At 41.6% G+C, this 72,089-nt stretch overlaps 2 protein-coding genes across 2 annotated transcripts; one reads left to right on the plus strand and one right to left on the minus strand.

Moving 5' to 3' along the window:
• The first annotated feature begins 9,777 nt into the window (after positions 1-9,777).
• Positions 9,778-42,412, plus strand: LOC140593206 (uncharacterized). Its single transcript, XM_072717116.1, has 9 exons — positions 9,778-9,865; positions 12,516-13,058; positions 18,808-19,053; positions 24,336-24,665; positions 39,497-39,544; positions 40,719-40,760; positions 41,294-41,361; positions 41,979-42,022; positions 42,293-42,412. The coding sequence occupies exons 1-9, from the start codon at positions 9,778-9,780 to the stop codon at positions 42,351-42,353; spliced, it is 1,470 nt and encodes a 489-aa protein (XP_072573217.1). The 3' UTR covers positions 42,354-42,412.
• Positions 42,413-53,422: 11,010 nt separating this feature from the next.
• LOC140593129 (uncharacterized) lies at positions 53,423-62,291 on the minus strand. Its single transcript, XM_072717053.1, has 18 exons — positions 62,240-62,291; positions 61,735-61,861; positions 61,052-61,138; positions 60,624-60,831; positions 60,045-60,214; positions 59,850-59,948; positions 59,121-59,353; positions 57,984-58,162; positions 57,799-57,892; positions 57,276-57,620; positions 56,978-57,095; positions 56,811-56,902; positions 56,592-56,709; positions 56,173-56,289; positions 55,467-55,658; positions 55,094-55,246; positions 54,523-54,725; positions 53,423-53,934 (listed from the first exon to the last, which is right to left on the minus strand). The coding sequence occupies exons 1-17, from the start codon at positions 62,282-62,284 to the stop codon at positions 54,523-54,525; spliced, it is 2,580 nt and encodes an 859-aa protein (XP_072573154.1). The 5' UTR covers positions 62,285-62,291; the 3' UTR covers positions 53,423-53,934.
• Positions 62,292-72,089: the final 9,798 nt, after the last annotated feature.

Consider the following 72,089-nt stretch of genomic DNA (forward strand, 5'->3'; position numbering starts at 1 on the left):
ATATAAACTGAAATAGACGCGAAAACTCGACGACGATGCACTGGACCCCCAAGAGTTAAACAATGCAGTTAGTCCCTTTTGCTGGCCAAGCATGACTGAAGCTCAATCGGTGGCAAGGCCACTTAACTTGTCAAATGGTACAGTAATTCAAATTTGTTCATTGCCAAAACAACTTGCTCAAACAAATCATCACCTTTGGTATGGCAAGCAATATGGCTTGCAAAGACAGCAATGCCTCGGTCGTTTCAAACTCAGCGCTGTCAGCAGTGATTCCGCGCTCAAAGATGGCTATTTGGGCAGTATTTGTTATGTCTGTTGTTTCACAGCAGGCAGCCAGAGAGAAAAGTGGATTTTTTTCCCGGTGTCATTGTTTCTCGCGCCATATCGTCATTATGTCATATCAGTAATTCATTCTGTATGTAATGGCAAAGTATTTATAATTTCGTTTCTTTTTTATTAAGTTAATTTAGAAAAAAAAAGTTTGGAGCATTTTTTTCGTTAAACGTAAGATTTTTGTTTCTTAAAGTAAAGACCAAGCGGCAGACAGTGAGTTGACCTACTCTGTTTCAATTTGCCTTCTCAAATCACGAATTGACTAAAATGAAATCTATAGATGTAAAATAATAGATATAAATAGTGCGCTATTAGGTGCATATCCAATCATTTGTGCGGAGAGTGAAAGCTAAAACACGTTTTTCGGACATGACGCAAGCGCGATCAGAAATTCATTATAAATTTCAACATTTTAAAGCAACATCAAATGAAGATATGCATGTTTGACAGGTAGCTCGTCTTTTTCAGGGAACAACCGTGGACAGGGGGCCAGCCCATCACAGGGCACACTCGCACACCATTCACTCACACATGCACACCTACGGGCAATTTAGTATCCCCAATTAGCCTCAGCATGTCACAGAGACTCGAACTCGAGTGTGAGGCAACAGTGCTAACCACTGCACCACCATGCCGCCCCGATATCCTAAACAATCAAGTTTTTATTATATGACTGACAACGAATACAACTGTTAAGTATCAAAAGTGTCACGCCCAGCTCCGTCCGCTCCTCGTGTGTGCCACGCCCCCTCATTATCCACGTGTGCTTCCACAATTGTGCCCAGCTGTTCCCTGTTATTTTGGCTTCTTTCATGTATATTAGTCCACGTCTTCCTTAGTTGGGTGTCCGTCATTGATGTTAGTCGATGTTGTTTACCGTGTTGGTCCTGTCTATGCCTAGTAAAACCCGTTTGCCTGCGCTTTCGGCTTCGCTTGCCTGCCCGCTCCCCCGCACGCACGAATCGTAACAAAAAGTGCTCCAGTGAGTTCTGCAAGTTTTTTTTTTAAAAAACTTTTTTTTGTTTAAAAAGTGGAAAAGTTGTTGTTCTATTTCGGAGAAGTTCGTTAAGTCTGTCTCATCAGCTTCCAGTCACGAACTGCGGGGTTGAATCTCCTACCAACAGCATCTGAAAGTGCTTGACGAAGGTTGTTGGGTAGTGCATTTTTCCCCCTGGAGCCGTCAAAGTTAACAGAACCTGCCCAGAACAGCGAAACGATCTGCCCTTGGTTTCCCGTCTGGTCCTGTTGAGTCCAGATACAGTTTATTCTCGGTCTCTACTGAAACATGATTTAAAAGTACATCTGGAAGGATTACCCCCTGCATGAGACCGGCGAATATGATGATGGTGATGAGAACGGGAGGTGTTTCTTGGTGTTTCAGGCAATCTCAAATGGAATGATGTCATGACGGAAGGATGAGAAAATGCTGAATAATCTTGATTCGGCGAATTTTCACTATGGAGCATGGAATTCGTCACCACTGGGTTGTTGGTTTATCCTACAGATGCTGAGCCCTAACTGGTTTGTAGGTTGAGAGTCCGGACAGTTAATGGTGTAGAGGCTGAAGAAGGAACACCAAAATCAGCATTACCCAGGTGCGCTGACAGCGAATGGTCTTCGTGAGCAGACTGAGGAGATGACCACATCTCAAAAGACTTGGCAGTCCATTTGAGTATCCACAGACGTTGAAGGAACAACGGATGGATCTGTGGATGTGGATTGATCCGCTGTCGGAGGATGTTTTCTCACTGAAACGCGCCTCCAACAAACCAATCCTTGCCTCTAAATTCAGAAGCCTTCTTGTGAATTCTGATATCTGTGGCTTGGAAACAGTGACTGCGACTGCAGCAGGACATCTACGTTCAATTAGAACAGCCTGTAGATTGTAACATTAAAATTAGTTGTGAATATTCTGTTCACACCGCAGACGCATATGAAGCTATACTGCACATGGCACTGCTTGCGTAATAATAAATTAGCAAATACCCACTGATTTCTTTTTTACAAGCCGGGTAGTCCTTGTTCTACTTTTGGTCTGTGGGCTCTGCTTGTTCTCTTTGCCAGAATTCTATTGAGACAATATGTATGACACATTTCTGATGATTGTATATTTCTGATCACTTGAATAAATAAGCTTTTTTGGCATTGTTGTTGTTGAGAATATTATATATTTTTGATAACAGCATAACAAAAATAACGTGTCCCGTTGTAAAGTTGTTGCCGTATTGTGTACAAAGTTGTAGCAATATGAGATCCTAATAGTCTATTTTGAGAATAAAGGCATAGCATTATGTGCGTTTGAGTGGCATATTAAAACAAAAATCTAAGAAATAATTGAGAAAACGGTGGTCTATGCTGGTGTATGACGATTGAGATCGCAAAATGGCCTTCAGAAGTTAAATTAAAAACTGCAGAGCATTGTATTTCCTAATTGCATGTTGGCCTATTCTTGTGATTCATAAACTATTACTGCACAACTAACGAGTAACACAGCGCAGATATTCCTTGCTTCTTGGACTTTGCACCCTAGCAATACCTTATGGCTTTCACAACCCTTCAAATTACAAGATCTAACCATTAAATGTTAATGAGAGGGGGTCGTTCGTGTCACTTTTAAACGTGCCAATTCACCTTCCCCCACCCTATGAATAAAGGTGAGAAGAGCAGGCTTGTGGTGCGTTCCATTTGCCCTGGGAACTCGGATTCCGAGTTTCGAAGCCGGAAGTGATGACATGCGCGCTCCCGTTTCTCGGAGATCTCGGATAACGCAGAGGATCCCGAGTTCAGAATCGAAGATGGCTGCGCTCTTTCTCAATAGAAGGGAAAGTTGTAGCTTTATCCTGTTTAAGCAGTACTTCTCATTTGTGGCTCATTAAATCGGTTGCACACACTATATCGTCCAATTTATCTGTGGACGTGTTGCTACGGAGTTTTATACGTGAAGCACCGCGAGTAATGTGTTATCAAGTGATATTGCTAACAATGGCTACCAAATTAACCGTTCTAGAATTGGATTTCATGATTAGTCGGATTATTTGTCGGATTTAAGGTAGTTCGGGCTAATTGTAAGTGAACGAAGATAAAGGCCATTTAAACTGAGGTACCTTAAATCCGACAAGTTGTCCGGCTAAGCAAAAAATCTTGCTTTTTCCATATGGATCCATGGTATTGCTACTTCTGGGGCAAATGGAACGCATCCGACTCGGTTTTTCCGAGTTTTTACCGGATGTGACGTAATCTCGGATTCCGAAAATCGCATCCCGAGGCAAATGGAAATCGCCATTGGCTCTGGGGTGGTTAAAATGTAATTCAAGATATTTTAAATTACTGCTGGTTAAAAATACTACTTACAGGCCTAATCACAATGAGGTGGTGCTCATGCTGAATGGCACAGACTGTATGGACTATTTAAATTGAGCAGTGTTCCTTTAACTATATTTGATTTTGATAATGAACAGGTTGTCAAGTTAGAAAAATATATTGCGTGTACCGGAGCCTGCGTGATCACTGCATTTTTTAGCCTTCTATGAGAAGAGACGGTTACTCTAATTTATGGTCATAGAGACAGAAGCTAAACATAATTCAAAACTGTAAAATATTTCGCGAAATATATTTTTTTCTGTTTTATACCATTTCATTGATTGATTCGCTGTAAAATAATGCTTACATTGTCCTTGAAATAGGCTTATAGGAATTAAAAGAATCCATAAAGGCTTGCTTTATGTTATGTTTGTTTATTAACCCGTGTTTTTTTTTCATCTACAGAAAAAAATAAACAATGTTTGATGGTTAAGCTCCAGCTTATAGCGAATGTTTTAACGGGTTTTCAGCTTTTAAAATGTATGCTTTCTAACAGGAAATAATACACCCCAACATACCCCTTATATTTAACGATCAAAAAATGCTCCAAACGTTTTTCTAAATTTACTAAAAAAACTAAACTAAATTAGACTAAATATAATCACTTTGCCAATACATACAAAATTATGTACAAAACGAGTACTCAAAGCGCTTTACAATTTATGTCTCACATTCACCCATCCATACACAGGGATCAAACCTGCAACCTTCCAGTTGCCGAACGACAGTACTATCTCCTGCGCCACCATCTTCTAATCACAGCGTAAAGCACAGACTGTATGGACTATTTAAATTGAGCAGTACAACGTTTTATATGTTCCTTTAACTATATTCGATTTTCGATAATGAACAGGTTGCTATGTCAAGTTAAAAAAGTGGAACAGAGCTCTGGAAGTGGAAGCGGAACAGATACCTACGAGATCAAATGCGGATATCGCGTTATTCACGCTCACGTGCTTGTGTTCTGATAAACAAGATATAGCTTCAGTTCTGTTGCTTTTATATGGAAATAAATACGATACACAAGACATGATATTAGATTAAAAAATAAAACATTTTAGAAGAGAATGCGACATCACAGTTGTTTGAACAACTGTGTCCTCAGCCAGTCGTTTCCCATCGATTCCGCGCAGATTTGGCTCATCTCAAAGGAGCCTTTTACTGTACAGCAGCTCGCGGTGATGTCCGCTGCCGCTTCAGTTCAGTGCGTTACATGACTGCCCCCTACTGATCATGTCTTTCCTGTGTCAATGCATTTTCCGTGTTCACGGGAAATACTGCGGTGTCACGCGAGATCACGTTCCTTCCGGCGCGCAATTTGAATGGCCAGATCTGTAAGTACAACATCATGTCTCCTGTTCCGTGTTCTGAGTGCAATATGTTTAGTTATTCTTCTCCGGTTATTAGCGGTACGTTTACCTGTGAGAAGTGTCAGTTAGTCGCTAGGCTGACGGAGAAGATTGTAGTTTTAGAGGGACGTATCCGGACGTTACGGGACATTCAGGAAACGGAGAGTTTTATTGATTCAGTGTTAGCGGCTCCGGATATGTCCGCCATAGGTATTCAGTCTCCCCCCGCTCCGGCAGCAGAGCCTACGCAGCAAGGCGAGTGGGTGACGACCCGGCGGCATAGTCGTAAATCCAACCAAAATTCACACCGGCACCATTCGCCCATTCGCGTTTCCAACAGGTTCTCCCCACTCAGTGAAACTCCCGCTGAGACACCTGTTGAAAGTGCTCTAGTAATAGGCGACTCTATTCTAAGAAACGTGAGAGTAGCGACTCCAGCGACCATAGTTAATTGTCTCCCTGGTGCCAGAGCGACCGACATCTCGGCAAACTTAAAAGTGCTGGCTAAAAGTAAACGTAAATACTCTAACATTATTATCCACGTCGGCACTAATCGGAGATCACGAAATCAAATTTTATAGAGGTGTGCAACCTTGCGAAGAAGATGTGTGTGTCAGTAACGTGCTCTGGCCCTATCCCTGCTAGACGTGGCGATGAAATGTACAGCAGATTATCGTCGCTACATCGCTGGCTGTCGGAATGGTGCCCGATAAATGGTGTGGGTTATATTGACAACTGGCGGATGTTTTGGGGTAGGCCTGGGCTTTTGAAGAGGGACGGTATTCACCCCTCGCGGGCTGGTGCTGACCTCTTGTCTAAAAGCATAGCTCATAGTCTCCAGACAAATCGCTGACTAACTAGAGCCAAGCCCAGGCGGCAGGCAAACCGGCATAACCGACCGCCTGCTAGTCGCCTAGAGTCGTCACCTAGGGTTCATTTTATTGAGACTGTGTCTGTTCCCCGCGTTTTTAATCATGGAAGCCGATTCCACCGTAGTGTGTGCCATAATAACTTAATAAAAATTACAATGAATCCGTTACTAGAAAACAGCTGTGATGCAGGGCTTAAACTTAAACTTGGACTTATGAATGTAAGATCACTGGCTCCTAAGGCACTATTAATAAATGAAATAATTACTGATTTTAGTCTTGGTGCCATATGCCTCACGGAGACCTGGCTTAAACCAAATGAATTCATGGCACTGAATGAATCTACTCCAGCTGAATACAGTTACAAGCATAACCCTCGACCAAATCGCAAAGGTGGTGGTGTTGCTGCAATTTTTCAATCCAGCCTAGGAGTGACTGAGAAATGTGGTCTTAGTTTCAGCACATTTGAAACTCTTGTTCTTAGTCTTGCTGGCTCATCTCTTTCTTGCTCTTCACCCCAAATCACCATTGTTATTGTTTATAGACCACCTGGGCCGTACAGTAATTTTCTTAAGGAGTTCGCTGATTTTTTAACTAACCTGGTGGTCAGTACTGACAAAGCTGTTATTGTGGGTGATTTTAACATTCATATGGAGAAAGATAGTGATCCTTTAAAAATAGCGTTTACAGCTATTCTTGACTCTCTAGGTGTATGTCAGAATGTAGTCGGGCCTACTCATGCCTGTAACCATACCCTTGATTTGATTATTAGTCATGGCATCTTGGTGGAACATGTATCTATTATGCCTCAGAGTCCCCTTCTCTCTGATCATTACTTGTTAACGTTTGAAATCCAGTATAGCCTCCCGTTGACCGCAGCTCCAAAGTACAGAATCAGACGTTCCATTGCCTCACTAACTACAACAACATTTATGAAACAACTTCCACAGTCCTTCAGCCTTACATCTGAAGCATTGTGTATAAATGAACTTGAACAGGCGACTGCAAACATGGATAAATCCCTTCGTAGCACACTAGATCTTGTAGCTCCACTTAAGAAAATAAAGCATAGAGATAAGAAACCCGCCCCCTGGTACTCTGATCATACACGTGAACTCAAACAGGCATCACGCAAGCTAGAGCGCAAATGGCGCTCAACTAAACTAGAAGTTTTCAAATCTGCATGGAAAGAGAGCCTGTCTAAATACAGACAAGCACTAGTGACTGCTAGGTCTGTGTATCTCTCCAGATTAATAGACGGGAACAAAAACAATTCAAAATTCCTATTTGAATCCGTGGCTAGGTTAACACAGAATTCTCCATTGAACTCGCAAGTCCCACAATCTCTTAAGAGTAATGACTTTATTACATTCTTTAATGGTAAAATAACTAAGATTAGACAGACCATCCAGTGCACATCCTTAGCTACCTATGACTGCCAGACTCCTGCTAGTCTTATGCCTATCAATAATGAGACTTTTGAATCTTTCATTCCTATAAAACACCCAGAACTCCTGAGCTTAATTTCCTCCTGTAAATCCTCTACAAGCCTCATAGACCCAATTCCTACAAAATTTTTCAAGGAAATCGCACCACAGATTAGCAATACCCTGTTAAATGTGTTAAACTCTTCTCTTAAGCTTGGATATGTTCCTAAACCTTTTAAATTGGCTGTTATTAGACCCGTTCTAAAGAAACCAAATCTTGACCCTAGTGTTTTAGGAAACTATAGACCAATCTCAAATCTTCCTTTCATTTCAAAGATCATGGAAAAGGTTGTAGTTCGTCAGTTGTCTACTTTCCTACAAAAAAATAATAATAATGAATTATATCAGTCTGGCTTTAGACCAAACCATAGCACAGAAACTGCTCTAGTCAAAGTAATGAATGATTTACTTATGGCTTCTGACCGTGGCTTGATATCGCTGTTGGTATTACTGGATTTAACTGCAGCATTTGATACTGTGGACCATAATATCCTCTTGGACCGGTTAGAAGGTGTAGTTGGCATTACAGGGACAGCACTCTCTTGGTTCCGCTCATATTTAACTGATCGCTATCAGTATGCACATGTGAACAACGAATCATCCAAGTCCACCAAAGTCACATACGGTGTCCCACAGGGATCAGTACTGGGCCCACTACTGTTTACACTATACATGCTACCGCTTGGTAACATTATTAGAAAACATGGTGTTGGGTTTCATTGTTATGCAGATGATACACAGTTATATATATCGGTTAACCCTGATGATACATCACTCCTATCTCGGTTAGAAGATTGTCTGTTAGATATTCGGTGCTGGATGGCAAAAAAATTTCTAATGTTAAACACAGAAAAAACAGAAGTACTGGTGATTGGTCCCAAGGCTGCAAGAAAAAAGTTTCACCACCTCAGCATTAGTGGCCTTCCTACACAACCTAACACAGTGGTTAGAAATCTTGGTCTTCTAGTATATTCAGATCTATGTTTTGATGCTCACATAAGAAGTATTACTAGAACTGCGTTTTATCATCTACGAAACATAGCCAAGCTTCGTAAGATGCTCTCACTTCGTGATGCAGAAAAATTAATACATGCCTTCGTTACTACCAGACTAGACTACTGTAATGCCCTCCTTTCTGGTTGCCCGTCTGGTTCCTTAAATAAACTTCAGCTGGTACAAAATGCGGCAGCCAGAGTTCTCACAAACACTAAAAAATTTGATCACATCACACCAGTCTTATCCTCCCTTCATTGGTTACCAGTTAAGTCTCGGATTGACTATAAAATACTGCTGCTAACCTATAAAGCACTGAATGGCCTTGCACCAGACTACCTTAATAATCTGCTGACCACATACAATCCCCCACGCTTGCTTCGATCTCAAGGTGCGGGATATCTGTTAGTACCTAGGGTAGAAAGATCTACGGCAGGCTGCAGAGCTTTCTCCTATAGAGCTCCTCAGCTGTGGAACGGTCTTCCACCGGATGTGCGGGTTTCAGGCTCACTTTCAATATTCAAGTCTAGACTAAAAACACACCTATTTAGTTTAGCTTATAGGGACACTAGTTCTAGCTCTAGCTAGCTTCTCACTCCCAGTTAAACCTATAGTGTGAGGTGTAGAGCTGGGTGGGGATCGGTGCCATTGGCTTTGGATAAACTGAATTGACAGTGCTGTCACTCTAGCTTCACAATTGCTTGTGGGATTGGAGTGCTGACATTTCAGGGACTCCCCATGCCTGCATTCCCACCTGCCTCTCCCTCCTACTTATGCTGCCATAGCCATATCTGCCGGAGCATTGCACTTCATATTGCACTCATCTAACTTTTAGCACTGCCTATAGTCTCCCTTACTTTGACTAATTGCATTTATTTCCACCACCTTCTCCTGGGTGGTGCTACCTGGAGCCTTCAATCTATCAAGATGTCCAGCACACCCTGCAACATGTGACGTCGCCACTGCCAATGACGACCGTGCATCCAGCTCGCCGTTCTGCCAGTGTCATCTTCCTTGTATGACCCGCTCCCTGCCTTCTGGCTGCCTGGCGATTGGAGGAAGTGTTGGCACCGGCTTGTCATCTCCCCCCTGCTCCCCGTTTGTGTTTCAGACTAAACTGTATTGACTCTCCCTGCCGGCCCCTGGAGGATGGGCTCCCCCTTTGAGTCTGGTCCCTCCCAAGGTTTCTTCCTTCTAGGGAGTTTTTCCTTGCAACTGTCGCCTATGGCTTACTCACTGGGGGCTTTGGGTGGGGATGCTGTAAAGCGCTTTGGGGCAATGTAATGTTGTGATAATGCGCTATACAAAAATAAATTTGTTGTTGTTGTATTGCCCCTGACAACATAGCCCCCAGGTTCACTGAGGCACACAAACCCCTCCACTACGATGAGGTGGCAATCCAAGGAGGAGCAGCCTCACCCGGAAATCTCTTTCGAAGTGGAGGTGGATGCATCGGAAGCTGGAGTGATCCAACGCAACCCAGAGACGGGACCAGGGTATATACAGAAATCCAGATGTTAAATTTAACACTTTTTAATACCTTTTTTAATACTTTCTCAATATTTTTTAAAACCCGCACGGCATTGAGTTGCAACCGTTTTTAAACAAGTTTCAAACTGATTTAAAGATTTATAATGTTACACAATTTTGGCCTGTACAACAGAATTTAAATAAGGAACATGGGTCAACAAAATAAATTTTTCGAAAACATCTTGCATTTAACTTCTTCAGTCACAAGTCCATATCTTTATCCACTAGGCTATTCATGGCAAGTGCCTTAATTGTTTGGCTTTTTCTTCAATGAGTTTGTCGATTTGCTCCAGTTGACCAACTGCTCTCATCCATGCATTCCTGATTTATGAGTTGTGCATCGCATATGCGAAAACAGAGCGCTGACTGTGATTATCATAAATTTATCACGCTGATTTAAACTCTTGGTGTGTAAACATTGTAGTTGCCTGCAGGCATCTTACGTTAGCAAGATAAGTTTGGTGATAATTAATGCAGCTAGCGAATTACTTACATAAAAACCTACTACTTGGGGTTGCAATAAGTTATCGTATTGCCCAGTAAACGACAAGAAACATAAATAACACAATCAACAAAAATCTGCTGTACTGATTGCTTGCTCCATTTTGATCGCGGTTCCCGAACAGAACTCTATCGGCAATCTATGGCTCATCCCGCTAGTCCCGGATGTAGAGGGTTGAATTTCGGATCGTATTTTAAACCACTGAAATTGTGGCAGCGTATTTGAAACAGCGAAAATAACGGGACTGAATATTGTAAAGCAGAAATAAGAGGACTGAATGTTACTGCTTGAATAATAAAGATAAAACGCATGGAATATTTTCAACTGAATTTGTTCTTTTGAAATTTATTTTGAGGCAAAATTAAATGAACTGAATTCATGTGGTTGAATTATAAACATGCACTTTAAAATACGTTTCTTTTGGAACTGAATTTTGGAAGCCGAATATTTTTGTACTGAATATTTAAGCAATGAGATTACAATTGATATGTTTTCAGTTGAAATGTTCAATGTTTAAATGTATGCACATATTAAATTACAGTCCCCAAAAATTCAAAGCGTCATTAATGCAATGCGTTTTTATTCGATAAGTGTAATTCAACGTATTTTTTTTCATCAACGACTTTTGTCATTAATTTACTTCCATAGCCCTTAAACGCTGGGTCCTCTAACCACTTACGTGCAAATTTGCACTTACCCATGATGACTATGACTTAGCTTTTCTGAGTGTAAGCAGCCAACATGTACTTCAGCGCGCAAACTGTTTAAGACGTCGCTCGACCACCGAATATGACATCAGCATCACAGAGATCATCTATGAATGAAGGAATGAGCTAATCCACATTTAAAATAATTTGCGAGAAATTTATCAGATAAACTTTAAAACACAAATGGACAATTTGTAGTTAAAAAAAAATCTAAAATTTAATACCTCATAAATTTGCGTGTAATACCTTTTAATACTTTTTAATGGCTTTAATTTTTGCTTATGTGATTTACTACCTTTTAATACTTTTTAAAACCCCGCGGATACCCTGGGGACGTCGACACCCCTGTGCATACAACTCGCAGAAGGTGACCACTGCTGAGCGAAACTACGAGGTAGGTCACCGGGAGCTTCTCGCCATCAAATTAGCTCTAGAACAATGGAGACATTGGTTGGAGGGAGCTTGACACCCTTTTGTAGTGTTAACTGACCACCGCAATTTGGAGTACCTCCAGTCAGCTAAACGCCTCACCTCTCGCCAAGCTTGCTGGGCGCAGTGGTTTGCGCGCTTCACTTTCGGAGTAAGTTATCTGCCCGGCAAGAAAAATATAAAAGCAGACGCTCTGTCCAGGCAATTCGACCCTCCGGGAAGTGAAGATCGCATGTACCCTATCCATCCCTCCTGTTTTGTTTCCTCCATCACCTGGGGCTTGGAGGAGACCATAAAGATGGAGAATGAGAACCGTCCAACCCCGTCTGACTATCCACCCGGTCTACTGTACGTATCCCATCAACACCGACCTGAGCTGTTAAAGTGGATTCATTCGCAACCCGGAACTGGGCATCCCGGTGTTGCTGCGACCCAACTTCTAGTAGCTCGCCGGTATTCCAGCTGTCGTCAATAAGTTCAAGTCTTTGTGGATAGTTGCCAGGATTGTGCAAGGTGTAAATCCTCCTCCTTAAGCCCCACTGGTCTTCTGCAACCTCTGCCTATTCCCTCTAGACCATGGTTGCACATAGTGATGGATTTCATCATGGACCTGATCAATTTTTTAACTACAGACCCATATCTAACCTCCCATTTCTCTCAAAGGTGCTGGAAAAAGTAGTGGCTTCCCAACTTCATAACCATCTGAAACTAAATAGTTTATATGAAACATTTCAGTCTGGTTTCCGTCAAGGTCACAGCACGGAAACAGCGCTGGTTAGAGTGACCAATGACCTGCTCATGACAGCTGATGCTGGTTCCTCATCCCTTCTCATTCTTCTGGATCTGTCCGCTGCTTTTGACACCGTCAATCACGATATCCTATTGTACCGCCTTCATACCACCATCGGTCTCTCCAACTCCGTCTACGACTGGTTCTCTTCCTTTCTCTCTGGAAGAACTGAGCACTCTCACCACCTGCCTGGAGGACATAAAGGCGTGGATGAAGCTCAACTTTTTGCAGCTAAACAGCTCCAAAACTGAGGCCATCCTAGTCGGCACTCCACACCAGGTTTCCACTTCCACCATCACCAGTATTTCTTTTTCAGAAAGCTTTTACCTCGGTGTAAAAATGGACCCCCATCTCACCTACGATACTCACATCCAACAGCTATGCAAAACCTCTTTTTACCACCTCAGGAACATCGCCAAACATCGTCCATTACTCACCCTGGCAGATGCAGAAAAGCTGGTGCACGTCTTTGTCTCCTCCAGGCTGGACTATTGCAATGCGCTCCTCATCGGGATCCCTAGCAAGAGCATTCAAAAACTTCAATACGTGCAGAACAGCGCTGCTAGGATCCTGATGAGGGTGCGAAAATTCAACCACATTACTCCCATTCTAAAAACACTCCATTGGCTCCCTGTTTCACTCCGCATTGAGTATAAGGTCTCCCTCCTTACCCACCAATGTCTCCACGGAACTGCTCCTACATACAGTTGTGGCCAAAAGTTTACATACACTTGTAAAGAACATAATATCATGGCTCTCTTGAGTTTCCCGTTATTTCTACAACTCTGATTTTTCTCTGATAGAGTGATTGGAACAGATACTTATTTGTCACAAAAAACATTCATGAAGTTTGGTTCTTTTATGAGTTTATTATGGCTTAACAGAAAAAAGTGATCACATCTGCTGGGTCAAAAATATACATACAGCAACATGAATTAGCAATTTTGGTGACTTAGAAAGTTGTGTCAGTGAAATGAGCTTCATAGCATGGCCTCTTAACTTCTTGTGAGTGATTATGAGTGACTTCAGCTAGTGACTTCTCTGAGGCCATTTAAGTAGGGCTCATTGGATACAAAAGCCCACAAACGCTACAATGGGAAAGTCAAAGGAGCTCAGCATGGATCTGAAAAAGCGAATTATTGACTTGAACAAGTCAGGAAAGTCACTTGGAGCCATTTCAAAGCAGCTGCAGGTCCCAAGAGCAACAGTGCAAACAATTGTTTGTAAGTATAAAGTGCATGGCACTGTTTTGTCACTGTCACGATCCGGAAGAAAACGCAAGCTATCACCTGCTGCTGAGAGAAAATTGGTCAGGAGGGTGAAGAGTCAACTGAGAACCACCAAAAAGCAGATCTGCCAAGAATTAGAAGCTGCTGGAACACAGGTGTCATTGTCCACAGTCAAGCGTGTTTTGCATCTCCATGGACTGAGAGGCTGCCGTGCAAGAAGGAAGCCCTTGCTCCAAAAGCGGCACCTTAAGGCTCGACTGAAGTTTGCTGCTGATCACATGGACAAAGATAAGACCTTCTGGAGGAAAGTTCTGTGGTCAGACGAAACAAAAATCGAGCTTTTTGGCCACAATGCCCAGCAATATGTTTGGAGGAGAAAAGGTGAGGCCTTTAACCCCAAGAACACCATGCCTACCATCAAGCACGGTGGTGGTAGTATTATGCTGTGGGGCTGTTTTGCTGCCAATGGAACTGGTGCTTTACAGAGAGTAAATGGGATAATGAAGATGCAGGATTACCTTCATATTCTTCAAAATAATCTAAAATCATCAGCCCAAAGGTTTGGTCTTGGCCGCAGTTGGGTGTTCCAACAGGACAATGACCCCAAACACACATCAAAAGTGGTAAAGGAATGGCTAAATCAGGCTAGAATTAGGGTTTTAGAATGGCCTCCCCAAAGTCCTGACTTAAACCCCATTGAAAACATGTGGACAATGCTGAAGAAACAAGTCCATGTCAGAAAGCCATCAAATTTAACTGAACTGCACCAATTCTGTCAAGAGGAGTGGTCAAAGATTCAACCAGAAGCTTGCCAGAAGCTTGTGGATGGCTACCAAAAGCACCTAATTGAAGTGAAAATGGCTAAGGGACATGTAACCAAATATTAGCACTGCTGTATGTATATTTTTGACCCAGCAGATGTGATCACTTTTTTCACTTAACCCATAATAAAGTCATAAAAGAACCAAACTTCATGAATGTTTTTTGTGACAAAGAAGTATCTGTTCCAATCACTCTATCAGAGAAAAATCAGAGTTGTAGAAATAACGGGAAACTCAAGAGAGCCATGATATAATGTTCTTTACAAGTGTATGTAAACTTTTGGCCACAACTGTACCTCAAGGATCTCCTCACTCCTCAGACATCCGTACGTTCCCTCCGCTCCTCCTCAACCTACCTTCTTAAAACTCAAAGGACAAAACTCCGCACAATGGGGGATCGGGCCTTTTGCTCTGCTGCCCCTCGTCTTTGGAATGCCCTCCCAGAGCATCTTAGGGCACCACAGAATGTAACCACTTTTAAATGTGGCCTAAAGACCCACCTTTTTAAACGAGCATTTTATTGCTGATTTTATGTGTTTTTATGTGCTGATTTTACTTTTGTAGCACTTTGAGATTTGTTTTAATGAAAAGTGCATTATAAATAAAATTTATTATTATTATTACCTCCCTAGGTCCACGGGTAAGACCGTGATTCTTACCATCGTCGACCGATTTTCGAAAATGTGTCGTCTGGTCGCGCTCACGAAACTACCCACCGCTTTTGAACTGGCTGACGTCTTAATTCATAAACTCTTCCATTTCACAGGAATACCAGAAGACATTGTGTCAGATTGAGGACCCCAGTTTGCTTCCAGAGTGTTTCGGGAGTTCTGTACTAAATTAAATGTATCACTCAGTCTCACTTCAGCCTACCACCCCCAGTCTAATGGTCTGGCAGAATGCACTAACAGAGAAGTCTCTAAGGCTTTCCGATTGCTTTGTAGACCCGATCCCTCTGACTGTTCCTCCCATCTGGTGTGGGTGGAATATTCCCTTAATTCCCGGGTGAGTCCGACAACCAAGTTAACTCCTTTCCAGTGTGTTTTAGGCTTTCAGCCTCCTCTGTTCCCATGGGACGCTCCTTCAGGGGCAGTACCTCACATGGAGGAATGGTATCATGAAAGTAGACAGGCCTGGCGTAACATCCAGACCGCCCTCCACACTCAAGCCGCCCGAAGCAAGGTCCAAGCTGATAGGCATCGACGACAGGGGTTTCCATACCGAGCTGGGCAGCAGGTGTGGTTATCCACAAAGAACCTTCGAATTCCCAGATGTCGCAAACTCACGCCTCGCTATATTGGACCCTTTCGGGTCTTGCAGAGAGTGGGACCGGTGACGGTGAGATTACAACACCCCTGTATGTACAGAATCTGTCCTACCTTTCATGTTTCTCTACTCAAACTTGTCAAGCGCCTTGCGTCCTACCTCCGACACGACCGACGAGACACTTCCCCCCATCACCGAGGAGGGTCCCTTGACTCGAATCTGCACCCTTCTGGATTCTCGGAGATGTCAAGGACAACTGCAGTACCTTGTCAACTGGGAGGGGGATAGTCCGGATGAACGGAATTGGATTCCAGCTTCTGCAGTGCCAGACCCAGATCTGAAAACTTAGTTCCATCAGGCACATCCAGACAAGCCAGCTCCTCGTCCGCGGGGTTGGCCCCGCAAACGTCGTCGGCCTCCTGGAGGCAGCCGTCGGGGGGGGGTACCGTCACGCCCACAGGGGTGGGACCGGACAGGTGGAACGCATCCGCTAATGATTAGCCACGTATAAAAGCAGAACCAAACCCAATACTCCTCGCGAAGTATTATGCTGATGTTTCATAGCCTTACCGAGCGTTCTTCCAGTCTTCTGTCTGCCCGCTTCTCACCACCTTACCTGTCAGCCCCGTGTGTGATCCTTACCTTATTGCCTTCCCTCCTCATCGGACTGACTTCCCTGGCATTGACTCTGGACTACGTAACACGACCACGATCTCAGCGCGTCCCCTTGGCTTCATCCCATCAGCTCCCCGATCGGGGGATTTCCCTCGTGCCTCCCTCTCTCGTCCTGACCTCCCGGACAGAAGAGCCGGCGGGTTGCTTCCCTGCAGGGCTCCCCCTCTGTGCTGACTACCACCCCAAACTATTAAAACCTTTGTTTCCTTGCATTTCTGGGTCTCTGTTCTCCTTCTTGCCCGAACGTAACACCTGACTTCCTCCATCTCCATCTTTGAACCCTCTCACCCTCACTGGCAGCACCTCAGGGCCTAGAAATACCAGCATTCAAGAAGTGAAAATACAGAGGGAAATTGGGAATAGCCTGCTAAATGAGGCAGAAAGTAAAAGACCCTTTGACTGTGCTCTTTACTCGTGTCTGTATAAATCTCACCAAGTAGAACTTTAAAGAATAAAGGCTGGCTGAGAGTGTAAAGGGAAATGCTGATAAGGAGTCAGGAACATAAAGTGCTCATGTAGTGCACACCTGGGTCCAGAGGGCACTTGTTCAGATGGAAAACTGAACAGGTGTCTTTCGTGCTAAATCACAGCCGGTGCTGCTCAAGATGATGGACACTGTGGGGAAAAAAAAGAAAGAGTTTTGAATGAAAAGACACATAAGAGTAACAGTGCAGCCTGTGAATGAGTCCTTGGTCACTTCTCCCCAGCTCATGACTTGACCCTAAAATTGGCTTTACACACTGGAAACTCACTGAAACTCAACACAACATTATCCCTACCTTGCCTGGGGAGTTTCACCTGGTTACTGAGATGCCAGGCAGCACAGACAGTCTTACCAGCAACAGAACCGCTATTAAGGGGTGCGAAGCGTCTGCTACCAGCACATGGCTGTACATCTGTCGGCTGCATTTGCGCTGCTCCTCCCTCCTATAAAGAGGACTGTTGAACAGCAGTGTGAAGAAAATGCAGAGAAGCAGAAGTCAGTGGAAAAAGCCCCATTACTAACCCTAAGCCCAACTTACTGCAAACAGCACACTGTATTTCATATGTCTGCATCATGTTTGCCATTTAATTTCCGTAATCTGTGGCAGTCAGTGACAATGACTTACAATTAGCAAACGGTATTGAGATTGTGCAGAGTGAGGGACTTAGGTAGTGTTACAGAAGAATAAAAGCCGAGTCCCATATCCAGGCGAGATGCGTAACTGATGAACGTTTCAAACTCTTACCTCCATTGTACTGACAGGAACGGCGAGCTGCTGTGGTGTCATGGCATCAAACCTCTGTTTCTCCAGGCAAGAAAACAACCAAGACCAGCCTTAATTATCTAAACACTTTGAAGACTGATATAAATGGTAAATACGAGATGTGAGTACCACCCAACACTACCAGTTACTCATTGAATACTCAGTCATGCAGAAATATAATCTAAAGTTATAATTATGGGGACACGTGGCCGTCCACTGCAGGTGACAATGTCCTAAACTCTTTCATACTTAAAGAATGTTTACAGTTATTATTTTATAAGGACACATAAAACTCCAGTTCAGTAAATTTATGGAATATATACTGCAGAAATTACTTTTTCGTAATTTATTAAGTAACTTACAAAATTTTTCCCTGGGGGATCTTCTAATTATGCTGAAATAAAAATGTAACTTACAGCACAAAAATATAGAATCATATGCACATGAGTCTCTTGCGCGGTGGAGGTGAACTCAAGCTGCTGGTGTCATCGGGCTCAGCCTTGCGCTTCTTCTGACTGGTGTCAGCGTGCCTCTGAGGAGGCCTCTCCAGCCTCCAGTGCTACGGAAAACACACCAAAAAATTCGAAAACACACCAGCAAATATGAAAACACAACAGCAAATTCAAAAACACACCAGCAAAAGCGAAGACACACCAGCAAATATGAAAACACAACAGCAAAACTGAAGACAACAGCAAAAGAGAAAACACGCCAGCAAAAGCAAAAACACACCAGCAAGTTTGAAAACACGACAGCAAAAATGTAAACACAACAGCAAAAATGAAAACAACAGCAAAAATGAAAACACACCAGCAAATATGAAAACACAACAGCAATAGCGAAAACACTTCAACATTAGCGGCACTGAAAACAGAAAGGGTATGTACCCACTGATCATCACGTGTTTGTTACTGATTAGTCAGGGAGCCTGTCAATCAGCGTCCCAGCATCTTACAGGGGTAATACATGAAGAAAGGGAAAATGTTTTGCCCTTACTATGTGTCACGCCCAGCTCCGTACGATCTTCGTGTGTGCCACGCCCACCTCGTTACCTCGTGTTAATCCCTGATTGTCATCACCTGTTTCCTGTTCCTTTTGACTTGTCCTGTGTATTTAGTCCGCGTCTGAGTTAGTCTTCCCTGATTTGTCATTGTATAAAGTTGTATTAAAGTTCATGGATGTCTGCCCTTGTGTTGACAATAAACCCGTTTACCTGTCAGTCCGGCTCAACTCACCTGCTTCCCCGCTCATCTACCTACACGGACGTGACATAATGACAGATCTCCCCAAAGGCACGACGCAGCAGACCGAGCACCACCGGCTCGGTCTGCTGCAAGAGATCGTGTATTGGCGGTCCCAGCCCGAGGTCCAGGAGGACCCCGTAGCCATGGCTCTGGCCAACCGGGGCGCGGACTTCCTCGCGGGGGAGCGCCCGCTCAGCCAGGACTATCCCCCCCAGAAGGCATGTAAATGCCTCCGACGCTTAACACTAGAAGCGCCGAGCGCCGGTCATTTGACCGCTACGACCAAAAAAAAAAAAAAAAACTTTGCACTCGATCAAACTCCAGGGCCCTCCTTTCATGACTTTTCCTAGAATTGTGTGTTGTATCACCCAACACCCTTAAATTTTCAAAATCGCAACGGTACAAGCTAGTTCAAAGCTATTTTGCTCATACTTGTGCGAAATTGCGGGTAGCGGCGCGTTCGGTCATGCTGTTTCCTGCTTCCAAAGCTGCCATTCTCTTCTCTTTCAGCAGATGGCGCAAGGATCATCTATACACGTGTTTTGTGTGTGTGTGCGAATGATTACTACGATCACGTCATGACATGCCAATATTATACAGAAGCAATGGTAAATGCTAACGTTTTGAAAAGTGGATAATTAATATACACATTTATGTACATAACTAATATTATTCTGATAGTTTGTGTGTAGACTATGGTAAGCTCAGTTCCCGATCATTCGTTTTCCTGTATGCACAAAAAATTTAAAACAGGGCATGCATTTTTGAGGATACCCTGACATGCTCTTACTTTTCTGTATATTTCAGCAACACATTTTGTAAAAACTTATTTTTAAAACATGCTAGAATAATGTAAAAAATCACAAATTGGTCAATAGCCAGTATACTTTGAAACAAAGACACAAGTGGCACAAGTGTTGGCTATATAAATGTATTAAAGTCATTCACAAATTCCTTTCAGTTTAATAAATAGAGAGCTATTAATTATTTCTTATTGGCACATCAATTGCGAGTCGCGCTTGAGGGCATGTCGATCAGTAGAACGCGATCAAGAAACGTATAAGCTGATTATTTTAATTATTTCATATAAAAGCGGACGTTTGTGTTTGTTGAGAGCGGGTATATTTAAAAAAAGACACAATAAGGTTTGTAATTATATTTTCCTTAAGTGTGTCTGACATTTTATAACTGAGTTATTTATGTTGTCGCGAACTTCAGAAAATCTGCCTTCGGAGAGAAAAAATAAAGTAGCATGTTGTGACTTATTGTGTTATTTGTGAGATGTTATTTTTAAATTAGTTTATTTATTTTACGCATTTTTAAGTGGACAGATAAAAAATTCCGACTATGATTTTCGAGCATGTGCAACAAGCACTGACAGAAATATTGATGTTAGTTTCACGCATTCAAAAACATTTTCTAAGTCATTTCTAATATCTAACTAACATCTTCTAACATCATTTGAGGGCAAATGGCAAGTGATAATGGGCAGGTGATAATGACAGCATGGGCGGAGCTGTTGAATAACAGACGAGAAATGCTCCCATGTACACAGGCACAGTCTGAAAGATTTTCCACCAAGGTGCTGAAGGCTGGAAAAGTCACACTAACAATATACTAGGCAAAACCAAAGAAAAATGTATGCTTTTCCTGAAACTCCTTCCCCGTCTGCGAGAAGGAGACAGTGTCAAATTGGCAGATGTTCAGGGAACAAAACTTGTTACATCTGCCAGAAATGTAAGAGATGTGTCTGTGGCAAATGCTCCAAGAATGCACCTCCCTGAGCAAAATTTACTATTTTGAAGGGAACTTGACTGGAGTTAGTCAGCAAATCAAGCTGCAAGAAAGTACTTCTCCACTGTATCAAGTCGGCAGATAGTCAGGGAACAAAACTTATAACATCTGCCAGAAATGTAAGCCAAATAAAAAATAAGCCTTTGAAAGACGATAAAGCCACTTGTAAAACATCAGCCTACGTTGAAGGGAACTTCTGCATTCCTGAGTCATTCAAATTAACAATAGACTGTGTCACTCTGTTGAGTGGGGGTTGGGAGGTGTTACACGTCGGCTATTCGGCAGACTAGGTGTTGAGCCTTGATTGTACTTTCCCCGTCCATGAGTGCCACAAGGGCACCAACTGCGCATGCACGGGGAAGCCAAAATGTTACCTTATGTACTGTTTTAAAATTCTAATTAAGGAAAATATTAAGGAAGTATAAACTAAAAAAAAATACTGTGTTTTACACAGTCTTCACTTTCTTCAGTAGGAAACAATCGGACGTTCACAAACAGCTGTTTATTAGTAAATTCACCACGCAAATGTCACAAGCAATGTAGCCTACTGAAATTTTTGGTCCCGTTTTCCTTGAGCAGCCACACACACCACTTTCCTGCTTTCCACACCAAACTTATGCTTGGAATGCTGCCTCGTTAGGAGGGGGTTGGGATCACACCTAGGCTGCTGTTCTGGGCTGTCGGTCGAATGTCTCTCCAGACGAAATGGAAACACAAAACGGCGAGGCGGAGGCACAACACTCCCTGCTTGGGCAGGCTGTGTAAAGGTGTAACTGCATCTCGACACACTGCAGGATATTTATTTTCTGATGAATTTACTGTAAATACACACTGCATACAGCTGTTGATTTACCAAAAAGAGGTTTTGTGTTTTTCGTGCTGTGATTCACTTGGTAAAAATACAGATCCTGCGCTGTTTACTGTAAAAGCGTAATTCATTAACAATGTGCGCCTACATTTTTTGTTTACATTGTGGAATTAGTTTCAGCTAAGACTCATAATATAGATGGTGGAAGGCTACTCGTTATGTGAATTGGTTTCGGCTAAATCATTCAAACTAACAATAGACTGTCACTCTGTTGAGAGGGGGTTGGGAGGTGTTAGATGTTGGATATTTCGCAGGCTAGGTGTTGAGCCTTGATTGTACTTTCCGCGTCCGTGATTATGACGCTATGCTGCGAAGGCACCAACTACCAATGCACTGGGAAACCTGTTAGCTTATGTACTGTTTTAAAAAATCGAAAACCGTATGAATGTATAAACCAAAAAAAGAATTACTGTGTTTTACATATTCTCTGAGGTCTTCAATGGAAAACAATCAGTTATCAATCACAAGCAACTGTTAGGAAATTCATTACGCAAATGTCTCAAGCAACGCAGTTACTGAATATTTTTGAATGCGTGAACTAACGTCAATATCTCAGTCAGTGCTTGTTGCAAAAATACATAAATAAAATCTCACAACACAATAAATCACAACACGCTGAAATTTTTGATCCTGTTCTCATCGAGCGGCCGCACGCACCACTTTCTTGCTTTCCGTGCTTTTAATGTAAGGTACTCCATATAGGGAGCAGAAATATAAAGTACAGGTATTTTATGGGACCTACTGAAATAAAGGTAGCTGATTATGAGAAAGACCTTGGTGTGTATGTTGATGCTTCCACGTCTCATTCTCGCCAGTGCGGGGAAGCAATAAAAAAGGCCAATAGGATGTTGGGGTATATCTCCAGGTGTGTGGAGTTTAAGTCAAGGGAGGTAATGCTAAGATTATACAATTCCTTGGTGAGACCTCACCTAGAATATTGTGTACAGGTTTGGTCACCATATCTTAAAAAGGACATAGCGGCCTTAGAAAAGGTGCAGCGTAGGGCCACAAGAATGATTCCTGGTCTTAGAGGAATGTCATACGAGGAAAGGTTATTTGAGCTAAATCTGTTCAGCCTCAAGCAAAGGAGACTGAGGGGGGACATGATCCAGGTCTATAAGATTCTAACAGGTTTGGATGCTGTTCAACCGAATAGTTACTTCAGCATTAGTTCAAATACAAGAACTCGTGGCCATAGGTGGAAATTAGCGGGAGAACATTTCAAACTGGATTTAAGGAAGCACTTCTTTACACAGCGTGTAGTCAGAGTATGGAATAGTCTTCCTGATAACGTAGTGCAAGCTGAATCCTTGGGTTCCTTTAAATCAGAGCTAGATAAGATTTTAACAACTCTGAGCTATTAGTTAAGTTCTCCCCAAGCGAGCTCGATGGGCCGAATGGCCTCCTCTCGTTTGTATAGTTCTTATGTTCTTATGTTCTTAAGAAGAAGCTTCAGCAGTTTGATAAAAAGCGAGAACAATGGGTGGTTGGCCGTAAGAGAAACCACAACATTGCATCAATCAAGGATGAAGCCATTGTCATGGTATGTCATTTAATATACTGTTTTTATTTCAGTGCTAATACCCTTAAATAATCAAATCTTAGCCTTAACACAACACAGTCCTAAACTACTACAGCAAAATTGGAACACACAGCAAATATAAGTGATAGTTGGGAATTTTGCATTAATAAAAACCGAGCATTATGACAGAATCACAGGTACAATATAATTAAACTTTCTTATTAAGGGGATGAGATATAACAAATGGACTGCATTCATTCTACATTTATAATGTACTATTCAAAGATCTTTACAATGTGCACATGCCAGCTGTAAATGTATGTGGAGCATTCACCTATTTGGCCATATTATCACAGAGGTTCTTATTTTGAATAAGTCTGTAGATTGTCACTGTCCAATTGTACAGTGGTTACACGGTCTTGCTAGTGTAGGTGCTAAACCTGAGGTACTAATGTTGCAAAAAGCTATATGATACCCTTATGGTTTCAGATTTATCTTTTTTCTATATAGAAGAATTGTTTTTTGTCTAATTTATTTTTTTTTTTTTTCCAATTTATTTGCTGTTGTTTTTCTATTACTTTAAACAGCAAATACACAATGTTGTCATTGCAGCTTGAGAAACTCCATGCCATAGGATACAAGCCAGTTCTGCTTCTTGGCAAGGAGACCAAAAAGAAAAAATATGTGTGAAATTTTAACCCCTCGATGCACACTTTCCACCTATGCCAAGGACTACCTTCAGAAGATAGGTTCATTTTATGAATACCTTTGTGAAGGTAAGATGCATGCACTATATTTTATAAAGTCACAGTTCACAACTTAAGTTGAGTATGCAAAAGATTTGTATTAATATTTTCTAAATCTTAAAGGAATGGCTCCCCCCTACAACCTAGGTTAAGAGTCATCAACTCCTAACCTTTTTGACAGTAGAAACTTTGGAGAGGTTTAAATTTTTATATAACCAACACGTTAGCACAATACTGATTCTTTTCCCACAATTAAAGTTTTTTAATCCTTTTTTTTTTTAAAGTCTTTTCGTAATTATCAGTCAGAATTTTAATTTTAGGGTGAGCCATCAGCCCTTAAACAATGTTTTTATTCACTTTTCAAAAGAGTGCAAGATTTTGGGAATGATGGGAAGAGCACAACACATGAATGTCAAATTCCAGTTTACCACATTTGCAGTTTGTCACCCACAAACCCACAAAATTGGACTGTATGATTCAAATAGCTTGACACTTGAAACATAGAGGTTAACCATGAGTTTGAACCGTGCCTGTTTTAAGTAAGCAAAACATAACACTTCTTTAACTTGCACAGGTTGGGACCAGGATTCCAGTGACAGTGATGCTGAACTGATTACACTGCACCTCACATCCTGTGACCCAGTAGAGGAGCAGGAGGAACAGGTGATCATTACAGAGGGACAGGAGAAGCAGGCGTTCGTTACCGAGGGGCAGGAGGAGCAGGCAATCATTACGGAGGGGGAGGAGGAGCAGGCGATTGTTATGGAGGGGCAGGAGGAGCAGGCGATCATTACGGAGGGGGAGGAGGAGCAGGCGACCGTTACCAAGGGGCAGGAGGAGCAGGCGGAGCAGGCAACCGTTACAGAGGGGCCTAAGGAGCAGATGAACAGTATAGAGGGCCAAGGTAATTAGGACAAATTGAAAAAAGTACAATTTAAATTTGTAAAGGCTTGAAGTATGTGAACCATGTGTGACCTTAAATGAGTAGTTCACTTCCAGAACAAAAATGTACAGATAATGTACTCACCCCCTTGTCATCCAAGATGGTCATATCTTTCGTTCTTCAGTTGTAAAAAAAAAATATTTTTTAAGAAAAACATTTCAGGATTACTCTCCATATAATGGACTCCTGTGCTGTAGTTTAAATGCAGCTTCAAAAAGCTCTAAACGATCCCAGCCAAGGAATTAGGGTCTAGCATTTAAGGTTAAAAAGTATGTAAATTGTATTTTTTTATTATTTGTATTGTATTTCGCTAGATAAGACCCTTCTTCCTCGGCTGGGATTGTTTAGAGCCCTTTGAAGCTGCATTTAAACTGTATTTTGGAAGTTCAAACTGATGGGCACCATAGAAGTCCACTACAGTTGAAACCAAAAGTTTACATACACTGTATAAAAAGACATATAACTTTTTTTTTCTTACTGTCTGATATTAAATCATACAAAACCCTTTCAGTTTTAGGCCCGTTCGGATTCCCAAAATAATTTCTATTTGCTAAATGTCAAAATAATGTGTGAGAGAATTTTTTAGAGATTTTTTTATTACTTTCTTCAAAGTCAAAAGTTTACATACATTTGCTTAGTATTTGGTAGAATTGCCTTTAAACTGAATGACTTGACGCAAACGCTTTGGGTACCCTTCCACAAGCTTCTCACAACAGTTTCATGGAATTTTGGCCCATTCCTCCTGGCAGAACTGGTGTAATTGAGTCAGGTTTGTAGGCCGCCTTGCTCTCACACGTCTTTTCAGCTCTGACCACAAATTTTCTATGGGATTAAGATCAGGGCTTTGTGATGGCCACTCCAAAACATTGACTTTGTTGCCCTTAAGCCACTCTGTAACCAATTTTGCAGTATGCTTAGGGTCATTGTCCATTTGGAAGACCCATTTGCGCCCAAGCTTTAACTTCCTGGCTGATGTCTTGAGATGCTGCTTCAATATTTCAACATACTGTTCTTTCTTCATGATGCCATCTATTTTGTGAAGTGCACCAGTCCCTCCTGCAGCAAAACACCCCCACAACATGATGCTGCCACCTCCGTACTTCACAGTTGGGATGGTGTTCGCAGGCTTGAAGGCTTCCCCCTTTTTCCTCCAAATATGACGATGGTCATTATGGCCAAACAGTTCAATTTTTGTTTCGTCAGACCACAGGACATGTCTCCAGAAATTAGGGTCTTTGTCCCTGTGTGTATTTGCAAAGTGTAACCTGGCTTTTTTATGTCGCTTTTGGAGTAATGGCTTTTTCCTCGCTGAGTAGCCTTTCAGTGCATGTCAGTACAGGACTCGTTTCACTGTGGATAGTGATACACTCTTACTAGCTTCAGCCAGCATCTTCGCAAGGTCTTTTGCTTTTGTTCTGGGATTGATACGCACATTCCACACCAAAACACGTTCATCTCTTGAACTCAGGAGCCGTCTCCTTCCTGAGCGGTATGATGGCTGGACATTCCCATGTTGTTTATACTTGCGTATAATTGTTTGAACAGATGAACGTGGCACCTTCAGGCATCTGGAAATTGCTCCCAAGGATGAACCAGTCTTGTGGAGGTCCACAATTCTCTTCCTGATGTCTTGGCTGATTTCTTTAGACTTTCCCATGGTGTCACAAAAGGAAGCAGTGTGTTGAGGTGTGCCTTTAAATACATCCACAGGTGTGCCTCCAATCAACTCAAGTGGTGTCAATTAACCTATCAGACGCTTCCAAAGCCGTGACATCATCATCTGGGCTTTCCCAAATAGTTTAAAGGCATAGTAACCTTAGTGTATGTAAACTTTTGACTTTGAAGAAAGTAATAAAGACATCTCTAAAAAATTCTCTCACGCATTATTTTGACATTTAGCAAATAGAAATTATTTTGGGAATCCGAACGGGCCTAAAACTGAAAGGGTTTTGTATGATTTAATGTCAGACAGTAAGAAAAAAAAAGTTGTATGTCTTTTTATACAGTGTATGTAAACTTTTGGTTTCAACTGTATATAGATTTTTTTTCCCCAATGAAGAAAGAAAGACATGAACATCTTGGATGACAAGGGGGTGAGTACATTATTTGTACATTTTTGGAAGTGAACTGCTCATTTCAAGGGTCATGAAACCATCTGTTTCAGCACCGGTTAGTTCTCACCACAGTTTTAAAAAATGCTACAGAATGTGGGCAAGGTGCGCTGCGGAGGGGAGGGAGAAGAGAGACAACATACACAGCCTTAGGTTCAGACGGTTGCATTTCACTCCCATCGAGTTAAAAACACAAATAAATGCACAACCATTTGCACTCTGTATCGAAAACATCTATATGGATGTGCTGTTGCACCTCTATTGTTGAAAGGGAAGAAGGGCTGTTCTGCAAGATAAATTTATAGAAGTCGCGGATAAGCTTAGAAGCAGAACATCCACGGTGGTATTCTCTGGAATACTTCCCGTGCCACGTGCAAGTAAGGCAAAGTTAGCTGAGATAAGGGGATTAAATGCGTGGCTAAAATGGTGGTGTAGGAAAGAGGGGTTCAGGTTTATGGGGCACTGGCAGACCTTCTGGAACAGGTGGGACCTGTTCAAGCTGGACAGGTTACACCTGAACCATAGGGGAACCAGTGTATTGGGGAGGCATATGTGCAGAATAGTTGAGGAATGTTTAAACTAGGGACTGGGGGGGCAGGGAGGTCAGTTAAGAATTTATGTGGGGAGAGACGGAATGCCCAAATAAATATTAAAAGTAGACACTGTAAAAGGCCTACCATTAGTGGTCTGTATTTGAATGCTAGGAGTATTAGAAACAAAATTACTGACTTAGAGGCTTTAATTTCTTCAGACAATTATGACATTATAGGTGTTGCGGCGAATGTCATTCGCGCAGGTGGTCATGCGGAACTAATAATTACTTACCTGTGTGCACCCGGGAGGAAGACGGTGACGGTCGCACCTGTCCTCCATTTTGGGGCAGAGCCGGCAAAAACGGCATTGTGGCGCGACAAGCAAAGAGGTCAGATCCACACCAAGTACTCCTGGGACTGTGCTATAATTGTGTACTGAAAATCAGACTCTGAACGGACAGCCGGTTTTTCACCTGTAGATGCCTGTAGATGGCTGTAGATGCCTGTAAATGCCTGGCTCAAGAAAAGTGAAGATAAAATAAAAAAGGGATAAAGAGCCAAAAAAGGCCTGGTTATTCTGAGTGAACCCAGTCACACGTTCATTTTCGGTACGCCCTTTTCAAGTGAGGGGTGAAGCACAGAAAGAACCAAAATCACTTGACAGTGAAAAACCGCTTAGCTGGTTTAGAAGCTTCAACTAGGCTTGCCCACTGCAGCTCTGGCAAAGTCCATCCACTGCAGCTCCTACCAAGCTCACCCACTTAAAGCTCCTGTTTAATAACCTGCCGAGGCAAGTCCAGTACTTTACGTTTAAAGTTCACCAGACCCTAGAATGGCTGAGTCGAAGCCTCTAAAGCAATTAAAGAGAGAGCGAACGACTGCCAAACAGCGGTTTTCCCGACTAGCAAACTCCGTAATGAAGTTTTGCAAGAAAATGTCGGCTGATGAATTGATGGAAGCCTTTAATAAGGTTGTGCTGGAAGCTGATAAAGTCTTGGAGGCAAACGAGGAGGTGGAAATTGCCTGGTTAGAGGAGTTGGAGCACGCGCTCACCCCTGAAGAAAGCACGAGAGGTGTCACCAGCAGGGTAGCAGAGGAGGACGAACAGAGAACTGACATCAAAAGGACAGTGGAGGAGTGTGAACAAAAACTTGATGATGTAGAGGAACTCGTTCAGAAGATCCTATGGGAAAATTTTGGCAACTCTGAACTGACTGTGGCGTTGGAAGCTGCTGAAAAGGAGTGTAAGCGCCTATCGATGAGTCAGCCTGGTCTGAAGTTAGAGGTGTATGAATTGATGCTTAATCACCTTGAGGGGCTGGTGAAGGCAGCGAAAGAAGCGATCTTCCGATGGAGTCGCTGGATCTCAGACGCAGAGCGGCCTGACTTTCAGCAGCGCATGAGGGACATAGAAAGTTTGTTGCCTGAGTTGATTTCGGGGAAAGCTGACCTATTACAGGCGAAGTTGGAACATGATAGGTCCCCAGATGTAGCCCTGCCCCCGCCTCCAGCTATTAAGCTGAGGCCAACAGCACTCCCTCGGTTTGATGGAAATAGGCGAAACTTCTACCTCTGGAAAAAGGAATGGGAAGCACTGCAAAAGCAAGGAGAACCCACTGGGTCCAAGGAGGTGAGGAAGTTTCAGCTTTTGGACAGTCTTGAGGAAAGGGTGGCAAGAGAACTCCGCCTGTCAACTTATGGAACAGCTGATGAAATATTTCGGGTTCTTGCAAATCGGTTTGGAAATAAATCAGCAATTGCCTTGGAGATTGTAGAGGAACTGCAGGCTCTGCCTCCAGTGAGAGGCCACCAGCCACGGAAGATCGTGGACATGATACAGGTTGTTGAAAAGGCCTTGTATGACCTTAGTGAGTTGGGAAATACGGGTGCTTTGAGGAATCCTCTTGTCACGAAATCCTTAGAGAGTAAACTGCCTGAAAACTTAAAAAAGGAATGGTTGGTCTATTCAGCAGGAGAAGAGGAGGCGGCATCACCTGAAGGCAGGTTTGACATGCTCCTTAAGTTCCTGAGAAGTCAGGAAAGGATTTATGAGCAGTTGGACCAATTAAGGGATGATGATTTTAGCAAGAGGGAGATAAAGATCCCACAAAAGCACGCCCGGACTAAAGCCACCAACTCGTTAGGCTCTCAAACATCTTGCATTGTCTGTGGAGAAAGGGGTCACAGGAAGAAATTGTACTACTGCAGGAAATTTAAAACGCTTCGAGTAGGGGAGAAAAAGGAAGCCATTAAGAAGCTCGGCGCTTGTGTGAGGTGCCTTGAGATTCACGATGGTGATGCAGAGTGTAGGACCACCTTTCTGTGCAAAAATGAGGGGTGTAAGGATGCTCAAAGCCCAGGTCATCACTACTACCTCTGTCCCAAAGTTGGAAGCAAGGGAGAAGGCTCAAAGCGGTTGGGGCCCAGTCCAGCAAGAGCTGAAGGGAAAAGATATACTGAAAGTCAGGAGGAGTTTCTAACAAGCTTGCCCCCTGATTTAGCCCAGCGGTGCCGGAATGTGTTCTGCAACTCTGTCTCAAGGACATTTAGCTCAGCCGTCTCTGAGCAGGGGTTGTTAGTGGAAGATGACCTTAAGGAGTTTCCAGTCATAATGATGATCCTTGAGGTCACTGCCAACGCTGGGCAAAAGATTGGAACTTTGATAGACTTGGCATCCGATACCAATTATATTACCCATGAGGCTGCAAGCGAGCTAGACTTAAGGAGTGAAGATGTAACCCTTATAGTCCATGGAGTTGGCGGGATGCAAGTAACAGTTCAGACCAAGCGGTACCTACTGAAGATACGGGTCAAGACCTCAAAGGGAACCCTGAGGTCTCATCAGCTTGTGTGTTATGGGCTTGATAGTATCGCAGAGGTTAACCGCCATGTGTCATCACAAAGACTGCAAAAAATATTTCCTCATGTTCCCCTTCATCAATTGGTCCGCCCTACCAAGATTAAACTTCTCATAAGCCATAAGGAAGGGCAGCTTGTCCCTCAGAAGGTATGCTCCGTTGGAGACCTCGTCCTGTGGGACGGACCTCTGGGCAAAACAGTGGGTGGTTCTCATCCAGATCTGTTAGAAGATGTTACAGTCACGGCCTATGGGTCCAGAACTCATTTTGCGCGCTCCATGCGGACAGCGGCCACTGGATACAAAGAGATCACTAGTGACTGCTTAAGTAAACTCCCTCGACTCACTCAGGCTGCTACGTCCTCTGTCAACCGAGATTTTATGGATTGGTGGAGATGGGACGGCATTGGGGCTGCGTGTGAGCCTCGGTGTGGCGGCTGTAGATGTGGAAATTGCCAACCTGGGGGAAAGGAGATGACCATTTCCGAGGAGCGAGAGCTGGAGCAAATAAAGGACGGACTTACCTATGTGACTGGAGATCATCACAGCACAAAACCTCACTGGCATGCAAGGTATCCCTGGATTGAGGACTTGGGAACGCTGCCTGACAATAGGAAAGCTGTTGAAGCGACGTTCCTGAGAACCGAGAAGCAACTGACAAGGGAGATTGAATGGAAAATGGCTTATAAAGCACAGATCCATGACATGGTCGAGCGGAGGGCCGCTATAAAGCTTTCAAAGGAAGAGTTAGAGGATTGGATTAGACCAGTATGGTATATCAGTCACCTAATTGCACCAAACCCTCACTCTGTTACCACACCAGTCCGTCTCGTGTGGAATAGTAGCCAGAAATTCAGGGGTCAAAGCCTGAATGACTTACTTATTAAAGGCCCAGATGTCCTCAACAGTATACGTGCTGTTTTAATCCGTTTCCGGCAAGGCGTGTTTGCTGCGCTTGGAGACATAAAGAAAATGTACAATTCTGTATGGCTCGAGGACCAAGAGGTACATCTTCATCGCTTCTTGTGGAGAGACTCTGAGGATGAGGATATCCAGGAGTATGCGATCACAAGAGTCAACATCGGCGATAAACCAGCAGGCTGCATCGCACAAGTTGCCATGCGTGAAACAGCAAATTTGCCCATGTTTGATCACCTTGTTGAAGAGCGTCGCGTGTTGGAGCAAGACGCTTACGTAGATGATGTGCTTACATCTCACAGTGATTTGAACCAGCTCAAGCAAATAACAGCCAATGTTGAGCGAATCCTGGAAACTGGTGGATTTTATATGAAACCATGGGTTTATTCTGGCCAAAGTGGGAGGCCAGAATCCAAGGACCTTGAGAAGAAGGAACCTGTGGTGATGGTCCTTCCGAATCAACTCCCTGACGAGAACAATAAAGCTTTGGGCCTAGGCTATGATCCTGAGAGTGATAAACTTCATTTGATGACAGCGGTAAACTTCTCCAAAAGGAAAAGGAAGATGAGATTGGGAGAGAACTTGTCCAAAGATGAAATCAGGGCGCAAGTGCCGAACCCACTCACTCGTAGAGAGCTCCTGAGTCAAGTCTCTGGGCTGTATGACCCCCTTGGTCTTGCGACACCTGTCAAGCAGAAGGGGGCCATTTTGGTGAGAAGAGCATTTCAGGAAGCAAGGGGCAAATACAATCCATCAGAAAATACATGGGATGCTCCTCTGTCTGAGGGTCTCAGGGAAGACGCTGTTCGCCTCTTTGAAGATTATGCTGAGCTTGGCCGGTTGAGATTCGTCAGAGCTTTGACACCTCCTGATCCATGTGGCGAGCCCTGTGGCATCACATTCTCCGACGGTAGTGAGCGTTCATATGGAGCTGTGCTGTACCTGCGGTGGCAACTACCACAAGATGTTATTGTGCGGTTTGTTGAGTCCAAAGCAAGGTTGACGCCGTTAGACCATAAAGGAGATGCTGTTAAAGCTGAGGTCTGTGGGGCTGTGTATGCTGCTCGCTTGAAAAAGTATTTCGAAAGGCATTCTAAGATTCAGGTAGAGAGATGGTACCACTTAGTTGATAGCCAAACAGTCCTAGGAGCTGTCCAACGTGAAAGCTATGGCTACCAAACATTCTTTGCCAATAGAATCGGGGAAATTCAAGGCAGCACAAATGTTCAAGACTGGTGGTGGGTTCCTGGACCACTCAACATAGCGGACATTATTTCAAGGGGGGCAAGCCCCGAAGAGTTGAACGAAGGCTCAGAGTGGCAGCTGGGTCCTAAGTTCTTAAGGCTCCCAGAAAGTGAGTGGCCAGTGAAATCTGCTAAGGATGTTGCCGTTGAAGCAAGAGAGAACCTCACAAGGATCCAGAAAAAAGCTTTTGTTGCTGCTCTTACTAGGGTCAGGGCAAAGAAAGCAGGCCTGAAACAGGACTTAAATCTTCCCTCAGTGAATTTACATAGGCCGTCTGCCAGGACTGCTGCAAGTCTGGTAGATATCAAGCGGTTTAGTAGCCTAATTCAACTAGTTAAGTCAGTAGCAATGGTCTGGAGGGCGGCAAAGAAGTTTCTTCATGCCAAAGCCACCGGAAATCCAAAGTGGGAGGCAGTTCTATTGACGGGCATTGTTACTGTGGCCGAGAGAGAAGACGCTTTCCGAGACCTCTGTCTGTCAGCTCAAGAAGGAGTTACTTTCCCTACCACCACAACGGATCGGTTGGTGGTGTATAGGGATGAAACTAGTGGACTGTTGCTGTGTGGGGGCAGAATTCAGCATTTTAGAGAAGACTACTCGGCTGTTCCACTGCTGCCCTTTGACACTTGGCTAGGGACACTACTAGCACGTCAAAGTCATCAGCAGGGACATGAGGGGGTTGCTGGAACACTGCTTAGGATGCGGCAAAAGGCTTGGGTTGTGCAAGGAAGGAGGTTGGCCCAAAGGATCGTCAACCAGTGCATCCTTTGCAGAAAGGTAAGAGCTCGAGTGTGCCAGCAAGTGATGGGTGACCTTCCAGTAGAGAGGTGTGCCAGCAAGTGATGGGTGACCTGCCGCTCCTTTCCAGTTTACGACTATTGATTTGTTCGGCCCGTACCTGGTGAAGGATGATGTGAAAAGAAGAGTGTCCATGAAGGTCTGGGGGGTTATCTTCTGCTGCATGGCAAGCCGCGCTTTATATGTAGATCTGGCCAGCAGCTTGTCTACAGAAAGCTTCTTAATGTCCTACCAAAGATTCACAACCATCAGGGGCCATCCCTTTAAGGTTTGGTCAGATCCTGGGACCAATTTCATTGGTGCGAGGGCCTTGCTGGTGAATCTGTATGCCTTCTTGCAGAGCCAAAATATACTGAGCTTAGAGGAGTACGCTGTAAAGAATGGGACAAGCTGGTCCTGGGAGGTGTTCCCTGCTGACTCACCACATCGGAATGGGGCTGCTGAAGCGGCTGTGAGAATTACCAAGAGAGCTCTTCAAGGGCTGGGCAAGTCGGCAAATCTTACCTTCAATGAGTTCCTCACGGCCCTCCATCTGGCGGCGAACCTGGCTAACGAGAGGCCTATCGATGCAAGAGTCCAAAGTCGAGAGGGTCGTATCCAGTATGTGACACCTAATGCGCTCCTCCTAGGCCGAGCATCTCACAGTGGGGACTTCGGGTCCTTCAATTTCAACAACTACCCCTACAAGCGCCTCAGGGAGATTCAAAGCCAAGTTGATGCCTTTTGGAAAGCATGGTGCCAGCTTGCTGGGCCGAACCTCTTCATTAGAGCTAAATGGCATACCGCAGAAAGGAATGTTACTGTGGGAGACGTCGTTTGGCTTTGTGATCAAAACTCCCTGCGAGGTCAATTTAGGCTTGGCCGAGTCGTCTCTGTGGCACCGGATTCGAAGGGCATCGTGAGAGATGTTGAAGTTCTTGTTGTACCTGGGGCCTGTGTGTCGGTCCAGCATCAGAAGCCTGTAATCCAGCACTTAGCTTCTGGCGGCGGGAAGGAGAGGCCTACTGGGGTTTTATTACGTAGGGACGTCCGGCGACTTGTAGTCCTGTTGCCTGTGGAAGAGCAGGACACTGAACTCTTTTAGGGTCTATATTTGGCTGATGTTCTCCAACCTTTTTGTTCGAGAACGAAAAAGGTTGAGTGGGAGGTGTTGCGGCGAATGTCATTCGCGCAGGTGGTCATGCGGAACTAATAATTACTTACCTGTGTGCACCCGGGAGGAAGACGGTGACGGTCGCACCTGTCCTCCATTTTGGGGCAGAGCCGGCAAAAACGGCATTGTGGCGCGACAAGCAAAGAGGTCAGATCCACACCAAGTACTCCTGGGACTGTGCTATAATTGTATACTGAAAATCAGACTCTGAACGGACAGCCGGTTTTTCACCTGTAGATGCCTGTAGATGGCTGTAGATGCCTGTAAATGCCTGGCTCAAGAAAAGTGAAGATAAAATAAAAAAGGGATAAAGAGCCAAAAAAGGCCTGGTTATTCTGAGTGAACCCAGTCACACGTTCATTTTCGGTACGCCCTTTTCAAGTGAGGGGTGAAGCACAGAAAGAACCAAAATCACTTGACAATAGGAATAACTGAAACATGGATGAGTGACAATGATGGTGATGAATATAATATGGATGGTTATACGTTGTTCTGTAGAGACCGGATAGGCAAGAAGGGAGGTGGTGTTGCAGTATACGTAAAAGAATACTTGCAGGCAAGGGATCTCACTGATAAAAATAAAAATTCAGAAGCTGTATGGATAAAACTTGATGCTAAAGATTCAAATGGCCTAATTGTCGGGGTTTGTTATAGAGCACCTAATGTAGCTGTAGAGGAAAGCAGAATATTATATGATGATATCAGGATTATGAGTAATAAAAATGATGTGGTGGTTATGGGTGATTTTAATTTACCTGGGATACAGTGGGACACAATCTCTGGCTCTTCTGTAAATGAACTTGAGATGGTGGAATTAGTACAGGATTGTTTTTTTACTCAGTTTGTTAATACTCCTACCAGGGGAGAAGCCCTTCTTGATCTGGTTTTCTGTAATAACCAGGATAGGATTGGAAAATTAGAGGTTTTAGACCCATTGTACGGTAGTGATCATAACATGGTTAAATTCGAGGTTAATTTTAGTGTCCGAAGAGCAAAGTCGAAATTAAAATATACAATGTTAGGAAGGCTAACTTTAATGGTATGAGACGGAAATTAGAAACTGTAAACTGGACAGAGTTAAATAGCAAAACAGTAGAAGAAGCATGGGAATTTTTCAAAAGCACATTGTTGCAAGTGCAAGAGGACTTCATACCTGTTTCCAGCAAAACTAAATCTAGGAAACGACAACCAAGGTGGTTTACTAAGGAAATTAAGAATAAAGTCAGGAGGAAAAGGGCTCTGTTCCAAAAATGGAAAATAACTAATGATTTCAAAATTAAGCAGGAGTATCTAAGTCTACAGGCAGAGTTAAAAAATGACATTAGGCTATCCAAGAGGGATGTAGAAAGAAAAATTGCATTGGAGGCTAAGCATGACAGTAAAGGTTTCTTCCAATATTTTAACTCCAAGAGAGCACTAAAAGCTGAAATCACTAATTTTCAGGATAGTAAGGGACTTATAATTGATAATGAAATTGATATGGTAAATGAGTTTAATGATTATTTTTCAAGGGTGTTCACAATAGAGAACACAAGTAACTTACCACCAATTAATACGAATACAGCATCGTCTTTGACCAATATATGTATAACTGAGGTTGATGTGATACTAAGCCTAGCTAAACTCAAAATAAATAAATCGCAGGGGCCTGATGGCATCTTACCAATAGTCTTAAAAGAGATGAGGGATATTATTAGCCAACCTTTAACTTTAATATTCCAGAAATCGTTATCTGCGGGTGTGGTACCATCAGATTGGAAGCATGCTAATATAACACCCATATTCAAAAAAGGGGATAGAAGTAATCCAGCAAACTATAGGCCAATCAGTTTAACTAGCATTACTGGAAAAATAATGGAAGCTATAATTCAAGTGAAAATGGTAGATTACCTAGATGCAAATAACATCATAAAGGATAGCCAACATGGATTTAGGAGAGGTAGATCCTGCTTAACGAATCTACTTGAGTTCTTTGAGGAAGCTACAAGTGAAATTGATCACAAAAAGGCCTATGATGTGATTTACTTAGATTTCCAGAAGGCCTTTGATGTTGTCCCCCACAAACGTCTCTTGCTAAAGCTTAAAGCTGCAGGGATTTTAGGAACTGTGGCAACTTGGATCAAAAACTGGCTAACTGACAGGAAGCAGCGAGTAGTTATTAGAGGCACAATGTCACAGTGGGCCTCCGTTCATAGTGGGGTACCGCAGGGTTCAATTTTAGGACCTCTATTGTTCCTAATTTACATTAATGATATTGACACAAATACATACAGTAAACTGGTTAAATTTGCAGACGACACCAAGGTGGGCGGGGTAGCAGATACTAATCTAGCAGCAGAGAGGTTTCAACGGGATCTGGATTTAATTAGCAAATGGGCTGATACATGGCAGATGAAATTTAACACAGATAAATGCAAGGTAATCCATGCAGGGAGCAGAAATATAAAGTACAGATATTTTATGGGTTCCACTGAAATAAAGGTAGCTGATTACGAGAAAGATCTCGGTATGTATGTTGATGCTTCCATGTCCCCCTCTCGCCAGTGTGGGGAAGCAATAAAAAAGGCGAACAGAATGTTGGGTTATATCTCTAGATGTGTGGAGTTTAAGTCAAGGGAGGTGATGTTACACTTATATAATTCCTTGGTAAGACCCCACCTAGAATACTGTGTGCAGGTTTGGTCACCATACCTCAAGAAGGACATTGCTGCCTTGGAAAAGGTGCAACGAAGAGCTACGAGAATGATTCCTGGTCTTATGTCTTATGAGGAGAGGTTGGCGGAACTGAATCTGTTTAGCCTTGAGCAAAGGAGACTAAGGGGGGATATGATTCAGGTCTATATGATTCTAACGGGTCTGGATGCTGTTCAGCCAAATGACTATTTCAATATTAGTCTAAATACTAGAACTCGTGATCATAAGTGGAAATTAGCGGGAGGACATTTTAAAACAAATTTGAGGAAGCACTTCTTTACACAGCGTGTAGTTAGAGTATGGAATAGTCTTCCTGCTAGTGTAGTGGAAGCTAAAACCCTGGGTTCCTTTAAATCAGAGCTAGATAAGATTTTAACAACTCTGAGCTATTAGTTAAGTTCTCCCCAAACGAGCTTGATGGGCCGAATGGCCTCCTCTCGTTTGTAAATTTCTTATGTTCTTACGTTCTATTAACTTTTAAGGCTTATTTTGTGACATTTGTAATCCTTTTGTTAGGTTGCATCAAGGAGCTGTAAAGACTGATTACACTTACTAAACATTTGTCTGACAGTCTGAAGCTTCTGTCATAGCAAATCAACACATGCTGTTGTGAATAATTAAGTGAAGCATCTTCCCATAGGATAAGAATGTGCAGTTTCATAAATAATTATGAGAGATTGACGCGTCATCGAAGTACTATAGTCCTTTGCCACATCACAAACTGTGACGCCAACACAATGTACATTTTAACGCCGGATGATAAAAATAGCTCAAAAAAAAACAGTTTTGTCTAACAGTTAATATTAACGGATGATAACATTGTATTTTATGATGTGCAACACAAACACCTCTACTAAAATGTCATAAAAAGAAGTTGGGTTTCATGTACCTTTAACATTACTTGACTTCTAGTGTTTTTTTCCTCATAGACCTTTGTGTAGGTAGGGGCTGCATGATATATCTTTTCAGCATCAACATTGCAATGTGCACATGTGAAATAGTCACATTGCAGGACACATAATGCCAAGTAGGGGAAAATAACTCAAACACTGCATGCTATATGTCACACCCTGCTCCGTACGATCCCGATGTGTGCCACTCCCCCCTCATTACCTCGTGTTCAACCCTGATTGTGATCGCCTGTGTCCTATTAAGTCTAGCTTGTCTTGTGTATTTAGTCCTCGTCTGAGTCAGTCTTCCCCAGACTTGTCATTGCGTTGTTCATGCGTTGTCCGTGTTTTGTCCGTTCCTGCCCGTCTTTCGTTCATTAAAACCCCGTTTCCCTGACGTCCTGGCTTGCTCGCCTAATTCCCTGCTCGCCCACATCGCCCGAGCGTGACACTATATCTTTTTTGCTGCATGATACTAAAGTAAAACATTGTTGAAAAATCCATCATGTAATGGATAGGTGTGTTTTGAAGCATGGCTGCTGGATTGAGCTGGTCCTTAGCTGGCTATGAGCTGGTTTAAACTAGTCATGTCATGCCATCAGCCATGCTTCAAAACATACCTAATCAGCTTTTTTTTTCAACAGGGAACTTAAAAGATTCTGAATTTCTATGCATAATCTACAAGAAAAGTGATATTACATAATTAGATGATATCTATCTGCATTAGGGGTGTTGGAATAAATTTTGTCATTAAATCGAATGCTAGAAGTTCTATTCTTATGTTTTTGGGTTTTTTTTCCATGCACTGTTGTTTAGCTGTTAAAGCTTAGATAGGCAATATTAGACAAACCAGCCAGATTAGCTAGATTTTGAAAGTATCCTATCAGTGCTCACACCAAAGCAACTCCCCCAAAACACATGAATGCGCTCTGTGTAACTACTGCTTGTGCACCAACCTTATCAAACTTCTTCCCCATGTCTCATTCACATGTATGAAAACACCGAACATTGTTAACAAATTCCCTCTTAAATTAAATAAATAAATAAACACTGCAATCATGGGGTCACTTTAATCTCTTCAGCTCCCTACCGTTAGTTCACTGCTGGTTGAGCAACATATGTCGGTCCCTCGGAGATGTGTCAAACTTGTATGGACTTACTTGTATTCTACAGACACACACTCCAATGGTAGCTGTCAATGTTAATATGCTGGAACAGGCCACTGCTTATTACAGACCTTCGATGAGACTACATTTCAGAATTAACGATATTAGGATCATTTTAATATTTATGTCTTGCTATACAACACTATTATTTATCCACCCCTTGCCAGCAAATGATCAGCACTTGTTAAAACAAATTGGGATTATCACAAACAGTATGGACATACAGTAAGCAAGATAGCAAACACATTGAGTTACTGAATCAACATTAATTCAAGCGCAATAAAAATGCAAGTACATTTCACCTATTAGTACATGTACTGCTGCACTGGTGTGATGTTGTGATGTTGATGTATTTAAAATAATATGTTTAAGCTTTATTGTGTATATGAGTAATTTTCTTTCTCCAAAACCACTGCTTTCTTCACAGGGTCAGCCATGGGCACAGTTGATCTCAGTTGCAAAAAGAGAAAGTCAGGTATGTAAAATGTTTGTAGGGTAATTATTGGTGGTTCTGGTAACTATATATTACCATAGCTCACTAATTAAGAAGATTTTTAAGGAATTGAATTAATTAATTTAATTGAATTTAAGGAGACATATTATGCTCATTTCAAGTTCTATATTTTTATTCTGATACTCCACTAGAGTAATTTTACATGATCCACAGTTACAAAAAATCCTTATTTATCATAAACTGGGCCTTTTTGCAGGCACATAGTATGTCAGAAACAAGCCGTTTTAGATGAAACTATGGTTACTATTCTAATGTACATTATATGCAGGTTCTAATTCTAATGAGCCTGCAATGTGATGTAAAATATGGAGCCAAATATAAACAGTGTGTATGCTGACACACATTTACTATAAGACAGAGGATGGCCTTTTCTCATATTTTGGGGGTCTGTAGACGCACCAGGGACACATACAGTCATGAACCAAAATATTGGCACCTCTGCACTACTTCTCCCGGAAACTTGTTGTAATTATAAATTATTTGCATTGAAACATCAGAAAAAGCCAAATCTGAGACACACTGCACAGATCTCAAAAAAAGTACTGAACAAAATTGACGTCCTCAACTTAATATTTGGTAGCACATCCTTTGTAAAAATAAAATAACTGAAATCAATCACTTCCTGTAACCATCAGTAGGTTTCTTACAGCTTTCTACTGGAATTTTGGACCACTCTTCTTTTGCCAACTCCTCCAGGTCTTTCAGATTTAAAGGGTTTCTTCTCCCAACTGCTGTTTTGAGATTTCTAGACAGGTGATCTTGGAAGCATCTTTTTGATCTGGACTCATTTCTGGCCACTTAAACCTGCTTGAAATATAATTATTTCTGAATATTCTGAAAAGCTGCCAATAATTTTGTCCAGTCCATTTTTGGAATTCTGTACAGAATGTCTCAGATTTGGCTTTTTTCTCTGCTTTTTTGTGTTATTCCAATGCAAACAATTTGTAATGGCAATCTGAAAAAAAGTAGTGCATTATCTGACAGAAATGCAGGGATACCAATATTTTTGTCCATGACCAAACCAGTCATGTTGAAACACACACACACACACACACATTACACAGTGCATTTTGTCCTTTTTTGTTTTGTTTTGTTTTTTCCCATGTGTATATTTGACTCTTCTTCTATCCCACAGAGGGACCAAGGCATATGCCTAAGAGGAAAAAGCTACAAAAGAGTAAGTGCATGTAAATGCAATAATCATTGCCTCCATCAATGTGTTCACATTGCTATTTTTACCCCTGGTTATTTACTATAGTTTATTCCTGTCACGTTCCCCGTCCCCGAACGATCCTCGTGTGTGCCACGCCCCCTCGTTACCTCCTGTCGATTCCTGATTTGTTACCCCTGTGTCTAGTTAATTCCAATCGGTCCCGTCTATATTAATCCACGTCTTCCTGTGTTGAGTGTCAGTCATTGATGTTTGTTAGTGTTTTGCCAGCCTTCCAGGCTATTTCCCCATTAAATTCTCGTTTTGCCGTACTTCCGGACTCTCTCGCCTGCTTGCCTGCTCGCCTGCCCAGCCGCACGTAACAATTCCATTGTTTATTTTTATAACTACTACAGATAATACGTCCTAACAGACAAACTATAAAATCCAGCTGGCTTAATGTGTAAAATATGACCAAAGTCACTACTAATGTCTTCAGAGTTGTGTGTATTTTGTTCCTACTCTAAGAAATATGTGAAATATGTTTTTGATGTTTACAGATTGCTCCTACCGCACTTGTCTAGAGGCTTTCCCCATCAGGAGTGTAGTAAGAGAACGAGTGAGAAAGGTTAGACAGCCATAAAAGAAACACATAGTGTAGACCACTGATCATCAACTGGCGGCCCGCGGGCCGAATGCGGCCCGCTGAGCCGTTCAATCCGGCCCGCGACTGGATTCCAAAATTGAGTTGAGGCAAAATATCTATCACTCCTAGTGGTTGACTGTGGTATAGGTATGGGAGCCTGAATCAAATGCCTTCAGTTTTGTAATGAAATGGAAAAAGTATAAACATTAAACATAATGTTAAGCCAAAATTAGATTTTTATTTGATTTTCTTCTTGGGGGTCCGGCCCTCTGACAAATATAGTTGATGACCCCTGGTGTAGACAGTATGCAGTGTAATATATGATTTAGAAACTTTCTTGTGTGTTGGCAATACATACCATAACTGTTAGATAGGTACTTTTTTTGTGTTTAGTCTTTTTGAATTACAGATTAGGAAGGAGCTTGTACTGAAAAATTGATGATTACATGCTGTAAATACCAACAATGACCCATTTTATACTGTATCAGTGGAACTCAGTGCCTATAACCAGACATAATATCCTTATGCTAAGAATGAAATGAGTGTGTGTATGTATGTGTTTGAAGCTATTCTTTTTTAATTCTTTATTTTCTTGATAGGGCAAAGCAGAAATATTGGTTGACTGGGAGCCCTGTCCAATATGGTACGTATTCTTCTGTTTTTCCGCTTTATTGGTTAAAACAGGCATTATTCATTTACTTTATATTTGTTTTTTTTTTGTTTTTTTTTTACAATAATTTCTTAATAATCTGTTTTGTCACAAATGGTGGTGGTACTTCATAGATGGAAAATGAAACGGTTATGCTTCTAAAAGGCATGTTCTATAATGATGTGTGCTTCACAATTGTTAAATGTTTATTTATTGGAAACACCCAGTAATGAAAATAAATAAAAAATTCCCTTCTGTTTTTAGTGGCAAGGAGTGGGCCCATTCCTGGCAGCCAAAGGATTCTCCTCAGATTGAGAAGAAATAAAATGTAGAATTTAAACTACATTTTGGTTTCTGCCTGTTTATTACTGTTTATTACATTGTTGCCTGTTTATTACAAGGTGTAAATCCCCAATAAATCTGACACATATGGCCAGTTTTCCAGTCAAGGATTAAGCCTAAGCCTAGACTAGCTTTGAGTTTCAATGATGAATCTCCATTGATACTGCAATTTAGTCCAAGACTAGGCTTAATCCTTGTTTGGGAAACTGGCCCATAGAGTTTAGTCTCAAGTAGGATTAAAAAGAAATGTACTTAATCCAACTCAATTTCATTTTCAGATGTTATTTGGAAACGTGTTTTATATTTCATGTGTATACATTGTACTGAATGTTGTTTTATTACAGTTGACATACAACTTGATTTCATGTTCTGTTGTCTCTGCTTTTCAAGTTAACAACATCACAGACCACTGTTAAGACCTGCACAAAATAAAGTTTAGAGCTGTTCCACTCTCTGCTGCTGACAGTTGTCATTTCAGGCAAATCGATGCGACAAAAATTTTCAGATCTTCCACCTCATTCACCTCCAGTCCTCATCGTATTCAGCTCGCAGGGTTCCACTGTGCTCATTAGGAGCTGAGCTCTACATTCATTCAGATGTCAGCATTGCTATTCACCCCTTCACCACCACCAATGTCTAGACACCATGGGAATATTCCTTTTCATATCATGCATTTCTCTTCTACTTTTCAAATACTGACGTCTCCATGTGGTCTAATTGCCAGACTATATAGTTTTAACTTATGCACCTTGCCATATTTGTTTGATTGCTTTTTAAGCCTGCCGTCAATAATTAAGCAATAAATAAGCATTTGGTGTATTTTCACTTGTATTTTTGAGAAAGACCACAAATACACTATAACACCTATACATATTAATAATAATAAAAAATGGCAGTGATACTGTTGGGCAAAAAAGTAGAAAAAAGAAACAACCAACATTGAGCATATTTATTTGAGGTATTTGTTTAACTTTACATCAGTTGTTTTAAGTGGATTATTTTGAAATGACAGTTTGGAGTGGCATATAAATTAATTATAAAGATAATTATCTGGATCACTACTAGCTACTAGAATTGATTTAACAGTTTTTGTCACTAGACAGCTTTTGAAGGTCTGGGGAGCAGGCTACACACATTCAAAAGTCTTTATTATTTGGGTTTTGTTTGGCTTACTTATTGTTACTAATGCTTACATATTTATAAGTGCAGGGGCAATTTATTAATTTTTTGAGTGGGCTAAACAAAAATATTCAGGCCATAATTACAAAAAAAAATTATATGAAATTAAATAATATGTTTCGGCTGAAAGATATGTTTTATGACCGCATTTCTACCCTGAAACCAGAAAGAACTACAAATATGGCGGCTGATTTGTACGCTCCGTAGGAAGTTCTATCACGCGTTTCTAGTGGGAATTGTAGTTTATAAATACAATGGAGACGGTCCTTACTCGGTTGTTCTACAATAACAGTTAAATATCACAGATGAAGTGACATCCTCACGATTTTTTTCATCTTGATCATCTAAATGCATTATAATGTATGTTTCAGCTGTAGGAGATTGTCTACATGTATAATAACGATGCATTTTATAACCCTAATTCTAACCCTACTCTGGAAACTGGAAGAACTTCAAATATGGACGCTGATTCATATGCTTAGTAATAAGTTCAATGACGCGTCTCTACTGGGAATTGTAGTTTTTAAATATATTGGTATATTCCCCATAATTAGAGAATGGCAATATTAAACTGCATGTACTTCTAGGGTACATAAGGGGGTGGGATAGACACTGGTGTTATCAGATTTTAAAAGTAGAATTTTTAAATGGGGAAAAAATGCTTTTTGGCTATTTTTGACAGCGCCCCCAGTTGGTGCCCAATAGTGACTATGCTCACATGATAGCTGGGGCCCAGAGCTCACCATAACAGTATTTCCCATATCTGTAGACCTTCTTGTTGCTGGATTATAAACCTTCAAACATGGTCCGAGGTTGAGGTTCAAAGGTCAGAATTTAGAAAGCAGGAGCCATGTAGAATCTTTATACTGACATATATTACTCCTTTCGAATTATGTATTTGGTTTAACTCTACAAAAAAGTTTTAATGTTCTCATTTCATTTACACAAGCTGTCCCAGACCTGGTTTTAGAGAGCACTTTGAAGTCCCAGTATATAAAAATAAGTCTTTTGTTTGTTTATTTGTTTGTTTGTTTTTCTATTTAATGTCGAAATAGTGGCCAAAATGGGTCACCTTCAGAGTTTATACAATGACAGAAAAAGTTTTATCAGCCAATGTATTTGCTTTAGTCCTACAATAATGTTTTATTGGACATGACTTTGCCCAGGCATACCTTCACAGAACCCTTTGTCAAATTACTCAGGGTAAAACTTACATGACCAAACTTTTAACCTTATTTTCGTGATGGTATGAGGGATCTATGTGTTCAGCCTCAACCCAAGTACTTCAGGTCTTCCCACACCGCTGTAGTAATGCACTTTTAATTAAAAAAGTTGATTAATTTTGCTCACTATTTCTGCTCGTGAGTTCACAGTTCATTTAGCTCACTAGTTCATTAAAAGGATAAACCCCTAGAGATGACCGTGTATTTTTCATGGGGGTCGTCCTTAAAATATGCAGAAACATCCATCCATCCATCCATCCATCATCTGCCGCTTGTCCGGGGTTCGGGTCGCGGGGGTAGCAGCTTCAGTAGAGGCACCCAGACCTCCCTCTCCCCAGCTAACCCCACCAGCTCCTCGGGGGGGACATCGAGGCGTTCCCAGGCCAGCCGAGAGATATAATCCCTCCAGCGAGTCCTGGGCCTGCCCCGGGGCCTCCTCCCTGTAGGACATGCACGGAAAACCTCTCTGGGTAGCCACCCAGGAGGCATCCGCACCAGATGTCCAAACCACCTCAACTGGCTCCTTTCGACGTGAAGAAGCAGCGGTTCTACTCTGAGGCCCTCCCGGATATCCGAACTTCTCACCCTATCCCTAAGGGAGAGCCCAGACACCCTGCGGAGAAACCTCATTTCGGCCGCCTGTATTCGCCATCTCATTCTTTCGGTCATTACCCATAGCTCATGACCATAGGTGAGGGTAGGGACAAAGATGGACCAATAGATCGAGAGCTTGGCTTTTTGGCTCAGTTCTTTCTTAGCCACGATGGACCGGTTAAGCGCCTGCAGAACTGCAGACTCCGCTCCGATCCGTCTATCCAGCTCCCGATCTCGCCTACCCTCACTCGAGAACAAGACCCCGAGATACTTAAACTCCTCCACTTGAGGCAGTACATCTTCCCCAACCCGAAGAGGGCAAACCACCCGTTTCCGGCTGAGAACCATGGTCTCGGACTTGGAGGTGCTAATCCTCATCCCTGCCGCTTCGCACTCGGCTGCGAACCGCCCCAGTGCCTGCTGGAGATCCCCAGCAGATGAAGCCAGCAGGACGACATCGTCTGCAAAAAGCAGCGAGGCAATCCTGAGGTCACCAAACTGGACACCCTCGACGCCTTGGCTGCGCCTAGAAATCCTGTCCATAAATATGATAAACAGGACCGATGACAAAGGGCAGCCCTGGCGGAGCCCAACACGCACCTGGAACACGTCCAACTTATTGCCGGCAATGCGGACCAAGCTTCTGCTCCGTTCGTACAGGGACCGGATCGCCCACAACAGTGGACCCCGGACCCCATACTCTCGAAGCACCCCCCACAGAGCACCTCAAGGAACCCGGTCGTAAGCCTTTTCCAAATCCACAAAACACATGTAGACTGGATAGGCAAACTCCCAGGCCCCCTCCAGTACCCTTACAAGGGTATAAAGCTGGTCCAGCGTTCCACGACCAGGACGAAAACCGCATTGTTCCTCCTGAATCCGAGATTCGACTATCGATCTCACCCTCCTCTCCAGTACCCCGGAATAGACTTTCCCAGGGAGGCTGAGAAGTATGATCCCCCTGTAGCTGGAACACACCCTCCGGTCCCCTTTCTTAAATAAGGGGACCACCACCCCGGTCTGCCAATCCAGCGGCACTGTCCCTGACCTCCACGCACTGTTGAGAAGGCGTGTCAGCCACGACAGCCCCACAACATCTAGAGCCTTCAGCTACTCCGGGCGGATCTCGTCCACCCCCGGGGCCCGGCCACCACGGAGTTGTTTAACCACCCCGGCCACCTCAGCCTCAGTGATGGGCAAGCCCCCCCAAGCACCCTCGGGCTCTGTGCCCTCAGATGTCTCAAAGGCAGTATGCGTAGATGTATCTGAGGCAGGGTTGAGGAGGTCCTCAAAGTATCCTGCGGCTGTGTGTCTATTAATCCTGCCATCGTGCATCAAGCACCACGTGCCTGCACCGGTCGGCCGCTGCATTGAGACATATATTTCAACCCCTGTATTAGCTTAGTCACTTCCTCTTGTCTGTATTAGCTTAGTCATTTCATCTTGTTTGTTTGACTCATCTGCCGGCCCCTGGAGGATGGGCTCCCCCTTTGGGTCTGGTTCCTCCCAAGGTTTCTTCCTCTTAGGGAGTTTTTCCTTGCCACCGTTGCCTTTGGCTTACTCAATGGGGGGTCCTTACGAGGCAGAAATGTAAAGCGCATTGAGACAATGTAATGTTGTGATAATGCGCTATATAAATAAAATTGAATATTCCTTCCACCTCCGGATGATGTCCCCAGGTGAGGTCAACAGCCCCCCCCCCCACTATAAATAGTAGGAACCAGGAGCTGCTTCCCCCTCCTGATACTCCGTATGGTTTGCCAGAACCTTTTTGAGGCCGACCGAAAGTCACTTTCCATGGCCTCACCGAACTCCTCCCACGTCCGGGTTTTTGCTTCTGCGACCGCCCGAGCCGCGTTCCGCCTGGCCCGCCGGTACCCGTCAGCTGCCTCCGGAGACCCCCGGGCTAATAATTCCCGGTAAGCCTCCTTCTTCAGCTTCACGGCCCCCCTCACCTCTGGTGTCCACCATCGGGTACGGGGGTTACCGCCACGACAGGCACCGACCACCCTGCAGCCACAGCTCCGTACGGCCGCTTCCACAATGGAGGTCTGGAACAGTGTCCATTCAGACTCAATGTCCCCTACCTCCCCCGGCATGCAGTCGGAATTCTGCCGGAGGCACGAGTTAAAGCTCCAGCGAACAGGAGCCTCGGCCAGACGTTCCCAGCAGACCCTCACTATGCGCTTGGGCCTACCAGGTCTGACCGGCTTCCTCCCCCGCCACCTGAGCTAACTCATCACCAGGTGGTGATCAGTTGACAGCTCTGTCCCTCTCTTTACCCGAGTGTCCAAGACGGAGGGCCGCAGATCAGTTGATACGATTATAAAATCGATCATCGACCTGTAGCCCCGGGCATGTTCGTACCATGTCCACTTATGGACACCCTTATGCTCGAACATGGTGTTCGTTATGGACAAACCATGCATTGCACAGAAGTCCAACAACAGAACACCACTCGGATTCAGATCAGGGAGGCCGTTCCTCCCAATCACCCCCTTCCAGGTCATACTGTCATTGCCCACGTGAGCGTTGAAGTCCCCCAGCAAAACGATGGAATCCCCCCGTGGCACGCCAAATAGCATACCGCTAAGGGAATCCAAGAAGGCCGGGTACTCCGAACTGACATTCGGCGCATAAGCGCAGATGACAGTCAGAGACCTATCCCCGACCCGAAGGCGCAGGGAAACAGCCCTCTCGTTCACCGGGGTAAACTCCGGTGTTAACCTTCTGGGGTCTAGGGGTAGGAAACACACTCTCACTGACTGGGGCATGATCACACATTTCTTCAAATATCATAAACTTAATTCATGACAAATAAATTATTTCTTATATATTTGTTTTGCCATCACACTCATCTTTATTTTAATATATATTGTAAATATGTCAGATTTTTGTTAAGTTTGAAATTTGACATCAAAATATAGACATTGCAAAATGCAGTTTGGAACATTTGCAGAAACATTATAAAAGTACATAGTAAGCAATGCTGGCAGTTTGTTTTGATCCCAGATATCTGATCACCAAAGTCTTGGCTACATGAAGATGACTAAATGGTGTAGTTGCAACATTCATTTGGATAAATAAATAAGAAAAACCTAACTCATGTAACTATTTCTGGCTCCTTTCATTGAATATGTAGCAACTTTCATGTGTATGAATGAGCCATTGTCACCTGGCCACGTCCCCAACCCCCTTTTATGGCGCTGAAGGGGATGTATCTGGATCGCGTTTCGCCGTTGCGCTGTTAATCAAATTACCATGCGAATGCGATTTGAATACGCGCTAATGCGGCTATTTAGAATGTGAATAGCGATCTTCAGGTGAGAGCGGTATACACGCCCCCGATGCAGGTAAAACAAAGTAAGATGACAAGGTTTACTTTTTTGCCGATTTAACCTAATTAAAAAAACTTTAATACTTCCAACAATGGACGTTTTGAAAAGAAGACAGATTACAGATTTATCCAGCGTTTTTTTCATGATCCTACATTAAGATTTCAGCGAGATATAAACTGAAATAGACGCGAAAAGTACGCGATGTCGCCGACCACATACTCGACCCCAGAGAGTTAATGCACCGAGCTGTGGGGCCACCAATAGCCCCACCCCAGCCCGGCGTCGCTCACCCGCCGCAACTCCAGAGTAAAAGAGCGTCCAGCCCCTCTCCAGGAGATTGGTTCCAGAACCCAAGCTATGCGTTGAGGTGAGCCCGACTATATGTAGTCGATACCTCTCAACCTCACGCACAAGCTCAGGCTCCTTCCCCACCAGAGAGGTGACATTCCATGTCCCGAAAGCCAGTTTTGTCAGCCGGGGATCGGACCGCCAGGGCCTCCCTTGGCCGCCACCCGATCCACAATGCATCGAACCCCTGACATTCCCCTTGTGGGTGGTGGGCCCATGCAGAAACAACTGTACATAAAGCAAAACAGAAAAAATACAAAAACACTCACATACACAGACAGAAACTCTGTCAGGTCTAGCTGTTCAAATACTGTATCTGTACAATCAAGTTTACGATAACACTGGAAATAAATTGAGAACAATGTGCTCATCTTTGGAAATACTTTATTTTTTGCCGTTCACAACAATACCAGTGAAAATACATCACATTATGTGTATGCATATTGGTTAAACAAGCCTTAAGGCTGTATTTAATAACAATGGACCATGTGGCTCGACCAAGTTATTTGTAAACTGCAATAATATTATAGCAATAACTGAAACGTGGTTGAGTGATAAGGATGGACAAGAATATAATATGGATGGTTACACATTGTTCCGTAAAGACCGTATAGGTAAGAAGGGAGGTGGTGTTGCAGTATATGTAAAGGAAATCTTGCAGGCAAGGGAGCTTACTGATATAAGTAAAAGTACGGAAGCTATATGGGTAAAATTAGATGCTACAAACTCAAATAGCCTAATTGTCGGTGTTTGTTACAGAGCACCCAATGTAGCTGCTGAGGAAAGCAGATTGTTATACAGTGATATTAGGATTATGAGCAATAAAAATGATGTGGTAGTTATGGGTGATTTTAATCTACCGGGGATACAGTGGGACATTGTTGCTGGCTCTTCTGAAAATGAACTTGAGATGGTGGAATTAGTACAGGATTGTTTTTTTACTCAGTTTGTTAACACCCCTACCAGGGGAGATGCCATTCTTGATCTTGTTTTGTCTAATAACCAGGACAGGATTGGTAAATTAGATGTTTTAGAACCACTTGACAGTAGCGATCATAACATGGTTAAATTTGAGGTTAAGTTTAGTGCCCGAAGAGCAAAGTCCAAATCAAAAATATATAATGTTAGGAAGGCTAACTTCAATTGTATGAGATTAAAACTAGAAACCGTGAACTGGATGGAGTTAAATAACAAAACTGTTGAAGAGGCATGGGAATTTTTTAAAAGCACATTATTGCAAGTACAAGAGGACTTCATACCTGTTTCTAGCAAGAATAAATCTAGGAAATTGCAACCTAGGTGGTTTAATAGGGACATAAAGTATAAAGTAAGGAGGAAAAGGGCTTTGTTCCAGAGATGGAAAATAACTGATGATGACATAATAAAGCAAGAGTATCTAAATCTACAGGCTGAATTAAAAAATGACATTAGACGAGCTAAAAGGAATGTCGAAAGGAAGATCGCATTGGAGGCTAAGGATGACGTTAAAAGTTTCTTCCAGTATTTTAACTCTAAAAGAGCTCTAAAAGCTGAAATTACTAATCTGCAGGATAGTAAGGGTCTTATAATTGAAAACGACATTGACATAGTAAATGAGTTCAATGATAGTTTTGCACGGGTATTCACTTTCGAGGACACTAGTAACTTACCAGTTCTTATTACTAATTCAACATCGTCTATAACTAATATATATATAACTGAAGCTGATGTTTTGCAAAGCCTAGCTAAGCTCAAAATAAATAAATCACAGGGCCCTGATGGCATCTTACCTATAGTGTTAAAAGAGATGAGGGATATTATTTGCCGACCCTTAACATTACTGTTTCAAAAATCCTTATCTGAAGGTGTGGTACCTTCTGATTGGAAGCATGCCAACATAACGCCCATTTTCAAAAAAGGGGATAGAAGTAATTTGTCAAACTATAGGCCAATCAGTCTAACTTGTATAACTGGTAAAGTTATGGAGGCTATAATCAAAGAGAAAATGGTAGATTACCTGGACTCAAATAACATTTTGAGGGATAGCCAGCATGGATTTAGGAGAGGTAGATCCTGTTTAACAAATCTGTTGGAGTTTTTTGAGGAAGCTACTCAGGAAGTTGATGATAAGAAGGCCTATGATGTCATCTATTTAGATTTCCAAAAGGCTTTTGATGTTGTTCCCCACAAGAGGCTCTCACTTAAACTCAAAGCGACAGGTATTTTAGGAACTGTAGCGACTTGGATTGATAACTGGTTAACGGATTGGAAGCAGCGAGTAGTTATAAGAGGCTCGATGTCACAGTGGGCCTGCGTTCATAGTGGGGTACCGCAGGGTTCAATTTTAGGACCACTTTTGTTCCTAATTTACATAAATGATATAGACACCAATATATACAGTAAACTGGTGAAATTTGCAGATGACACCAAGGTGGGTGGTGTAGCAGATACTGAACTAGCGGCTCAGCAGCTACAGCGGGATCTTAATTTAATTAGTGACTGGGCTGACACCTGGCAGATGAAATTTAACATAGACAAATGTAAGGTACTCCATGTAGGGAGCAGAAATATAAAGTACAGGTATTTTATGGGACCTACTGAAATAAAGGTAGCTGATTATGAGAAAGACCTTGGTGTGTATGTTGATGCTTCCATGTCTCATTCTCGCCAGTGTGGGGAAGCAATAAAAAAGGCCAATAGGATGTTGGGGTACATCTCCAGGTGTGTGGAGTTTAAGTCAAGGGAGGTAATGCTAAGATTATACAATTCCTTGGTGAGACCTCACCTAGAATATTGTGTACAGGTTTGGTCACCATATCTTAAAAAGGACATAGCGGCCTTAGAAAAGGTGCAGCGTAGGGCCACAAGAATGATTCCTGGTCTTAGAGGAATGTCATACGAGGAAAGGTTATTTGAGCTAAATCTGTTCAGCCTCAAGCAAAGGAGACTGAGGGGGGACATGATCCAGGTCTATAAGATTCTAACAGGTTTGGATGCTGTTCAACCGAATAGTTACTTCAGCATTAGTTCAAATACAAGAACTCGTGGCCATAGGTGGAAATTAGCGGGAGAACATTTCAAACTGGATTTAAGGAAGCACTTCTTTACACAGCGTGTAGTCAGAGTATGGAATAGTCTTCCTGATAACGTAGTGCAAGCTGAATCCTTGGGTTCCTTTAAATCAGAGCTAGATAAGATTTTAACAACTCTGAGCTATTAGTTAAGTTCTCCCCAAGCGAGCTCGATGGGCCGAATGGCCTCCTCTCGTTTGTATAGTTCTTATGTTCTTATGTTCTTATGTTCTTAATATACAACAAAGTAAAAAACATATTTTTTCAATTACATACTATCTAATCCATTATTCTAGTACTTAATATAAGTGTAATGTAGAATGTGCTTATAACAGAGTATCTGAAGGATTTTCCAAATCAAATGTAAGACTTTTAAGAAGCTTTTTAAGACCTGCACAAATAAAATGAAAACCATGAGTTAATGAATAAGCAGGGCAGGGTGTCTATGGTAGCATTAATCTGTAAAATGACTGTAAAAAGCACGATTTAATTTAGATACATACAGGTTTTCACAAAAACCAAAAATTTTGTAAAATGATAAACTTATAAAAATGAGTCAAAAGTATAATCTGTCATATTTAAATCATTATTGTCAATCATTTATATTAACATAATAATAAAATATCCATCCATTCATCATCTGCCGCTTGTCCGGGGTTCGGGTCGCGGGGTTAATATTTTTATTATTTATTCATATCAATTTATTATTTCGATTCTTATAACACATTAGCATGAGCTGTCAATCTACCAGTTCCCATTTACAACTGTGTGTTTGCGGAATAAATATATTTGTAGATTTTTTTATTTGGTCTAAACTAAATCCAGACGGGTTTATTAAAAATGCAAATTCATTTTTCTATCAGCAGGCTTCTACACTAAGGGCATTACACAGAGCAGCACAGGACCTGACTTTGAAACATGCAGGAATTATTTATTCAATAAAAAAAGTAGGGCTGTCAAACGATTAATCGCATACAAAATAAAAGTTTAAGTTTGGCTAATATATGTTTGTGTACTGTGTGTAATTATTATGTATGTATAAATATGCACAAATTAATGTATATATTTAAGAGAAATATGTTATTTATGCATGCATGCAAATAATCTTGATGAATCGTTTGATAATTAGAACTGACTTATGGTCTTAACTTCAGCAGAGCTAATTTAATTTTTTAACTGTGTAAGGACAAAACGGACAGTGACCATTTAAAATTATTTAAAAAATAATCTTTAGGAAAAAAAAATATGTTTTACTTCAGTGGTGCTGTAATATAATGTTACACAAGAGTTATGTCCTATTAGACACTCATACCCCTATAATACCTCTACCCCCATACCCCTATATCCTACAACACCCCTCTGGAAAAAAAGGCATAGACCCTCTGCTGCTGATGCACTGCAAAATAAGAATGTGGGGAAAATGCAAGTAATGAAGAATTAACTTTTACATTTCAGCCTAAATGTGGTGATAGGAATAACAGCATGAGTCACCAGTCATCTTCATTAATTTGCTTACCAGATGTCATGGCAATCTGCCCAACAGTCATTGTCAAAAGTTTAGCATTGGGTTTTACACTATAGGAAAGGTCGCAGGGTCACCGCAATCAACGGGAGTCTCTTCTTTTCTTTTCCTTCCTTTCCTATAGTAAGGTTTATGCATCTTCAAGAAACATTCATGTGCTTAATAAATTGCTTGGCAATCTACAGATACAGGCTTATTTTCAACAATATATAATGCATTCAGATTTTGATGTGGTTAATCAATCAGCGTAGTATCGGCAAATACACAGAAAGTCCATTTCCTTCAACACAGTCCTTTGTGCAGCTTCCATCTGGAGAAATACAGAAAAACAATATGAACAAGGTGTGTAAAGCATGAATAAATACACAAATAAATTATGAAGAGTAACAGTAATGGGGATTTTCCATCAACAAAGCTTTGATCTCTTGAAAAAGCATGGCTTGAATTAACAATAACTTTCACTACAGGCTCAAGCTGTTCCACTTCCATAATTTAGCCATGTAGAGTCAACGTTGAATTTAACCAGGCTTGAATAAGCATGTATTGTGGAGTACACAGGCAGCCCTCAAGAGCTGAGTCAACTTTTAAGGCTTGTGTCCTCTCTTTCCTCCGTCCAAAACCTCAACCAGCTGACAGTTTAATGACTTAACCAGCTGAATTTGCTACAAGCTGACTGGCTGTTGAAACAGGTGCCATGCCTTATATTCTATAACCACCATCTGAAAGTTGACAAGCTGAGTTGCAGCGACTACATCAGCCATCTTGAGTCGACCTGAGACAGGCCAGTTGATGTTCCTCCAATGTTCCTAATCCAGGCTTTTCCTTAATTCACCTTGATGGAACATCCCCTGGTCTATTTTTGAGAGCAAACAAACATACATATGAATAAATTAATTACCTAAATAGTGTTTTCTTCTTCATCCTCACTGGTGTCTGGACTACTGAGGCCACTTTGATCTTCTGCTTCAACATGTAGAAAGGCAGAGGCCTCAGGGCCTAAAGCAGTCTTGTACTGTTGGAGGACCACTTGCAACCTTTGTGACACATCTGACAGTCTTCTTCTTAAGAGACAGCAAAGTCCCTCATTTCTCTTGTCTACATCTCAAAAAACAAAAGAGATACCATTAAGGACAAACAAAAAGTGTTTTGTGCTGCAGCCAATGTCTGATAGCTTACATCTTTCTTCTTCATTACAGATGTGCTAAAGTAACACCTTGTGTAGCATTCAAGAAGTTACATCAAGATTAATTTCAGCTTCCCTGTAACAGCCACAGAACAAATCTCTTAAGCAAATGTAGACTTGATACCATATTGAACAACTACTGTATAATCCCCTTTTTATTATGTGCAAGCCAAATGACCATGGCAAATAGAACAATACCTGTTCTACTCCATCCGAGATCTATGACCGAGACTGAAAGTTTTTTTTTTTTAATTCATACTTAAAGTTGAGTTTTTATTCAACTTACCCTCCTCAGCTATCTTGTTCTTGAGAACCACTGCCAGACTCTGCAACCATGTGCAGTGTTGTGCCATCTCCAACACCAAAATGCTTTTTTCCTCTTGTAATCGCATTGTCAACATCACTTGGTCATGCAGTTGTTTCTTAATTACAATGTTTGCTAAAAATCAACAACAGTTAAATACATACATGAGACAATCTGTTCATGAGCATAACAACACACAAACATGTACTTCTTTTTTTTTTTAAGTCAAACTGATACTAAAGAAAACTGAAAATATGTGCATAAACTAAAATGACAACACTCAATATGTTACATGCATGTCTTAATTCAGTGTACTGTAAATAAATTCTTGTGAAGCATCTGAAAACTGACATACCACTGCCATGAACCTCCCACGGCCATATTTGAGACACAGTGCTCTCTCCAGCCAGGGAATGCTCCACCACAGCTACATCAATGTTACTGGCAGAGTCTAGTACAAGACCATTGTATTTCTCAATCTCCTGAAGAAGGAGCTTTTTGTCTTCTGCCAGCTTCCTTCGAAGGCGGTGGCGAAACTTGCTGCTGTCTACAAAGACAGGAGGTATAGATGGAGAGGTTTGTGACAGCACTCTCCAATAAGGAAAAATATACCGCACCCCAAAGAAATTTAAAGCAAACTACAGTAATAGAAGTATGTGAAAATTTAAATTTATATTTACAAACAAGTAAAGTCCAGTGTGTAACATTTACATTCCTGAATATAAGAATTGCTGTGCTTTAATTACCTTAGAATGGGCAGTTTTTATCAAAATACAGTCCCCTTCCACGGAAGCCACCATGTTTCTACGGTAGCCCACAACAGACAAACAAGCACTGGCTCTACATAGGACCACTCACCTTTTCTCGTCTGCCACAGTACTTCTACTACAACTTGGAAAGGGAGATGTGAGGGGAGTTGGTTGCAATCTACAACCTCACCGCTAGTTACCACTAATTCCTACAGACTCGACTATTTTACATACATGTATTACATGTATTTTTTGGATTAGGGTGCACACAGTAGCTTGAATATATCAACCTATTATATTCTATAGTTATACCATTCTGACGGTAAAGGGTTGTCTTCCGCTGCCTCACACTAAGGCAAAGCCCTTCAATTGACTGCTGAAGTCCTCTGTGTGTGGCGCCTTGACTGGCATTAGATGTATCTGGTGTCTCTGTAGAAATAATAGTGACAGCAAATTAACTGTTAAAAACAACACATAACCGTTTCAGTGTTTGAATTCGTATTTGTATTTAAAACTCCTTTTAATCCAACTTCACTGAACTTGGTATGTGCACTTCCTGCAGGAAAACTGAAATACCCAACATATATGTGGCAGAACATCTGATGGTGACATGTAGTTTGCTATAATCCATAGATGATCAGCCTATTATCTTTAGCTGCTCTTTAATAAAAAAAAAATCAGATAGCAGTGGAAAAGGATATTTGCTGTTTCTTTTAACTTGTCATGCTTACCGCCAGCTGCCCATTCCTTCACATCAGAAAGCCATTGTGACACCACTTTATCTGTGCAAAGTAACTCTGCTTTTAGTTCAGCTAGCCTTGCTGTTTCATCCTGGAGTCTCTGACAAGTCTGATAAACAGTGATATACAATAATCAGGACTTTGTATGATTCAAAACAGGCCAAGTGCACACAGCAAAAGGATACACAAAACACATAATAGGAGATTTACCTTCACATATCTTGTGGAAAGTGACTGATGTAGAGAGAGACTTTTTTTGTGGTTCCACCCCATTGCATGCAATGTAAGCATATCCACCCGTGCTGTTTAAAGAATATAATGAGGTCATGATGCTTAATCTAAAAAATATGCAAGAATATTGCAAACAATCTGATTACCTGCTTTGGACATATATTTGGTTGTCAGGGCACAACGTGAGAGGAAGCTGTTCACTTGCTCTACCTCCTCACCGGCGGTTGTCCCTGCTCCTTCCTGGTTCCTACCGCTCCACTTAATCTATTAGTAAATTCACTTTAATTACATGGGTACAATTTTCCTCAAAGGGCTTTACAATCCATACAAGAAATGATTAAGCTAAAAGGCAATATAGTACAGTGTAACCCTTCATATCAATTTCATATTATTAATGTGCTTGTAAGTATTACAAATGTACACATGATGTAATATTATACATACTTCACACTTAGTAGCATGGGCTCGAGCATGCATCACACTGAGGAAAGGTTTCATTGTGGTCAGCTCCTGAAGAGCAGGAATGACACCAGCAGCTTTCTCCAAGTATGGCCAATATTTGCAAGCCACATCCATTGCAAAAAACTGCGCTTTGGCTGGCATGAGCTCCTTCTGAAGATACAGAGAGTAGGCAAATGTCTCCCCTCTGTACATATTAAGGGCTTTCAGAAGAAATCCATGGCGACACACAGCAACCTCCATGCCCTCTTCATCCAATTTGGAAGCCCTCCTCGATGTCTCCCTTGCTGCTGTCCACTGGGAGTCCCCACATGTGCCTTTTCCCTGTGTCTATGACACAGATACAGTAACAAACACAACAATCAAATAAAACCAGTGGTGTTATACAATATATACTGTAGCATTTTTTCTCTCATTTTGATTTTGGAGAAGTTGGTATGCAGAGGTACAGTAGTTGAAGTGGGAAGGAAATCATGGTCAAACTTATATAGTTATATTTAAAACTTACATTTCTTACTGCTTTATGTATGGTGTCTACAAATCTAGACACCGCACTGTCTTCAGCCACAAAGAGCCCCTCAAAAAAGCCAGGATCATCAGAGCTGAAGGAGGAAAAATGGGAAATCCATTGATTAAATATATAAAGTAACTAAATAAATCAGTAAAAAGACTAGAAATAAATAAAAAGACCACCTTGTCTCTCTACGAAAGCGATACAGCTTTCTATTTCCATCAGCAGAAACAGCCAACATTTCTGGCGTGCAGGCTGGGCAGGTGAAAGGAGCACCACAGCAGAGGTGGTCTTCCTCAAATGAAGCATATGAAAACTCCAAGAAGCTGCGCTGTAGTGCATCACCATTGATTTGTCCAGTCTGGAAGATATACAGAATGAAATAGTATATGTCATGATGTCTGCTTCAGTGTTGGCCAGTAACTAGTTACTAATAACTTAGTTACTGTAATAATATTACCTTTTCAGTAACTAGTAGTGTAACTAATTACTAATGATGATTAATTAATAAAGATTTTAGAAACATTACAGTTATCATCCATAAAAAAATGGTTAGTTACTTAGTTACTTTTGATGCCTCAACACTGCTGATTTAAAGTCCAACCAACAAATAATTCCTAGATTTATTTTCATAATTTTCACAACTCACACATGCATGTGATGTCCCCAGTGCAGCAGGCAAGCTTGAAATATGGAAAGCTTATAATCAGTAGATAGAAATATTGTGCTATATTGATTTTGTCAGGAAAAAAAGATGACCTGAGCACTGTTGTGGAAGTTGTGACTTTACTTTTCTCTGGCATCATATCCCACCTACATCCCTCTGATCAGCATGTGGTACATTATATTACTATAATTAAAAATCTTTTTGGAAAATTAAACGGTTTCTAACAAACATGTGTGATTTGATAAAATACATAATTGTATATAGGTAACAGAGAAATTACAATTAGCTTCAAGCTACACATGACAATAAATGAGAGTAATACAACACTTCTACTTGAATGTCACTACCAGTCACTATTGAGTGTCTGTAAAAACTGCAATCCAATGTGGATTTTGGCCAAATGATGAGGCAGAAATACATTGTTCTAGAAGAATTTTATGTGGAAAATACACAGTTACAACTGCTGTGGGACGTGAAGAAAAAAAGTAATGTAACTAGTAAACGTATTACTGTTGCCAGAAAGTAATAAGTAAAGTAACAATATTACTTTTGAAAGGAGTAACTAGTAATGAGTAATACATTACATTCTTTGAGTAACTAGTCCAACACTGGTCTGCTTAAGAAATTTTATAATATGAGTAATTACACTTACTCTTCCGCCAATCTTAGTGCGATGCTCCAGCAGCTTTGCGAAGGCTTGTCTGGAGAATCCCGGAGAGATTACCTTGAGTTCCTGAAAAGAACTCAGGAGGTCCAATGTATAAAGTGTGGAATTAGTCACAGAGGCTGGCCAATATCCACTCCTAAGGAGGTCCTTCAGTTCAGGGGTCCACTGATGCTGGCACGTTTGACATACATATAGTGGCTGATGCAAGTCAAAACGTCCTTAAAACAAAAAAGGACATTTAAAAATTAATTTTACAACAGTTACGTATAAAACTTATAAAACATTTTTTTTTCGGTTGAAACTCTAAAAATAGTTCAATCCAAAACTACTGTTTAGTGTAAAACATGTTGAAGATTAGCAGATAGGCTGTCGATTCAATAAATGATGAGTTATTTCCTCAAAAAAGCTGTTTATTCAGCACAGTGAAGCCTCTCCTCCTTTGACATCTGGTCTCCTTTTCTACACCGCAGCTTTTTTGGCTAAAGGTTGCAGGCTTGCCTTCCAGTGGCTTTGGTATCACACATCGTTTACATTTGTCAAATTCACTAAATTCTAACAGCTGTGATAACTGGACTAACTGTCTTTGTTTTGGCTAATGACAATACCGTGTACTATACCATAGGTTTTGACATGACTGCAATTGTAAGCACAATGCCACAGCACTTTAAAAACATCAAATCTACAATAGAAATCTAAATAGTGAATTGTTTTTACCATTGATGGTAATTAAAATTACTGGTTTGCCTGGTAAAATGGTGAAGTTGGTGCTTTCACAGGAGCAATTTGGCACCTTCAGAGTCGGCAAAATGCAAGCTGGAAAACAAAAAACTCACTAATTTAGATTATTTGTAACTGGCTGCAGACACACATGAACAACAAAATGATGGCTTTCGTGAGAACACACTATACCTTGCTCATGGATGCGATATCCATCTTTCCCTTTAACGGCATACAAGGTTGGTGGAATGGCTTCAAAAAATCCATGAATGACACATTCCCTGTTGTGGAGTGGCTGTTTTTTGTGACGTAATACATCACACTCCCCACAGAACCACTCCTCGGGAAGACACTCTGTGCACCTAGGGAGAAGAGAAAAAAAAATTCTAATATATTATTTCAGGTGAATAACTCACAAAGTATAACACACTCAATTTAAGCTATTCCAAATTTAGTTATACACTAGGTTTAACTGTATTGTGTTTAGCACTGGCACCTTACAGCAAGAAGGTCCTAGATTTACTTTTCTCATAAATGTGGTTTCCATAAATGTGGGGTGACCAAGTTTTATACCACCCTAAAACACATGATTTTATGTGTTTTTATGTGCTGATTTTACTTTTGTAGCACTTTGAGATTTGTTTTAATGAAAAGTGCATTAGAAATAAAATTTATTATTATTATTATTACATGCATCCTAGCCTATATAGCACTTTATTTCTCAGCAAGCCTAAGCTGGGTAATCAAAGTTTAATATTCATGAAAACCAACCTAATAACAGCAGGCTCATGGCAAAGCCAACACAATGGATGACCAACAGCCTCTTTTGCAATAAGGCATTTTAGGTGGTACGGTCTTGCTTCTTTCCAGCGATCTGAGGCTTTCTGCTGCCGAAAAGACCATGATGATGCAGAGCTTCTTTGAGGCTCAGCAGAAGGATAAGATGCCAAAATATCAGAGAGCCTCTCCATATTTTTTTCTGTAAGGAAAATATAAAATTAAGTCATAAGGGTCAATTTAGATGAGGACCAATTAAAAGCCAACTAATAAATATTTAGCATAAACACATGATTCCATGATTCAGTTCCAAACTAGCCTAAATACTTAATAATATGTTCTTAATCCATTTACTGCACTGTCAGTTTTGTCTAAGCAGTTTGTCTTTAATTATACATGGTTTCTAAATGGATGTGATTTACCAAATTCCTCTTGAGGATTTACTTTTGCTGAGGGTACAGGGACGTCCACACTGGATGATGAGGAGTACTCAAGAGGAGGGTGTGTGACTGTAAAACAGTACACAGAAGAATAACGTTATACTATCATTGTATTCATGTTTTGTTTTTTCAACCCAAAGCTGAAAATTTTGTAAAATCAGACATATTTCTGTTAAGTACTTGGTAATGTCTTCTACAACAGGATATATGCCGAATGTCACCTGACCAAACTTCAAAACAGGTATCATTGCTTCCGCTTGTCGGAGAACGTGTTAATAGCTGTACTGTATTATGGAGATATCAATGGACTTTTAAGGTAATCAGTTAAACGAGTTGGCTGTTTTTATTGTTGACATTTTTTTCGATTTTTATATATAAATGTTAGTTAAATGGACATTGGTTAAGATCATCTTTAGTGTCTACTTTGAAGGCAACTTGAGTAAAATAGCTTCATATTTAACGAGACATATGCAAAACGTGAACCAGAAGCAACGAAAACTGTTTAGCAGAATATGGAAGTCTGTTGTACATAACCACTATAGTGCTACCAAATGGTTTATGTACGTTTTAATGTCTTTTAGATATTGGAACATTTTAAACTCTAAACAATTAATTACAGTGTTCTAATTTGATTTGGTTCACCATTTACATAATTCAGACATAACCTGGAGCTGAAGCTTGCCGTCGCCCTCCTTGCCTCCCCCTTGGCTTGCTGCGCCCTAAAAGGTCCCTTCTGGAGGTCTGTGGAGGGTCTCCTTCAGAGCATGCACGTTTCCTCTCCACAGATGATGTCTGTGTGTTGGAGTAAAAATCTCTTGTAAAACTGATGTTGTTAAAGGTACTGGATCCAAAAGACAGGTAATTAGTGAAATGAAAACACAACATAGTGTGTTAGTAAGGTTTTGAACATGTTAAAATGAGCCTTGCCATAGATTATCCAAGGCTCTGTAACTCGGAGGGATGGAGCTCCATTCTTTAATAAAAAATTATCTCATTTACATTCGCCAATGAACATTATAGGATGTCAATTACTTAAATTTACCATGCAATATACTTACATGGCATATCCTGCACTCGTCCTTCTTCTACATTCAATACATTTTTACTTTACGTTATCCTCCATTTGCATGCTCAAGTATAAAATGATTTAGGTATATAAAAAAATCTTACCATGGCTTCAGCTAGAGCATGGTCTAATTTCAGTTCAAGAGCCATGCGTCTCCCCTCTTCGTAGTGGGGATCCTGTGAGTCAAGTTTATGTTTGGTCGCCATTACAACACAAAAAGATACAGACAGATTAAGGACAGACAGACTGACAAAGATGGATATGACAGACAAGTAGATGGAGAGTAAAGTTATAATAAAGAGTGAAAGATGGATAGAAATATGGTTAGTGAGACAGATGAGTACAAAGGTTGCAAGAGATAGACAGAGATTGATGTATAGATTACAGATAGATAGATATATAGATTATAGATAGATAGATAGATAGATAGAGTTTGGCTCTTAAAAGTGCCTTTGGGTTCTGTTAGATTCGGACAGGTTCGGACAAGATTTGGACAGGTGACTAATTTGACAGGATCTGGAAGGAGAACAGAAAATGTTAATTATGTAGTGTTGAGTAGTTATGTTAAAATAAGGTTTAAAAAGTGTACCCCTATTGTGACTGAATTTCTTATAAATACTTATGGTAAATGAATTTTAAAAAAATCATGTTTTTGTTATTTTCTGTATGCTAATGTGTGTCTGGGGCTTCCTCATCCCAGATTTAAAGGCAATGTTATGTGTAGTAATGTTAGGCCAAGTTATTTCATGTCAGTTCAGAATCAGAAGTTAGGGGACATAGATGTCAAATGTAATAATACCATAATGCTTTTTTTTCCAATCTTAGTTTTAATTGGCTAAATAACAAATAATTTGTATTCTATATTTTATAGTTTTCTCCTGTATTTTTTTCCCATTTTTATCACAGGATAAGGCAGAATTTATATTTCATAGTTTTCATACTGTAATAAATGCTATGTCAAAAACACTGCATTATTTATATAACACATACCATATATTTCATATATTTGTCTTTCTTCCTTTCATCAGTCACAAAGTTTCTGTTTTTATTCAGCAGAGCTACAGCAATAGCTGGATACCTTTATCAATATTAGGGATTTCCTGGCACGTGACTCGTTATCACTCGTTATTTTTTTTTAGTACTTTCTGCGCCAGAGCGCACTGCTTCTGCGTGTTTAGCATTCCATAATGTTCACATTTTGTCATTTTGGATACGACTGAAACATAAGGTCATGATGATTGAGATAAAATCACCCTTGACCCACACAATAATGCAGTGCTCCACGGCTTCCACACTAGGTTACCTTTCAGCTAATATAACCGAGAGTTAGCTTACACTAAAGTTTGCTAGGCCGTTTAGCAAATGGAGCTAATCTTACAAGTGTATGCTTTTTTTCCCGCTGATAATGAGGAAACCATTGGTTGGGCTTTTTATCATTGTCCTAATATGAAAACCACGTGAGTCTAAGTGCAAAGAAAGGGATCAATTATAAGATTTAAACAAAACGTGGTCATTATTTTTTACCGTGGTACCTTACCTGAACAGTGGTTTGAGCGCAATGACAAGAATTCACCCAATCGCAAAGCAGGCTGGCTCCGTCTCCATAGCAACAGAGGCTGAGGTTCATGGGTATTGCTGGCGTCCACTATCCAAAACTTTTTCTTTTCTTTGCTTCAGTTTTTTTTTAATATATTAATTTTATACATATATTAACCTTTTGGCATCAATGGGTGCAAATTGCGTCCACTTTAATCTAACTTTAATAACTTGGGATCCCTTTGATGTATAGACATCATACAGATATCGTCAGATTCATAAGACCGTGAACTAAACGGCAGGTATAATTATATTGATGTGTGTGGAAGTATTTGCGAGAAATTCAATGCGCAAAAACAGCTAAAAATATGAAATTGTGCAAAAACGCACTCACTAAAAGTCCTATTTTACAGCCTATAATGCACGCGCTGTGTATCTGCTGAATGATTTTACTAGGGTTAGTAAAATGTTAGTAAAATGTTCCCTTTAACTTTTAAAGCCCACAAACAATGACATCATCTGCATTACATCCATAATAAAGCCTATTTCTTTACTTTATTCAGAGTTTATTCGCAAAAGTTTGTGTTTGTGTTTGCATTTGCATTACATCAGCTCTTCCTGACAGCACTACCAAGGGTTAGATCCTCGAAATATGGTGCGTTCGATTATTTCTCTTCAACTCGGAACTCGGATGAAAACGTCACGAAAAACGTCACTTCCCGTCGGAAACACGCCTCTTTTATGACGTTGAAGTCGGACAAGATTTTGTTGTCCGAGTTGCCCCTGTGACATAATTTCAACATGGCGACTTGGTTTGTTTGTAGTTTCTTTGCTGTTCGAAAAAAAGAATATCGCTATGAATGTACTAAAATATTTTATAAAGCTTTTACTGTGGTTTGACTAGTTCGTGTTTCTTGTTTGTCTCTCGGAAAAATCTCAATTTTCTCCATTTGGAAAACTCCAAATCTGCTAAAATATAAAGCAACAACACACAGCAACGTGTTCATGGAGGCAGCCATGTTTATTCCGAGATATGGGTAGCTCGAACGGGAGATTGTCGGACGTGATGTCACTCAACTCGGAATTTAAGTCCTCGCCCCTCGGTGATCGCTCTAGATGACGTAATCTGTAAAGCGTCAGTAAACACAGCCACGTGCGTTTTATTGCAGCATTACCAAAATAGATTACGGCATTACGGTCGCGGCTTGTCGCAAACACCTAAGCATTCAGTCCGAAAGCAAAAAGTAGCTCCTTACCATGCGTAATGCCCGTTTATATCCATTACAAGCAGAATATACTGTATGCTAAGCGCTACCATAACACAGCTTACTTCCTGATTACGGAGTTCTGGATAGGACAGTTTCATCGCGTTTTCATAGAACAGGCCACTTCCAGAATGGCTAGATGCTGGTCATTTTAGATGCCAAAATGGCTCAACAGTGATCAAAACTTCACTATTTCTTCTTCTAAAATGATCAGAAACTATTTTTCCATTATAGAAAAAACGAGCATATCGGGATGATATCAGTTTTAGCTGGCATAATTAACCCAGTAAACGGTCGATAAGGCTCATGTGTACTGTAGGCTAGTATTTACTGCTAGATTTGACACACCAAACCAATGGAAAAGCTGTATTTCTCAGTAAAACGACATTTAGATGCGATGGCCGTAGCACAGCTGTGCAGTCTCGTTATTTTACCGGGAGAATATATTTACTATATTTTTAACTGGAAGCACTGACGATCATTTACAATAGTAAGTAGCCTACAGAATAAAATGCAATAAAAAAAGGATACAATCTCCTACATAAATGTTGAGTAAAGTAGCGCTTAAAACAAATAAATAAAAAAGGGGGGGGACGGACGGACAATACAGCGTCTGTGGACCCCAGCGTCAGAAAGAAAAACGTGCTGGAGGCACGAAAGATATTTCCTATTGAAATACATTGGCTCGAAATTCGTGCAGAGTGACACGAAAAAAAAGGGAAATTCGTGTCCATGAACACGAATCAATAGATTAAATTTCGTGACTATATCACGAAATGCCATGAGACTGGGTTGCCAGGTAATGTAAACGATTGGTAGCGAAGCTCCCCTCACGGCCGATGAGAGAGAGTCTCGCGATGTTTCAGGCGAGTTTGAGGTTCAGAGCGTGTAGCAAGATCGCACAGAGGCAGGAACTTTATTGCGAGACACTCAATGACGGAGGCTAAAGTTGTGTAAAAGACATGCATTTATTCCTAGCTAACACTACAACTAACATAAGACAGACATTACACCTAACACAAACAACAAACACGAAATAACGGAATAAAACAAACGATGTGATTATGAAAATGCAATGACCGGATTTAAATGAGTAACCTTAAATGGAAAATACTGTTCTGCAAAGCAAGCATAGTTTGTGGAAACACGACCCTAAAGTCTTATAGCAGGTTAACAGAACAGCTTAAGTTGTTAGAATGAAAGGAAGTTGGTTTACTTGGTTGAAGAGTGGGGGGGGGGGGGGTCTTGGCAGTTGATGGCAGAGCTACTGAGCTGATGGCACTCAGGAAGGTGAGGCGTTTGGAGCAGTGGAGTGGAGTCCCTTTTGATTCTCTCTCCTGGTGAAGCTTTGTCTTGGGTGCTGTTCTCTGTTCAGCTGGGCCTTCACCGGAGGGCTTCTTGTGGGCTTCTCTCCTCCCGGCTGATGTTCTCCTTCGGGCTGATGGTTATTCTCTGCGCCCCTTTGTTCTGAGGTGCTATATTTTTATGGTCTAAAGTTCATGAATAGGGATGACCAGGAATTCGACTCCTGGCCCAATGGCTGGCCATCCATTTGGCGGGCTTTCGGAAGGGGGTCTGTATCAGTCCTTTTGGGATTTATGGCCCGACTGATTCTCCCTTTACTGATGATTTTTATTAAGCTGTTATAACTTTTGATAAATCCACTTTTATGGTAATCACTGACCAGATTTGGAATCAGGGGTGATTAACAATCAGTTTGACACCAAACATGCCATACCAGCTTCACAGGTACATACTGTACGCCATACCATCTGTATTAATTGATTAAACAATTAATTATTTTATCTATGTGACTGATTCACATCAGTATAGGATACAGGTGTTTTGGGTTGCACCTCAACAGATGTTACACTTTGTGCAGACATTACATCAAATATTCATATTACAAACAGCACATCTTATCCATAGATAGGCGTGGCCGTTAGTTTGTGGTAATATCAATATAAGTTGCACATCTGGATACAACATATCTTGTTTGGTGTGGCTTATGCCAATTCATCTTCTCCAGAATGGATAATGTACACCTTAATTCAGTTCTTTTAACATAGTATGTTAGAACACAGAAACTTGGTAACGGTCCATCAAGATCAGATAAGGACCACAAAGGAATGTTGGAAGAGAAGGGGGGTTTTAACAAAGAAGACTCTCTAAAAGTTAGGACACAATGGTTACACTAATTTTCCAGATTCTTCTGGTATACCAGAACATATATACAATGGTAGCTATACCTATCTATTTATTTAAATTTATATGTGTTCAAGTGCAAAGGGGTAAAATAGGTGATACTCCGTGAACATGGTTATAAGGGTGGCACACAAAACACTAAGATTGTCTAAGGACACATACAAACATAACCTATCTGCATATTGAGACTAGTAGTCGTGAGTAGATCAATATACAGGGTATACAAAAGCCAAACTTAAATGAAATTTCCTTTAGGGTGTTCGTCTGTTGGGCGAGTGATATGTAAGGCAGAGTGTATGTGGAGGGGGGTTGTGTGCCAAGTCAAGGGCAATAAAAGTTGGAGTGCAGTGTTATCTGTGTGTGTGTGTTCATGTGTGTAACCCCCCTTTGGTGCCTCTCGTACCAGGCTCGGCCTTGTCTCAGGCCACCTGGAATTTAGGCCCTGTGGTATGTGCATGTGTGATCCTACACCTGTATGAACCTTTTCCCCCTCAATGTTAAAAATCATTATATGTCAGGGTGCCAGTCAGTGGAAGCACAGACACATTAGCCAGCTGTCCTATTCATTCAGCACCAGCCCAAGTAGAGAATTCAGCACCATGGACAGTGACCTGTGTTACTATGACATCAGGTCCCTTCATTGGCTCTGTATATTTTTCTAGAAATAACTAAATTATTCTGTTGTAGAAATATCCAGCCAGAGACTTGGTTCCTATATGATGAGAAGATTTTATTTTTACTCAGACTAAGAACCTACAGAAAATCAGCTCTGCGTGTGATCTTCCCTTTACTGCTGGAGCAGGGCACACAAACATTAACAAGTGTCAAGGCAGTGGTTTATTCCTTCAAGCCAAATCAGGAGCCAGAAGTCACTTGTGTAGAATTCCAACGTCAGTGGTTTATTGCAACATCAAAGTCACAACCATGGCTCGACACCCTGCAAGAGTGTGTCCCCCATGCTGAATTACACTGATTTTATAAACTTTTCAAATCTCTTATCAAGATATTTGTCACGAGGGAGGTCCCAAGCATCATTTTTCTGGACCAATTGCAATCTTTGGGCTTCCTTTCTGGGGCTAAGGTATTCTGTCCCTAACTGTCTTTACTATTATTCCTTGTATTTGGGGTCTAATTACTTCCCTGCTGTCAGCGTCGGTGCCCATTCATCCCATGACTACAGCAATACCTGCTAGCCAAATGGGGAGCACCCCCATTTGGCTAGCAGGTATTGCTGTAGTCATGGGTTCAAAGCCAGCCTCACTTGTTTATTGGTTTTATGTTTTTTCTAGTACTTTCATTCAGTTTATCCTTTTTGTGTCCAGGTTAATTCTGTTTTGTTTGTGTTTATGTTGCTATTCTCTCCTAGTGTTAGCCCTCAGTGCTGTGTCAATATTCCTAGTGTTTATTTCCTAGTATGTAGTTAATATTTCCTAGTTTCAGAATTGTTAAAGTTCCCTAGGGGGCTAAGCTGTTTTGCCATGTCATCAGGCTGCAGGCCTGAAGCTGCTCTCCCAAACAAGCCACTGCTTTCTGGATATAGTTGGTAAACCTGTTGATTATACTACAAGTAATTTATCCATTCTACATTTTTGTTATGGCCAAATGCATATTGATTCAAACCCAGCTAAAATCTCATTCCTGGCCTCATAGTAATCTGGAATGCCTCTTGGCTGACCTACAGCGTCTATGTAAACATTAGGATGCTGCAACGGACCTGGAGTACCTGGAAGGCTGTCCTTCAGATTACACATCCACTTGGCTAATTAGCATCACCCTAGTGCAGTCCTCTCCAATCACTGGGTAAAACTGGTCTCAATCCTTCTGTCTGATTACATAACTACCACATGTAGGATCACACATGCACATATCACAGGGCCTAAATTCCAGGTCGCCTGAGACAAGGCCGAGCCTGGTACGAGAGGCACCAAAGGGGGGTTACACACATAAACACACACACACAGATAACAAGGGATCACTCCAACTTTTATTGCCCAAAGATTTAGGGACCTACAGACAAGCAGAGTGGACTTCACGGACAGGGGTCCCTCGACTTGGCACACAACCCCCTCCCCATACATTCTGCCTTACATTTCACTCACCCAACAGACAAACACCCTAAAGGAAGTTTCATTTAAGTTTGGCTTTTGTATACCCTGTATATTGATTTACTCACGACTACTAGTCTCAATATACAGATAGGTTATGTTTGTATGTGTCCTTAGACAATCTTAGTGTTTTGTGTGCCACCCTTGTAACCATGTTCACGGAGTATCACGTATTTTACCCCTTTACACTTGAACACGTATAAATTTAAATAAATAGATAGGTATAGCTACCATTGTATATATGTTCTCATGGTATACCAAAAGAATCTGGAAAGTGAGTGTAAACAATGTGTCCTAACTTTGTTAAAACCCCCCCCTTCTCTTCCAACATTCCTTTGTGGTCCTTATCTGATCTTGGTGGACCTCACCAAGTTTCTTTGTTTCTACCATGCTATGTTAAAAGAACTGAATTAAGGTGTATTTTATCCATCCTGGAGAAAATGAATTGGCATAAGCCACACCAAACAAATTATGTTGTTTCCAGATGTGCAACTTATATTGATATTACCACAAACTAACGGCCACGCCTATCTATGGATAAGATGTGCTGTTTGTAATATGAATATTTGATGTAATATCCGCACAAAGTGTAACATCTGTTGAGGTGCAACCCAAAACACCTGTATCCTATACTGAGGTGAATCAGTCACATAGATACAATAATTAATTGTTTAATCAATTAATGCAGATGGTATGAGGTATGTACCTGTGAAGCTGGTATGGCATGTTTGGTATCAAACTGATTGTTAATCACCCCTGATTCCAAATCTGGTCAGTGATTACCATAAAAGTGGATGTATCAAAAGTTATAACAGCTTAATGAAAATCATCAGTAAAGGGAAAATCAGTCGGGCCATAAATCTCAAAGGACTGATACAGACCCCCTTCCGAAAGCCCGCCAAATGGATGGCCAGCCATTGGGCCAGGAGTCGAATTCCTGGTCATCCCTATTCATGAACTTTACAGCATAAAATCCTGGCACCTCAGAACAAAGGGGAGCAGAACAACCGCCAGCCAGCGCAGAGAATAACCGCCAGCCCGAAGGAGAACATCAGCCCGGGAGGAGAGAAGCCCACAAGAAGCCCTCCGGTGAAGGCCCAGCTGAACAGAGGCACCCAAGACAAAGCTTCACCAGGAGAGACAATCTAAAGGGACTCCACTCCACTGCTCCAAACGCCACGCCTTCCTGAGTGCCATCAGCTCAGCAACTCTGCCATCAACTGCCAAGACCCCCCCCCCCCACTCTTCAACCAAGTAAACCAACTTCCTTTCATTCTAACAACTTAAGCTGTTCTGTTAACCTGCTATAAGACTTTAGGGTCGTGTTTCCACAAACTGTGCTTGCTTTGCAGAACAGTATTTCCCATTTCAGGTTACTCATTTAAATCCGGTCATTGCATTTTCACAATTACATTGTTTGTTTTATTCCGTTATTTCGTGTTTGTTGTTTGTGTTAGGTGTAATGTCTGTCTTATGTCAGTTGTAGTGTTAGCTAGGAATAAATGCATGTCTTTTACACAACTTTAGCCTCCGTCATTGTGTGTCTCATAATAAGTTCCTGCCATTGTGCGATCTTGCTACATGCTCTGAACCTCAAACTCGCCTGAAACATCGCGAGACTCTCTCTCATTGGCCGTGAGGGGAGCTTCGCTACCAATCGTGTACATCACCTGGTGATGCAGCTCGCTGGACGAGCCTTCTAACCCAGGTTACTAAGCGATACTGGTAATTAGTGAATCCCATGTAAGTCTCACATTAACAGACTCACAGGGATACCACAATTGAGTTTGGAGGAGCCGACCATTCGGCATAACAATTGATTAATAATCAGCATTAAATAATAATTAATTAAGCTTTAATTAATTCAAACATATTGGTGGAGAATATAAAAATTTATTTGAGCTAATAATTCCTACATTAATGGTGGAAGAACAAGGTTCAAACTTTTTGTGAGCACACAATTTAAACTTTTTATGACCGAACGTGCAGTTGAATAAGCGCTACTGTGAACAGGTTGCAAAGTTGAGGATTAATTGCACTCACGGCAGTCCGAAGGCATTTAAACGGGATTATACGGGCTTATTATTTTTATTTCTATTATTAGTAGTTATTTTCTTTTGTTTTATTTTCGGTTATTTTATTTTAGGTTTCATTCGTTTTAAACTGCAGTAAATTTAAACCCTATATCTGACGAGATTCTCAGGTATAGCGCGTTGTTTCCAGGACGATTCGGACGAGTTTCTCCGTTTCTATAAATCCTGGCAGAGATCTCTCTTTCTATTAGCGAACAGGAATTCTTGTTAAGAGGATCTAACCTGAATTCTGTTGCGTTTGTACTCCCTGAGATAAGACCGATAGCTTAGCTACCTATCAGGATCTTTCTCGTATGTGTGTGCCTGCTTTAGACAAAGCAAGTTTAACACCACTTTGCGCTGAGCCAAGTGTGTGTGTTATTTAGAATTTGGGAGTCTCCAGTGCTTGAGACCCGCCGTGGTTAAGCACCATTTGCGACGAGATATAGTACACTCGCTATTTAGATCTGTCGCCGTAACGCGAGCGCTGTCTCGCTTCAGCAATTGTTTTAAGGGGTTTAAACTGCGCAAGACACAGAAGTTAGCCGCAAGCGGCGTGTGCATACATTGAAAGTGTATGTCACTCATCTAGCATCGGCAACCGTCTAGCAACCGTCTTGGTTACGAGTGCAGTCAGCGAACGCCACTCTAACCACTTAAAGGTCAGAGCCCTGAAGGCCTGCCTGACGCCATTTGTTTTTTTCTCCTGGGTCACCAGTGACCCAACCCCTTAGGCTCACGTACCTGGGACCCCCCCCCACAAAGGGAGCA

Source organism: Paramormyrops kingsleyae, chromosome 10, assembly GCF_048594095.1.
Source record: "Paramormyrops kingsleyae isolate MSU_618 chromosome 10, PKINGS_0.4, whole genome shotgun sequence".
Lineage (NCBI taxonomy): Eukaryota > Metazoa > Chordata > Actinopteri > Osteoglossiformes > Mormyridae > Paramormyrops > Paramormyrops kingsleyae.

Excerpts from the sequence above, each read along its gene's own strand:
- LOC140593206 (XM_072717116.1), top strand. The coding sequence starts at position 9,778 with ATGAGGTGGCAATCCAAGGAGGAGCAGCCTCACCCGGAAATCTCTTTC. Across the intron at positions 9,866-12,515 it reads GGAAGCTGGAGTGATCCAAC|AACTGAGCACTCTCACCACC; the intron begins GCAACCCAGAGA and ends TCTCTCTGGAAG. Across the intron at positions 42,023-42,292 it reads TGGGAGCCCTGTCCAATATG|TGGCAAGGAGTGGGCCCATT; the intron begins GTACGTATTCTT and ends TTCTGTTTTTAG.
- LOC140593129 (XM_072717053.1), bottom strand. The coding sequence starts at position 62,284 with ATGGCTCTTGAACTGAAATTAGACCATGCTCTAGCTGAAGCCATG. Across the intron at positions 55,659-56,172 it reads AACCCTTTACCGTCAGAATG|ACAGCAGCAAGTTTCGCCAC; the intron begins GTATAACTATAG and ends CTGTCTTTGTAG. Across the intron at positions 54,726-55,093 it reads GAACAAGATAGCTGAGGAGG|ATGTAGACAAGAGAAATGAG; the intron begins GTAAGTTGAATA and ends TTGTTTTTTGAG.